Genomic DNA, 60,948 nt, shown 5'->3' with positions numbered 1-60,948 from the left:
GATTTGGAGCAGAGCAGCTGGGACTCAGATGTGGGATGCCAGCTACAGCTTAACTTGCTGTGCCACAACACCGGCCCCATAGGTTCTTTTTGAGGATCATGTAAAATGGAGAAAGATGGTACATTAATCACATTTAAATATCACATTTGCATTGTACTGACCTACAGCAAGATTTTTTTATTTTATATTCTGTGACTCTACAGATGCAATACTCTTCTTCAGCTATTCGAAAGTGAACAACTTATCTGTAATGCATCCTGATCACAATGAGCAGGAACTCAATGATATTGTATTATTTTTAAATATACACTAAATATTGAGACTGATTATAACTTTATTTTATTCATTTATTGGAGAAGCAGAGAGAATAGGAGAGATAGAGATGGAGACAGAGACAGACAGAGATAGAGATAGAGATAGAGATAGAGAATGCTCTCATCCACTGGTTCATTTCCCAAATGCCTACAACAGCACAAGGTAGGCCAGGACAAAACCAGGAGCCTGGAACTGAATCCCGGTTTACCACATGCGTGGCTGGGATCCAGCCACTAGAGTCATCACCTGCTGCCTTCCAGAGTGTGCCTTAACAGGAAGCTGTAATCAGGAGGGAACTGGGAGCTGAATCCAAGCATTCCAATATGGGATGTGGGCATCTTAATTGCTAGACCAAATGTCTAACCCTGAAACTCATTGTATTTTATTTTCTTATTTTTAGAAGTTTCATTTACTTATTTTCACTTTCTCTGAGAGTCATACAGAGAGAGACAAAGAGACAGAGAGAGACAGAGAGAACTTCTATCCACTGGTTCATTCCCAAAATTCCTGCAACAGCCAGGGCTGGGTCAGGTCAAAGTCAGGAGCCAGGAACTCCAACTGGGTCTCTCATGTGGGCATCAGGAACTTAAGTAGTTTAGTGAGCACCTGCTGCCTCCAGGGGTATGCATTAGCAAGAAACTGGGTCAGAAGCAGAGTAGGTGGTACTCTGATATGGGATGTAGGGTCAAATGCCTGCCCTCATTGCAAGTTTGAAATGATATAATTGAATTCACAATTAAGAAGCTATGACAAAATAAAATATTAAATAGGATATTTTGAACATTTTCATTAAATAAAACAAAATCTAAATAAATGTCCAGTTATTCGGGTAAAGTTGAGGTTTGAAAATTGATTTAAGTAATTCTTTCATTAAACATTAGGCTCCTTAGAAGCTTATACTGAACTTTTTTTTTTTTTTTTTTGGACAGGCAGAGTGGACAGTGAGAGAGAGAGACAGAGAGAAAGGTCTTCCTTTACCGTTGGTTCACCCCCCAATGGCCGCTGTGGCCGGCACGCTGTGGCGGGTGCACCACGCTGATCCAAAGCCAGGAGCCAGGCACTTCTGGTCTCCCATGCAGGTGCAGGGCCCAAGCACTTGGGCCATCCTCCACTACCTTCCCTGGGCCACAGCAGAGAGCTGGACTGGAAGAGGGGCGACCGGGACAGAATCCAGCGCCCCGACCAGGACTAGAACCCGGTGTGCCAGAGCCACAGGCGGATAGCCTATTGAGCCGCGGTGCCAGCCTATACTGAACATTTTTGTAGAAGAGTTACATTGTGTTTGAGATGCTTAACTCAGTTAAGGTAATTTTTTTTGTCTATGGTCCTTAAATTCCTCTGGATAATCAGTAAAATATACTCCTGTGGATACTGCAGGAGAAATTTAGTCTGCTCGTCTGGTATCTAACAGTTTAACATGTTTTATGGAATGAATTATTAAACAACTAAAATAGGGGCTGGCATTGTGACAGTGGGTAAAGCTGCTGCCTGTGATGCTGACGTCCAGTATGGGAGCTGGTCATGTCCTCACTGCTCTACTTCCAATACAGCTCTCTGATAATGTGCCTGCAAAAGAAGCCCAAGTGCTTGCGCCCCTGTCACCCATGTGGGAGACCCGGATGAAGCTTCTGGCTCTTGGCTTTGCTTGGCCCAGCTCTGGCCATTGCAGACATTTTGGGAGTGAACTAGCAGATGAAAAATCTCTCTCTCTCTCTGTCTCTCCCTCTCTCTGTAACTCTGGCTTTCAAATAAATAAATCTTTTAAAAAAATTAAAATAAATTCTTGACTCGCCCTTCCACATAAATAGGAGAAGCTAAGAAAACATAACTGTGAATATATTTGTTGTAACCTACAAATCGGCACAAACTTCTATCACATCTGCTCTGATCTGTCAGAAAGTGGTCAGAGACAAAAGCTTCTATGCTACTGGCACCCCAGACAAATGAGAATAAAGGAAAAGCAGTCATGCTCATGCTGAGAACTGGGTCTGATCATTAGCCAAGCTTAGTCCTTTGTACTTAGCTCCAACTCACCCTACTACCAGGAAACCAGGGAAGTCTGGGTGCCTGGGACCGCACTGAGAGAGAGAATTCATTAAAATGAGTCCTGTCTCCTACTAACTCATGCTAAATTTTTCTACATCTCATGATAGCTTCTCTAAAAAGCTTTCCATGATACCTGAAGCTAGAAGCGACTATTCCTCCTTTTTACTGTGTTAGGACTTTACTTCTCCTGTATTATTATTAATAAGAATGAATATTCATCAAGAATTCATTATGAGTCTGGCAGTGTACACATTATTCTCTATGAATTACTTCTTTTAATCTCATAATAAATATATAAAACTCACTCTGTTATCATTGCTTTTATATATTGGAAAACTAAAACTCAAAAAATATAAGTGACTGGTCCATCTTCATAGAACTAAGTGAGGGGAGCCAGAATCTTATTTCAGAGCCTACAGCATTTTTTTTAAATGATTTATTTATTTATTTGAAGGACAGAGTTACAGAGAGGCAGAGAGAGAGAGAGAGAGAGAGAGAGGTCTTCTACCTAATGGTTCACTCCCCAAATGGCTACAATGGCCAGATCTATGCCAATCCAAAGCCAGGAGCCAGAAGCTTCTTCCTGGTCTCCCAAGGGGCACAGGGGCCCAAGGACTTGGGCCATCCTCCACTGCTTTCTCAGGTCACAGCAGAGAGCCAGATCAGAAGTGAAGCAGCCAGGACTCAAACCAGAGTCCATATGGGATGCCAGCACTGCAGGCCTCAGAGCCTACACTATTACCCATAGATTATATTGGTCTGCCTTGTGCTCTTCTAGGGAACAGAACCCATATCCTATTAATCTGATTAGACCCTAATAATTCTTTTCTCCTTTCACAGCAAATAGGTAGTACCACACTAAAAATTCAGTAAGTATGTTTGTAATCAAAGCCCAGAAGTAGATGGGTCTTGAATTTTCCTCCTGAGCCAGCACATACCAGCAGTATGACACTGCTCCAGTCTGTCATACTTTCTAATTATGTAGGTACAAGTGCCACAGAGCTGTGTGAAAATGAAAGAAGGCATCTCTGTGGATGGTTTCCAGAGTAATTAGAAGGTTCCTCTTTCCTCACTCTCTTTAATATGCATAATCTGTTTTAATTTGACCATCCCATAGCACACGCTCAGTAGCCTACCCTCTTCCATAAGATAGAGAATGATTCTCAACACAAGCGAGCCTTTGAAAGCAGTAAGTATGGGGAGACGGGCCTCCTTTGGACAGAAGATTTAATCCCAAGCGGATCCTGGCACTCGGCCGACTCCCAGAGCTGACATGTGCATGCAATGTTTTCTCTGTTCTGACCAAAGGCCCACAAGCAAGTTGTGCTTCTGTCTCCTCAATTTGCTGAAAGAAGAAGTAGGGTGAACAAAGGCAGAGAGAAACAGGAAGTAATGAATAAAAATGAGCAAAAGTGGTCACTGGTGATCAAAAACCACGTTTTTCTTTTATGATTAGAAACATTATCTACTGCCTGAAACACCGAAAAACAGAGAAAAAACAAAGTACAATTCCAGTGGAAGGTCCTTTAGGTACTATTAAGTTGGTTCTAATGGTTTATGCTATTGTGTGTGATGCTTTGCCATCCTTAGCTCACAGGAAGCAAGGCCTTGTGATTTATCACAGATTAAATTCTTGCTGAGTTCAAAAAGAGATGCTCACAAGAAGCCAGCATTCAGGAAGGTTGATAGTCTGCCCAAATAATTGTAGGAATCCTTAGAACATAAGCTACTTTGGGTGGTCATTTGGTGCCACAGTTAAGACGCTGTTTGGGATGTCCACATCCCAAACGCCTGGGTTTAAGTCCTGGCTTTACTTTCACTCCCAGAATCCTACTAATATGCACCCTGGGAAGTAGCAAATGATGGCTCCAGTACTTGGGTGCTACCACCCACATGGGAAACCCAGATTGAGTTCGGACTCCTGGCTTCAACCTGATCCAGCTGTCTATAGTGGGCATCTGGGGAAACCAGCAGATGGATGACCTTTCTCTGTCTCTCTTTCAAATAAAAACAAAGATTTAAATAAATATTTAAAAAATCAAATGTAGACTACTTATCTTGGGATGACTTCAAACTCTGGTAATTGTAGAAATTGTAATAAGCATGGGGAAAAAGAATAGAAAAGTTTCCAACTAAGATTTCCTCCCTGTTTCTTTTAATTTTTATTGATGATGATGTTGCTATTTTTCTTTACATGTTTGTAAATCCTGAGACATAGAGAAAGCATAGCTTAGATGTAATATTTTGGCCTTTTAATAAAAAATTAGGACAGCATCTAAACCCAGTTCGATGTCTACCTCACTAAAGTTGCCATTGGATTGGGCATGGTGCTGCCACAGGTTTAGCACCAAACTGGGATGCTTGTTTCCCATATTGGAGGGGCTGTGATGGAGTCTTTTCTCTGCTTCCAATCCAGCTTCCTGCTGATGCATTTCAGAATTTAACCCTGGGAGGCAGCAGATGGTGGCTTAAATGTTTGGGTACTGCCACCCACATGGGAGAACCAGATACAGTTTCTAGCTTCCTGCTTCGACCTGGTCCAGTCCGGCATGAAAGCTACTCCACTGCCCCTCCTCCTCTGCCCTTTGCTGTGCCTTTCAAATAAAATAAATAAATAAGCTTTTTTTAAGGCACCACAAAGAGCTACAGTGAGGGTGGGGAAGTAGGGTATGATGTTCTAGGAAGAGAGAACTCTTGGGAGAGTTGGAAAAGGTAAGATGGAGAAAAGGGTAGAAAATACATTAGACAAAATATTTTTTATCCCTAATACTGTGTGTTTCACTCTGGGCTGGGATATGTTACAAGGGTTTCAGATCGACTTTCTATAAAAAACAGCACGTGGCAAACTGTCTCATTCATTAAAAAAATTCAGGAGGTATCACAGTATTGTGCAGCAAACATAGCCTTTAGAATCAGACATGCTTTGATACCTTACTTGCCATATGAACTTCATTGAGCTTATGTAAATCAGAAAAGCTCTTCTTTCCTGTTGGTGTGGGTCTGAGAATTAAATGAGATAATACAGGTAAAGGGCCTGACACCGAGCAAATGCTCAATTTACTAGTTCAAGGACACGTGCAGGAAATGACTGACCTGGCTCAAATCCCAGCACTGCAATGTACTCACTGTGAGGTTAAGGCAAGACCTTTAACGATTGTGGCCTTGGTTACTTCACCTCTGTGGTGAGCACAATGGGAAGGCATACTTCATTAGACTTATTTATAAAGCCCTGAGAATCATACCTAACTTGTGTTAGGTGCTCTACATGTGTTATGTATGATTATTAGGAGATAATCAAAGGCTGCAAGCCCTTTAAATTTTAACACCAAACACAATGGGGTTTTAGATGAGAAACTCCATCAAGCCTAACTGTTTTCTTGAGAAGAGGAATGTAGGACATAAAAGGCAGAGTATGTGGCACAGAACTGTAGGATACATGTCCCTGCGACAGTGGTAAAAGAGGCAGAGATTCACTGAGGGGGGAATTCATGGACATTTATGGTCACATTTTTCTGATTGGCTGAGGGAATCAGCAGGCTTCTAGCCAGTTTTCTTTCTGTTCACAGAAATAAAGGCTCACTGTGTTTGAAAATGAACTAAGTTGTGTTTTTTTTTTTCCTTGATAGGAAAAAAATGTACTTATGTAGTCAGGGCAGACTTATTTCTACTCAATGAAAATTTAGCTAACCGGAAACTGGGTAAAAATATGTTTGTTATGAGATTATTGAGTTTGTTGTTGACTTCCTTACATTTTCCATCTAATGCCATCAAAGAGGCACTCAAACCATTCTATAGCCAACCCAGACCTGACAAGCTGAATCAACTTGTTTTCGTCTGAATGAGATACAACTGAACTGATGGATCCTTTCCCTGAGCTGGTTAAATTCTTGCCTCCTGGTGTTTCCTGCCCAGGGTGTGGCATCAGTAGCACATGGGAGCTTTTGAGAAAAACAGACTTCTCAGACTTCCTGAGTCAGCCTCTGAACTCTAATACCAGAGCCAGGTTTATATCCATCTTGAGGTTTGAAAACCACTGAGTCAGAGACTGGAGTTAAAGCCACACCATTTCAATACTACTGTTTAGATTTCAATCCAGTTGCATGACTGTATCAGCTGAGATTCTTACAAAGGGAAATGAGCATAAGTAGCAAGATTTTACTTGACAGAATTTCTGGGGCAGTAAAGAGTTCCCTTAGCTCACTGCATTATTACTTTAGTCAATAAGGCCTTAAGCTTAAAAAAATAATATGACAAGAGCATGCTATTAATCAACAGGAAACCATATGTTTGACAGATCAACAAAACAATTGGGCTTTGTACTGTTAGGTAGGAAGTCAGTTATGAGCTTATGTGTGTGTGACAGGCCTAAACAGAAGACATCTATATGCATCTGCATCTCAAAGTCATCCTAACAATGTTTCAGGGGAAGCCCAGATTTCGCATCCTGCCTGCCCTACCCCCTTCTACCTGATAACCTGCCAGGTGGAGGCCCTCACCCCTCCTGCTTCCTGCCTGATAAATTTGCCACAATCTCCCAGGTGCAGCCTAGTATCTGCATCTCAAACACCCTGCTCCCTTCCTCTGGTCTGATAACATTTGCATCCATAAAGTCCTTTGTTTCAGACCTTCAAGAGAAGTTTTTCTATTTACATCCAAAAAGCCCTTTGTTCCAAGAGGAGCAGAGGTGGGGAAGCAAGACCCATCTCCTTAAAAACCCCCAGCCTCAACTGGACTGCGCGCTGAGCTCTCTGCATCTTTGCTGAGTTGCCCGCCTGGCCTGGCCTGGCCTGGCCTGGCCAGGTGTACTCTCCACTCACCCATGCAGCCCCCCCCCCCCCCCCCCCCAGTCTGAGGGACTGGGCACTCTCTCTCAGGTCCTGTCTGGAGAGGTGCCCATCCGTTTTTACAGATGTCCCTACCCTAATAAACTTTGCTACTTTTACCTTCCACTACTCTCTGTCTCACGCCTAAATTCTTTCTTGCGCGAAGACAAGAACCCTGCAATTTCTCCGGTAACAGTACTTCCTTGAGGAATTTATATCTTGATCTTAAGGCCGAGGATGTAATGCTTTTGGAGATGAAATGGATTCAGCCTGGACTTCAGAATTTAACCTGTCTGCTACTTATTATGCAGCTTTGAGCCTGTAATTCCAGATTTCTCATCTGTAAAATAGGATGGTAACTGGACTTACTTCACTGAGTTATGAGGTGTGAGATAACAAGTGTGCAAAGAATCTACTGTGTCCTAAGCACTACATAAGCATTAGATATTATTGATGATAGTTTTGTTTGAGCTCACAATTCCTATCTCCTTAAACTATTGCTCTGAACATATTTTTTGTGGCTTAAGTAAAAATGAATGTGAATCAATTTTAAAAATAATTTTAATAAACTCTTTGGGTGACTTGGAAATGCTAAGGGAATTTCATAGCCAGGTGGAGGAATGCCTTCTTAGCATTTTCCCTTTGTAGGGAGGCTACTATAAAAGTCTCAACTTCCCCCTCTGTCTGCTATGATGAGGGGCTCAGGCAGCCTGGTCACCCTTATAACCTGGATGAAGAACTCTTCTGATAAAGGTGTGTGTAGTATTTGTGGGGGAGATTTCTGACAGTAAGATGCCTTGCTGCTTTGGGTGAGTGAGAGTTACTATCACCCATTTTTCATTAAGATATTCCAGTTCTGTTTATAAGTAGTGTTCCTTACACAGTGGATGTTGAGCAAACATTTGTCAAGCTACAGGAAACTACAGCATTGGGGGGAATTTATAACCACTGCAGAGTATTCCAAAATGAAGTAAATTGTCTTGGGAAATAGTAGGAGCCGGTGCTGGAAGGATTTAAACTCATGCTGATGCTTGGTCGAAGCCTGTGGGAGAGGAGATTAAATTGGAAGGTGTTCATCTCCTAGTCCCAGAGGCCTCTCTACCCTAACTTTCTGCCTCTGTGGGTCAGAGGCTATCAGGAGAGAGGAGGAATGGTTCAGGCCTAATATCTATGAGGGTCTCATGTGACAACAGTATACTAGTGTCATGTGTCAAATGACAACACCATGACACAGTGACACTAGCACCAAGTGTGATTCTGCACAGGTATTTTGAGTGTTAAAAACATCAGCTTGTTACACAGAAACACTTAAGATATCCCGTGGTTTTGTCAGTTTCAATGTTTGTATTGATTTTTATTTTGCTTTAATATGTGAACAGAACTTCAAAAGGTGAATGTAGGCCAATGTTCTCTGAGCCAGGCCTGTCTTTACCTCTGATAGTTTCTCAACCATTGTGTCTGTCTAAATGGTCAAGTCATATGTATGTATATATATATATATACATATATATATATGAGAGAGACAGACACAATACAGAAGACAGAGAGTCATATATATGGAAAGAGAGAAAGAGGGATCCTTCTCACCTTCAGATCAGAGGTAACAATGAAGGATCATGGAAACAAAAATCCTGATCCAATGATTCCTCATTGGTTCTTGCTATGATGTGAATGCATCCCGGAGAATTCATGCATTTGAAACTGAATCCCCAGTTTCATATGCTGGCTGATGGTACTGGAGGTGGGGCCTTTGGAAGGTAATCAGGGTTACATGAAGTCATGAGGGTGGGATCCGCACGTTCAGGGTTAGTGGCTTCATTTGAAGGGAAACACAGACCTGAGCTGGTGCATTCCTGCCCCTTCACGGTGTGGTGCCTTCTGCTATGTTATGATGCAGCAAAAAGTCTCTTACCAGAGGCTGTTCCTTGATCTTGGACATCTCAGCCTGCAGAACTGTAACAAAACAATTTTTTTTCTTTATAAATTACCTAGCCTGTGGTATCCTGCTATAGTAACACAAAATAGACTAAGCCCATTCTTTTCTGGAAAGTTTTAAAAATTGTTTTTTCATGGAGAAGCCAAAATAATAGGCTCCACACCTTGGTGGCCCAGCCTTTCAGCCCTGATCAGCTGGGCTGCAAGGCTCCTCTCCTTGGGCTGTGCCACTCCTGGCCTCCAGGCTCATGAACACGCTCTCACAGGAGGTGGGCAGGAAAGGAGGTGGTAAGCTACTTAACTTGTCTTTCCTTCCATCTGATCTGTGAACCCAAATTAGCAACTTGTCTTGTGAGGGCACCTCATGTGGGGAAGAACCATGTGAAAGTAGTAACTAGTAATTCTTGGGAGTGCTGGGGGCTTTGTATGCATCGTTTTTTTTTTTTTTTTTTTTAACCCTATAAGAAACACTCTGGGAGATGAGAAAGTCTACAGGATCAGGATCATAGGTTTTCTATTAAGTCAAAACTATTTTTCCTCTTTTCATTCCTTTCCCAAAGATACAAACATATTTCTGTTAATTAATAGAAATAACATTCAATTTTCATGGTTAGTTGACTGATATGGGATCTGACGCCCTCTAGTGACAAAAAAATTTCTTTGTTAGAAATAGTGTACCCAGTTATTCAGCAGTCTCTCTACAGGATTGCTATGGCAATTATCTTGAGTTTGAAACCATGATAGCCATTATAACAACTAACTTTGATAACAATGGATTTCTGGGCTGATCTTAAGATCTGATGATACAGAAGTTAGGATACTTTTAATTGTAACTATTTGGCTTAAACACAAGCAGAGAATGTGTTGGATTGGGTACCTCGGGTGGTTCAGGGTACGATTTTGGGACTGAGTCTCTCTGGGACTCAGGTGACACCATCAGGCTTCACCACTCAGTGGGAGCTCACTCTGCTTTCAGTCCTAGCAGATGCACAAGTTCCCCTCACAACCAAACACATCAATCCCACGTCTCACACATCCCACATCAAGCCCAAAGAAGTTTCTATCCCAGTGTTTGCAGTGAAAGTTCAAAAGTTTACTCCAATTGGATGTATGTGCTGATTGGTTTAGGCAAAGTTGAGTTCCCTACCCCTTTCCTCCCCCTACCAATGTGTAATCCCAGGCCCTCGATTGTTGCCAATGCTGTTGTGATGGATAATTTCATGGACCAACTTGGGTAGGCCACAGTACCCATGTGTTTGATCAAATACCATGCTAGATGTTTCTATGAACCTGTTTTTCCTTTTTTTTTTTTTTTATGGGAACTGACATTTATATATGTAGACTTGGAGTAAAACTCTTGTTCTCTGTATGTGGGTGTGCCTCATCCAATTAGTTGAAGGCCTTTAACCTTCCCTGAGAGAGAGGGAGCGCTGCCAGCCAGCGTCTTTGGGCTCTATCAGCAGCTCTTCCCTGGGACCCCAGACTGCTGACCTGTGCTGCAGAGTTTTGACTCGCCAGGCTCGACAAACATGTAAGCCAGTTCCTTAAAATCTGCCTGTCTACCATGTATCCCCATGTACATAGTATTGATTCTGCTTCGCTGGAGGGCCCTGAATAAAAAGAGGAGCAGTTTCTCTTTGCTTTTTGTAAGATTTATGTATGAGAGAGAGAGAGAGAGGGAGAGAGAGACTCTCCATCTGCTGGCTCATTCCCAAAATGGCCCCAATGGCCATGCCCAGGCTAGTCTGAAGTCAGGAATCTGGAACTCCACCTGGACTTGGGCCTCCGTCTGCTTTCCCAAGCACATTAGCAGGGAGCTGGATTGGAAGAGGAGCAATCAAGACTCGAACTGGCAGAGACAGATGCTTAACTCCGTGTTCACAATGCCAGCCTTAGCCTGGTCTTTCTGATGGCACTGAACACATACTGGAAAGTGAGGCAGAGACAAGCGAATCAGTGCCCACAGGGCTGGATGACCAGTGCAGGGACAGATGCAAAACAGGTTGAGTTGAAAGCACTTAGGAGGGTGGGCTAGCCAAAAGTCGGAGCCCTGAACAGGCTTCCAGAACAACATGTCTTCAATTAAGAGCCAGCCCCAAGGATCAAGAGTGGGCCAGGCCAAACGCAGGGGAGGAGAGTGGAAATGAAGGGCTGGATCCCGCTGGGAAGGAAGAGAGCAGCAGAGTGAAGTGCCCAGGGCCAAGGATGCCAAGGAAAAGAACATGAGGTGCGCCCAGTCTAGGGACTGCATCCAGCCCCAAGATGTCTTATCTCCTGTAGAAAAGCCTTTCAAAAGCTGTCCAGAATTGTCTACTTTCCAAAACAACTGTGACTTTGACCACGTGCTAACCACAACACTAAAGAATTATGACGACAACAACACAAGAATTTTTAAAGAAAAATTGGCCAGGAAATGGTGAGTAACAAAGGAGAGGAAGTAATCATGAATGTTTAATACAGCCGGGGCTGTGTGCACTGTCAGTAGTTTGTTCTCCTTTACAGAGGACAAGGTTAGGGAGCCTGGGTTTCATTGCATGGGCTCTGGACCGTTCACCCCGGCCACTTCATACACTGTTCAGGGTCCCTGGGAACCTCCCTTGTGGAGCCACAGTACTGGGAGCTGTGAAGGTGAGGGCTTCTGTCCCCAGCCATCAGCCGAGCTCCTGCACCCCAGTCTCCAGTCGCTGTTCCCGCCCTCTCCGACTCTCCTGGCTTCACACACAGCAGGGAGGCCTGCAGCCGGCACTCCAGGCCCTCACCTGACCGGCGCACCCCAGGCGACGGCGGAAACCGCCCAGGATGGGGAATGCCCATTTGTGCAACAAACCCTGACTCCTTCCCCCACCCCGGCTTCCCCCATCCCCCACCCCCGCGCAGGCCAAGTTGCTGAATCAATGAAGCCCTCCCCAACGCGGCGTTCCCCGGCAAAGCTCCCTCCCCTCGGGCCCGATCGTGGGGGAGGCGGGACACACACACACACACAGACACACACACACGCAGGTGTCAAAGACCGCTTCCGGGAGAAAGCGAGAAGCGGCTTGCGAGTAACTTTTGGGGAGCGCAGGGGCCCGGCCCTGGCAGAGGACACATCCGGAGACCAGCTGAGCTCAAGGAGGGGCCACGCGGAGCTGTCGCTGCTCCCGGGGCTGGCCGGCCCGCTGAGCTCAGAGCCGCAGAGGTCCCTTCCCGCGGCGGATTGTTCCACAGCTATGACCGGGATCTGGGTACTGCTGCCTCCGGTGAGCCTTCTGCCCACAGGCAGTTTTTTCGCCTGCTTAGCCCCGGGGCGCGCGCTTGGCTGCAGCGGGGGCGCGGATGGAGCGCGCGTGTGTGTCTGTGTGTGTGTGTCTGGGTCTGTGTCTGTGTGCGTGTGGTGGTGGTGGTGGGGCGGGGGGGGGGGGGATCGCGCGCCGCGGGCGGGCTGCGGCCGGCACTTGGAAGCCTGGCCCCCGGGCACTGCTAGGTCCAGGTGCTCAGAGAACTGGGGGCACTCGCCTCCCTGGGGGCGCGATGAGAAGCGCCGGCCCCGCGGGCAGGCGGAGTGGCTCCCACGCTTCTGGGGGTCGGCTGCGCGCCACACAGAGAAGAGGTGGGCATGGGGGGTGTCAGGGACGGGGTCGGAACCCCGCAGGCTCTGAGGTCTGGAGAGGACCCTGGGCGGAGAGAAGAGGACTCTCTTGTCCTTTCGGGCCGCTGGGGTGCGGGCGGGTGGGTGCGCGCCGCGAGCCGCGCCGAGCCTGGGGTCTTCGGAATAGACGTAGCTGCTTTCTGGACAGTTCTCTGACTTACAGGGTAAGTGAGCCCCAGGCAGTCGTTACACCCGCGGCTTCGGGCGACACCCAGTCTCTCTTGACAGTTTACCGTGGGGCGGAATGCTCCTCGGGAGGCGACACAGAAAAAGAAACCGTTTTATTTCCCTTCCGGGAATCCCTCTCCTGAAGACTGTTAAGTCACTCGCTCCGTGCGGGTGGTGCTGTTTCTCTGCCCTTCTTTTTCTTCTTCGACTCCCGTGTCGCTTCTGCACGCCGGGGCGCCCACGAGCCCTGGCCTCCCCCGCTGGCCAGGGCCACGCTCCCGCCGCGCGCAGGTGGCAGGCTGCGCGGAAACGCCGGCTTCACCGTGGCCAATCGAAGGGGCTTGGCCCCAAGAGCCTGGGTTCTAAAGCTTCTCAGAGTCGCTGGTTTCCGACTGTGTGGGTCCCCAAGGCAGAGCCAGCCAGGCCGAGGGATCCCAGCCCCTTCTCTCAGCGGCCGGCGGTGTAGAGGGAGACGCCCTTATCTCCATTTTACAGAGGCCCAGTGGAGTTCAGAGAGCCCAAGTAAACCAGCTGAGGTCACACAGCAAGTGGCGCAGCTGGGGTGGAAATGAAGTCGAATACCAGGAATAGAAAGGAAAAGGCTCGGTGTCCAGGTGTCTGTTTGGTGATTGGAAAAAACATCCCCGTCCTGTGCAATCGGGATGCTCCTTTAGAAATTTCCTTAAAGAAAATTGTAGTAGTCAAAACTGAGGACCATTTATACAGCCTCGGACCATATCTTATCATTAACCACTGCGCAACTGGCGTTGGTGTCTTTGAAAAAAAAAATCTTAGTTCTTGGGCAACAGTACTAGCAGAGTATAATAAAGCTGTCAAAGCCTAGAGCTTGGCTTGTTTACCTTCTGTACAATGGCGTCTTTACCAGAGAACGGTGCATGTTTGAAGCACCATGCAAACTTTGCTTTTCTAAAAGTGTGCACACACACACTTGCATATACATACAATTATGTATGTCTATGATACCATTACTATTAAAAGTCTAGTATATTTTCTATGCTATATGGCCCAGGAAACTAGGGTTTATTAAATAAAATTGCAATTGCAGATGAGTAAGATTTAATCAGTTATAACTTTCTCACTTACATAATCATTGTTCACACATATCTTCCATTTCCCCCCCTCATAAGACTTTCTAAAATTTAGTTACACAGAACCTCACCTTGCACCCCACTTGCCCAGCTTCATGTATCAGTTCTTGAAGAAGTTTCCACACTGTGGTGTCACTCACCGTGTATTTCTCCAGAAAATACTTGTTTTTTGTGCCTTCCCACTTAGAGGTGTTTTCTCAGTAGAGGCAATAAAATAAAATGGAGGCTGAATTCTAATGACTTGGAACACAAAGCAGATTTTACTTAATTATGATGATGTAAACCTAGGTCCCACCCTTCCCCTTTTCCTCTTGCTCCCCTTCCCACTCTTTGGTGCTAGCCATTGGGATAGCAAATACCCATCCTTTCCCTTCTCGCTACCCTCTTAGAGTTAGATTTCATCCTCCTAGTTTCTGAGTATCTTTTTCCAATGAAACCTGCGATAAATAACTTAGAAACCCCAAAACATCCACACATTGATAGAGATAGGAAAAGAGTCAAAAATTACTTTACAAATTTGGGAAAAAGCATTGTGTGCTGCTTCTGTTCCTTTAAAAATAGCACATGGCCTTTCAGGTTTTGTCTTGTCCGGTTTGTTAGGACTGAAGCCAGTCAGTCACTACACTGCCAGTTTCTTCTATATTTCTTAGAGCAGTTGTTTCAAAATTATTGTCAAAAGTAAAGAAGAGGGCACTCTGAAAACAACAACCACCACAGCAGTGAATGTACACGTAATCATACAGAATAACTTCATGGGGGCAGTAAAGGCCTCTTTTATTTGATAGATTTCATCATTTCCCTTAAAATGACCCAAGAAACATGAAATGGATTCCAATGTGCTTTCATCTGTGTTTAGGTTTAAATGCATTTTACTTATATCTCAAAGGACATAAGCAGTTTTGTGAATACAAAAAGTTATGAAATGTAATTCAAAACAATTACAACCAGGATGGAAAAATGCAAATCTAAGATGACAGCATGATGGGGAGGCAAAAATTAAACTGAGGAGACCACTGGGGCCCCTACTACTAGCTGCAGTTAGATAAGCAATGAGTTAGTTTAAATTGGAAAAATAAATAAATTGTATTTCTTGCACCAGAGGTGTGTGTGTGGGGGGGGGGGGGATAAAGGTGAAATACTTAGAATCAAAGGGAACTGCGATTTAGATGTTATCTGTAAGTCTCTTTGGGACAGCAGACAAGTGATTTACTTCTAAATAATCTTACAGTGGAAGTGACAGCATTTCAAAGGAATCTCTCTGAAAGTTATTAGATTGCTATAGGGTAAGAGGAGTTACTTTAGCACAACTCAGAGCTGGAGGGCATAATGGTTTTCTAAGAGAGATTAATTAAGTAACAAACCTGAGTCAGGAAATCCCCCCCTTGAAAACCCCTAGTAAGCTAAGTGCTTTTTGTGGATTATCTTGGGTTCCAAAAGTCCCTAAATGAGCACATGTTTTGTAATTGATATTAACACCTCTTTGTTATGAGGAAAAAAATAAAAAATAAATAAAAATAATAATAAAAAAATAAAAATAATAATAATAAAAAAAATTTGTTTAAACTTGATCCATAAGATAAAAAGCAAGTTGAAACCAAATTTTGGACAGTGATTCTGTTTTAAATATGTAAATATGGAAAAGTGGACATATGTTGTGAAACAAAAATTAAATATTTAAAAAAATAAAGCCCTTCATTATTTCACCACTCTGATAGGCGGTGTTGATTTTACTTTATAGCCTCTTAATCATATCTACACATATTCATAATTGCATGTTTAATCACTGCCATTTATAGTCTTCTTGTCACTTTGCATGTATGTAAACCTTTTTTATTTTTCTACATAATTTCCATCTAATAATTCTTATTGGATTCATTATACAGAAGGCATTCATTAAATAATTTGGGGTTACTGTAATTTTTACTATTATTTTTATAATTTATTATTATATAGAAAGCATTTCTTAAATATATTATTATACATAAATGTATATATGTATCCATATTCAATCACATATAATTCTAATAATTTATATATATACACACACATATATATACCACTCATATATAAGACTTTTTCTTATTACCAAAGAATTATTTATAGATCCTTTGTAAGTGCCTTTGTGTACAGTTTCGTATTCTTTTTGCTGTATATGTATTCACAAAAGTGAAAAACCATTTACTTAATCATGGAAGAAGTCTTTTGCATTTTCTGGAAAACTCTTACTTTAGAAAGACTAAAATGTGGCCGGCGCCATGGCTCAATAGGCTAATCCTCCGCCTAGCGGTGCTGGCACACCAGGTTCTAGTCCCGGTCGGGGCGCCGGATTCTGTCCCGGTTGCCCCTCTTCCAGGCCAGCTCTCTGCTGTGGCCAGGGAGTGCAGTGGAGGATGGCTCAATGCTTGGGCCCTGCACCCCATGGGAGACCAGGAGAAGTACCTGTCTCCTGGCTTCGGATCAGCACGATGTGCCGGCTGCAGCGCGCCGGCCGCGGCAGCCATTGGAGGGTGAACCAATGGCAAAGGGAAGACCTTTCTCTCTGTCTCTCTCTCTCTCTCTGTCCACTCTGCATGTCAAAAAAAAAAAAAAAAAAGACTAAAATGCCTGTGGTTTTTACATACTTGGACTCTTCCTGACACCAATTAAGTCTCTCCAGTTCAGTCTTCAGCAAGAACAATAGTTCAGTCTACTTGCCTGACTTTCTGTTTTTTGAAGAGGCAATGTGAGTCGTACAGCCCAGATTAGAAAAAAGTCAACCGTGGCAAGATTAATCACCTTTACCTTCTAGATTTTCAATGAACTGCTGCATAGCCTAGTCATCCCCATCTATGAGTGTTTAGAAACAGCAGCCATAAGTGCTATGAGATGATTGGCTCGAGTTCCACTAAGTGGAGATGAGAGTAACTCTAATGTGAGATTGCATATTTTGGGCAAGGTCAGCTTTGTAAATTAGCAACTCTGACCACAAAATAAACAGCTGATTTACTCAACTCAGCAACATGAATAAGAATTAGAGTAAAATTGGATTAAAACTGAAAAATTAGAATAAAATCGGCACTGGATGCATTAATGCAGGTTATCCTGCAGTGTGTATTTACTCACCTCTGTATTCTGTGATAGCATAAAAATGTTAAGATGTGACAAACATTAACACTTGATATCCAAGGGCAGAGATCAGAGATCTTCAACAGAGACAGAGAGAGGGAATAACCTTGGTTTTGGTGGTTAAGGCTCTTTTCCCTTTGCTGAGGATTCAGCTTTGGTTTTGAGCCATCCTCACAAAATCACCTCTGGTCCTAGGGAACTGTTTTTACACAGAGTGTCTGTAACGATTCAGGGCTTATTTCCAAAATTGGGCCTAGGGAGCTGGCTCGAGTCCTGGAAAATGGAAGAGCTAGAATGACATAGCACATGGCTCCTGTTCCCCTGGCCTCAGTAAGGGCTTCCCCGTGGTGCAGATGGAATGTTCCAGCATGGCAAGCCCCTCCACTTTTTATTGTCTATCATACCTGGCTACTTTACTCTTGTGCTATCTCTGTGTTCTTTCCATGCATTTTAGGAAGGCCTCTGGGACTCTGTAGCCCTCTCATTATTCATTTCTTCTACCAAAGATGACTTCTCTCCTTTTTAAGCTGACTTCTGAAAAGATCATGATATCTCCATGGGAAGCAAAATTCTGGTTTGCATGTGCAGAACACAGATGCTCTTGGTCTATAATGCCTTCTCACGTGTAAACGTGGTAGCCAGCTAACCTCCATTTTGCTGCCTCTAGATCAGTTCCCCACCTGGTGAGCATCCATCCAAATCACCCAGGGTCCTTCTTAAAGGTAATAGTGACTCCTTAGATCTGTGGTGGTGCTTACGCATTTTTTTAAAAAAAATACATTATTATGCGATTGTGATACCTGTCAGAATTTTTTTTACAGAGTTATTTATTTGAAAGTTGTAGGAGGGAATAGAGGTAGAGATGAGAGATATAAGAGAGAGAGAGAGAGAGAGAGAGAGAGGAGAGAGAGAGAGAGAGAGAGAGATCTCCCATCCGTGGGGTTCATTTCTCAAATGGCCTCTACGGCCAGGGTTAAGCCACACAGAAGCCAGGAGCCTGAAACTTCACTGAAGTCTCCCACATGGTGGAAGGGGCCATTTTCTGCTGCTTCCCCAGGCACATTAGCAGGAAACTGGATTAGAAGCACAGCAGCCAAGACTCTAACCAGTACTCATATAGGATGCCAGTGTCACCAGCAGTGGCTTAACCTGTTGTGGCATGATGCCCACTCTTGTCAGGATTTTGAGAGGTTTTTCTAACCCTAGCACTGAACTAAAAATCTAATCCCTGATGGTATTCCTTTGGCCCCTTCATTTTATTTTATGTGTTGCTTGGTTGATAATGAATCTAAAACCAGTCATTTGTTCCTGCTCTGTCAAGTGCCTTTCTCCTGTATTTTCCAGAAAGTGGACTTAAGAAGGAAAGGGAAGGGGCAGGTGTTCGGCACAGCAGATAAGACAGCACTTGGGATGCCCAATCCTGTATCAGTGCCACACAAGAAAGTCAGCACATGTCTTCTCTAGAGGTACGTAGACAGTACCTGAGAAACATATCTACTCATTCATAGTCAGTTACAATGCAAAGAGATGTTAATTATGAGATATTTTTTCTTTGTCTTACTATCTACCTGGCAGCTCAGTGAGTGACATAGGATTTGCATTTGTGGACAAGGGAATCTATCCAGGTGTGGTTGATAAGGAATGAGGATATTCTAAGTTTGCACAGAAAATGCATATTACAAAAAATTTGTGCATCGACTTCAAAAATTTCTTATACAAAAATAAACTTATTATTTGTAATTCAATTTCCATGGACTTTTCAAGTGTCCTTATACTTCTTTGGTAAACATTCTTTAAAAAAAAAAAATCGAGATTTTATTAGAAACAGAATTTACTACAAACTATAGTTACCAGTGGTGATTTGTATAACAGCTTTCGATTTCATAAATTAGAGAATTCTCTTTAGTGTGGCACATTTTTGCCCAACTCTTTTACTTCAATAAATAAAATAAAATAAAATAAAACAGAATTTTCTTCCTCAAATCACATGCTGATGACATAGTTAATCTCAGTAGGCCAAAGGGAAATAAAACAGCCCTGATCACAACAGTTTAAGGAAATATATCCAATTAAGCAAAGGCTACTATTTATTATGTTTGATTTAGTAAAATTGTCAAAGAAACTTCGAGGAGCAAAAAAAATTTATATAAAGGAGCAAATGGTAATAATTCAAATATTTAGACATTTTTCTTCTTCCAAATACTAGTTAAGCTGCTATTATAGAGTCACTACCACTATTATCCAACTTTTCTTTCTAAATTTATTGAAAGAGACTAACCCAAATGATAAATCATTATAGATCTTTTGGCTTAATACAATCCTGCTACCTCTAATCTCATCTCTTTTAAATTTTGTTATTATATATAGAGGAACACTTTAGTTTGTGGAAAATGCATATTATGAAAAACCTGTGCATGGATTTCAAAAATTTATACACCAAAATGATCTTATCTTTTAATTCCGTTTCACCATGAACTTTCTGAAGTGCCCTCTTACAATGATCGCAGGTCTACTGCAGAAAAACATGAGTTGAACAAAATGAAAGGAAAAAGTCATGGGCTCGATCATTAGAAATATGCACTGTTACATTTTGATGTGTTAAAAGACAATTTCCTGCTGTAACATTCTTTTCTTGAAATGTCCTTTTCTTATTCATACCCTTTCTTCCACTTTCTCAATCCCTCACCTTCTGGGATTGAATGGTCAGGACCACTATACGCACCCTCATCAACAGCAGTTTACTGCAGTAGCTAACTGAGCATGGTGGGCTTAGTGAAAGAAGCCCCCCGTGGGCCTCCATTAGAAGTCAAACAGTCTTCATCATGGCTACCCTAGAGCTTACCGCTGTCTTACCGAGTCCCAAACCGTTAGCAGTCAGTCTGAGGCCTGTGCTCAGAGCCGAAGACTCTCACTGACTGTTCCAGGCATCTGTCTACTCATTCTTGCCATTCAGACAGCTGCCATTTTCCACGGCCCAACACTTTTTCTGCTGATGCTTTTAAAGAGTCTTTTCCTGTTTTCTTTGTACTCAATTAGGTTTTCTTTTTTTTTTTTAAACCTTCCTTTGCAAATCCTAGTTAATCTCTTAAAGCCAGTTGCCACCCTGACTCTTTGGATTAATCCTTAATGGGAATGTTGATTTCTTCCAGTAGCTAGTTTAAGTCGGACAACGAGGTGTTCCTCCGTTGGTAACTGCTGTGTTAGGTGTCTGGTGCTGTCCCTAGGACGGTGGGGAGAGCCTGACAGGCAGGGATTTGTGTGGGGGCAGGAGGTCATCATCTCCTGGGTCTGCCCATTTCTCCATCATTTCTATTCATCAATCTAGTCAGCTCTGAAAGGTGATTCTTCACTGATGCTGCCGACGACTGCACTGTTCTCTGTTTCTCCTCATACGATACGACATCAAACTCTCATGTTGGTGGGAGGCTCAGTCAGCAAAGGTAACGATTCTGGTATTGGATGATCTCCAGGTCCTACTTGTGTCTACCAGAGCCTGACCCCTGCAAGTCTACGCTCACAGCCACAGCTGTTCTCAGCAGCTCAGCTTTTCCCAAAGCTGCAGGCTGGAACAAGTTTTATCTTCTCTCCCAACCATAGCCCTAACTCCGGGGAGGGAGGCTCCTGCTACAGTTTTCCCAGGCTACATGGCATGGGGAAGACTTCTGGCTCTCAGAGAAATCCTTCTTAACCTGTCCCCTTCCCCCTACATTCTTTTGTTTCAAAGATTCATTATATAATTAACATGTAGGCTTTTTGCCAGCAATCATCTAAAAACAAATTGTGCTGTTTTTTTGTGCCTAGATGAAGTTAAAGCAATGAGGAAACTATCTTATAAACATGAAACAGAGTCCAGATTTGGGCTAGAAGTGATTCATCTGAGTCTTCCTTTAGCCACTCCTAACTGTGGGCTCTTGGGCGAGTTATTTCTAAAACACTTCCTCAACTATAAAATAAGACAGTAGTAACTCTTCATGCTTAGGTTTATTGTAATGACCAAGAGGTGACACATGTGAGTGACCTTTGTAAAGGCCAGGCAAGTGTCATGGAGGAATATGGAAATACCCCTCTAGGGATGGGTGCTCTTATTTAACATTTTCATGAATGATTCAGAAGAGGGGAGAAAGAAGCAAATGTTCTGGTTTTCAGAAAATCTTGAAAGATGCCTGGTGAGCCATTTTGAAAATCCATTGCTTTCTGCTTTTCAGTTTTTAAATTTTTATTTACTTGAAAGGCAGAAAGAGGCAGAGAGAAATAAAGAGATATCTTCCATTCTTGGGCTCACTCCTAAGGGCCTGCAATGGTCAAGGCTGTGCCAGGCCAAAGCCGAGAGCCAGAAACTCAATCCAGGTCTCCCATATGGGTGGCAGGAATCTAATCACTGGAGCCATCACCTGCTGCCTCCTATGATATGCATTATCAGGAAGCTAGATTTGGAAGCAGAAGTGCTGGGGCTCAAACCAGACCCTCTGATGTGGGTTGGGGGCATCCCCAAGTGGTGACTCACCCACTGTGCCAAATACCTGTCTCTCTCCCTCCGCTTTTTGACATTCCAGGATTCTTTGAGAATGCAGCATTTATGACTGTATGATCCTATTTACAGCCTCAAGTGTCAAAATGTTAATTCCCCATGTGGCTTGGGAGACCCAGATCTTTAGTTTAATAGTTGCTTGTAATGCTTTTGCTGAGAACCATGGGTACTCTTCTGCCTGGGTCAGGTCAAGTCTGTGGGTGTGAAGTGCCTGGAGAGCCTGTCCCTGGATGTCTACTCAAATGGCTCTCTGTCCCTTTCATCAAATTGCATCAAATGTCCTCTTACTCACTGGCCTTTATAGATCATTCCTGCTAAAATAGCGCTGACTCTCCCACCCGTTGAATTCTCCGTGTACTGGCTGCACCCCTCAGCTTGCGTTATTCATTTACTTTACTTTTTTTTGACAGGCAGAGTGGACAGTGAGAGAGAGAGACAGAGAGAAAGGTCTTCCTTTTCTGTTGGTTCACCCCCCACAATGGCTGCTGTGGCTGGTGTGTTGCGGCCGGCGCACCGCGCTGATCCGAAGCCAGGAGCCAGGTACTTCTCCTGGTCTCCCATGCGGGTGCAGGGCCCAAGGACCTGGACCATCCTCCACTGCACTCCCGGGCCACAGCAGAGAGCTGGACTGGAAGAGGAGCAACCGGGACAGAATCCAGCGCCCCGACAGGGACTAGAACCTGGGGTGCTGACGCTGCAGGTGGAGGATTAGCCTATTGAGCCGTGGCTCAATAAAAAAATACATTGCATGTATTTTTTCTTTATTCACCATCTTCCCCTACATGATATTTAATTTTATGTGCCAACTTGACTGGGCTGTGGTGTCCAGATATTTGCTCAGATGTTATTCCAGATAGTTATAGGATGTTTATAGGCTTTTGGATGAAATCAGCAGTTTAATCGGTAGACTTTGACTATAGCACATAACCCCCCATAATTTGGCAGATCTCACCCAGTTAGTGAAGGCCTTAGTAGAAAAAATACTGACCTTTCCTCCCTGAGCAAGAAAGAATTCTGTGTTGAATTTAAACTATAATTCTTCCCTGGGTTTACCCTATCAGATTTTGGACTCACAAAGCCAACACAATTGCATGAGCCAATTCCTTAAAATAAATTTCTGTGCATACACACACACACACACACACTATTGGTCTTATCTCTCTGAAGAGCCCTGATGAGTACATCCACTTGCATGTAAACTCCACGGGTGGCTTTATGTGTTCATTACTCTGTTCCCAGGCATCTGTCAGAGTTCCCATGCCTAACACATAGTGAGTACTTAGTAAAGTATTTGTTTAATTAGTTGAGGTGATTAACTAACATTATTCCTAGTACACAGTATAATCTTAATAAGATGGAAATTTAAAATAATTTTTTTCTTCAATTTTTTCCTTTTGATTAACATTTGCCCGAATTTATCCACATTTCAGACCTTAGATTTAACCCATTTCAGGCCTGCCACTTTTTCTGGGAAAAAAAGGTTTGGGGGACATTATGAGCATTTAATTTTTTGCAGATTTCCTGCCCTACTACAGTTAAAATTCCCCAGTTTATGCTTAGCAAGTTTGGGTTAAGTCCTTGCATTCTTAAAATTTGAGTAAATGCAAAAATGTATGTATATAGAGTTCTGCTTCCATCACATTGTGAAACAGCCACAACTTGCTGTTCAGACCCATCTTTCCTTTTTATTCCTGACATAATTCTCTGATGCTGAACTAAGTAAGAAATGTTTCCAGAAATCCAACTCTATGAAGCAGGTGGGATTAAATATGAGATGAGATTGATGTTGGTATATCTAGTGATATTTGTTGTCTCCACTCCCCTCTCTACTCCAGGTTTCACATTTCTCAAATTCTGAATGTATTCTACACAGGGAATTTTGACTCTCAATCGAAAACTTCGAAGTGAAAATAAAATGAAGTAGACTGTACTTTTCTTTCAGACAGCCCCAAAAGGCTGAGGATATGCACATTTTTCCAGAGTCAGCACTGACAATACAAGCCACACGTAGAAAAAGTGCTGTTTCCCTGAGTGCCTGACCAAGCATCAAACCATGGACCTGTTCATGATGATACTGTCTCCTGAATACTGAGTGAAATTAGCATACCAAGGAGAATAGGGCATGAAACCTAAAAGGGGGACACACTCACATGCACACACAGACATACATATTTGGATATCAATCTTCAGTCTATTTGACTTGTTAATTTGTGCTTACCCAATCCCCACAAATCCTGTCCCTTTGAATTTAGATCTATGTTACTTTCTTGAGTTTCTAGTGAAAAACCAAAATTGAAAGAGAAGGAAAGCAAAAAAAGCTCACCATTAACTATTTTTCGGAGCAGAAGGTGACTAGCAACTGAAAGGAATTGCCCCTATTCCATTTGGTTGTTAGTTTCAGTTCTGATTACCTATTGTCTCTGAATGTAGGACAAAGCATACTGTAATAGGAGTTAGGAGGCTTAGCCAAGTCTTAGCTCTTGATATTTTTCGTGTGATTTCCTTCTTGGAAGTCTGCAGGTTAGAAATGTAACTTAAATAGCAAATATCCCAGGAGGAAGAGTGGGCAACCATGTCTCTTTTATCCTTCTTTCTTCAGTCAAAGCTTCATGGTCTACAGTGACGTTAAAGGAATACAGGCTTGGATAATGAATGTGGAAAGGTAGGCAGGAAATGGGGACTTCTGGTAGGAATTTATATGTGTAGAACATTGAGTTCTCTTAACTGAGAAGATGTCAGTATTACTGCTGCACCATTCAGTAGGAAAAATACAAGATGTGTCATGAAGATGATGAACAGTGACCTTGAGAAGTAAAACCCAGAATTAATAGTGTAAATACATTTGGTGATTGGCAGTAGAATTTACATATTCTACATAAAATGAGAGATCCTTTTGAATTCATACTTAGACAAAAAAACTTTCAGTAAATCCGAGAAAGGACTCAATCTGGAATTTCTTCCAAATGCTTTCATAAATTATTTTTGTTGTTGTTGCTCATTTTTCTAAGCAACTCCATGCTATAGCTGGCTAAGATAAATCTGGCACAATGTCCCTGATAGTTAAGGTTTTTGTCTCCAGAAGAAAGGAATCGAAGATAGATTAAAGATTGGTTCTTTGTTCAGTTTCCATGAATGAGGGTGAACAAAACCCTATTGTATTTAGTGGGATATTTATTGGCTGTTGCATAGCTAGTAAGGGTTTATGCGTACAAATAAAGGGAAGAAAGAGGCATGATATAAAGTCAGTGTAAATTGTTATATAAATTATATTTTATTCTCATAGTGATACTTTAAGACAGAAAATAATATTCTCACAGATGAGGACACTGAGGTTCTGAGAGGTGACATGACTTATCTAAAGTCTCAGTGTTGGTAGCAGATAGGATTCAAACCACAGTTGTTTTGATATTTCTTTTTTCCTATTTCACTATGCTGTCCCTTAATAATCCTAATACCACTCATAAGAATCCATTTATTAGGTGCCAGATCCTGTACTAAGAACTTTAAGTACATCATTCCATTTAATTATCAGAACAAGCCTATTAGAAGGGGTTATTTCCAATTTAAAGATAAAGAAACATAGATTAGGGCTGGCACTGTGGTACAGTGGGTTACGCTGCCACCTGTGACCCTGGCATCCCATGTAGTGCTGGATCAAGTTCCAGCTGCTCTACTTCTGATCCAGTCTCCAACTAATGCACCTGGGAAAGCGGCAGAGAATGTCTCAATTACTTGAACCCCTGAACCCACATGGGAGATCCAGATGGAGTTCCTGACTCCTGGTTTTTGTCTGGCCCAGCCCCAGTTGTTGTAGTCATTTGGGGGACTGAACCAGTGGATGAAAGATCTCTTTGTTCTGTCTTTCCCTCTTTGTAACTTTCCCTTTCAAATCAATCAATCAATCAATCAATCTTTTTTTTTTTTTTTTAAGAAAGAGATTACAGAATTTAAGTGACTTAACCCACATACAGGACAGCAAGTGGGAGCCAGTGTTCACTTTTGAGCAGAACCCTGGCTCCTGCCATCCATGATGCTGTTTCCAATGTAGCTTAGGGAACCTGTGGTTTGAACTGGCATGCAAATGGTCTGCTCTTTTCCTGGAGATAAGTCGGCAGGGGCGTGGAGTTCCCACTCTGACTCTGTGTACAGCAGGTACATTTTGGGTAGACTATACCTGTCTACTAAGTTGCTTAGTTCAGAAATCACTAAAATTCTTTTTATGCTTTTATTTTGCAGATCCTTATCTGTCTTGCTGGCTCACCGTCCACAAGTGTTAATGTTTGTAAAATCAAGAATGAGACTCACTACTCCACTGGATATCTTGCAGGCGAATTTTGCTGTCATCTATGTCCTCCCGGTATGTTACACAAACATCTAAAGATGAAGATGAAAATCAGAGTGAGAAAGAGCACATAATCATAATGAATATGATATTTTGTCATACTTTAAATTTTTTAAAGACTGATTGATTGCTCTGAAAGGCAGGGTTACAAAAAGAGAGGGAGAGACAGAGAGATCTTCCATCCACTGGTTCACTACTCAAATAGCAGCAATCTGGCTGGGCCAGGCCGAAGCCAAGAACCAAGAGCATCATCCAGGCACTCACGTCGGTGGCAGGAACCCAAGTCATTGGGTTATTTTGTGCTGCTTTTCCAAGCACATTAACACGGAGCTAGGTCAGACGTGGAGTAGATGGCATTTGAACTGGTGCTCATATGGGATGCCAGTGTCCAGGCAGCAGCTTAACCTGCTGCACCACGATGCTGGCCCCTATTTTGTCACTTTTGATTCTCCTGCATTATACAGCATTAATACGAGAAAATCATCTATGCCATTATTTTCACAAAACTGGTTTTATTCATTTTTATTACATTTGCTTGATGCGACTACAAATAAATGTAATTTATAATTGAAATGCACCTCTGAAATCAGAAGATTCATCTATTTACCTCCATTTTTCATTAGCAAAAGAAAACTCTCTGAGGGTATTAAAGCTTATCATCTCAAAACTGGTTAGGGTATATCATAGTGATGGTGGAGTTTTGAAAGCATGGGACTTCTACCCGTGAAGGATATATTTCAGCACTTCCCTTCAATCAGAAGGTTTCTAAAAAAGCTGTTTGTCCTGGCACTGAAGCCTGCAAAATACATTTGCATTTTTGCAGCTGAATAACTGGATGAACTAGAAAAGCAATGGACAGAAACCAAAAACTTTTAAAAAATGAATATTTTGAAATGCAAACTGATTTCATATCGGAAATCCTTGAAACAACTAGCAAATTAGAAGCTAAGCAAAAATGCGATTGTGCTAATTTCTTTCAGTTTGAAGTAGAGTTGTCTACATTGCATACAGATATGAATCTCTCTCTCTGCTGCATGGTGAAGCCAAGAAGTTAAAGGAAAACAACACAAGGGTTTATGAAACAGATCAATAGAACCAAAAAGGCTTATTGTAGGTTTCATGGTTGGCCTTCCAGGTTTCCAGCATTCAAACTGCAAAACAGGTGTGGATCATGCTTGTAAATAGATTTCACGTGTTTCTTTGACCTTCTGAATGGATTTTAATAACCCTCATGGAAATATCTCTCTGATAATCAAATCCATTTATACTTAAGAGCCCATTTCACCTACTTCTTTCCAACCAGGAATAGGAATGGCTTCTTGTCTTTTTTTTATATATATATATAACTTACTAAGCACAATCAATTTATCTCATGAATTGACATTTTTAACAGGATTTTAAAAACTGAAATGCAAGTTAAAACAAAGACAATATGCTTTGCATATGAAACACTAAAGGATTTTTTGTTTGCTTGCTTCTTTGGTTTTTCCTTTGCTTCCATTTAAGAAGTTTTCAAACTTCTTTGCTTATGAGATGTGATCTCTCATATGCCATTATTGGAATGTAAGACAAATTTAAATACATGGGTCAAAAATTGGAAAATGTTTACACCTACTAACACAATAATTGATTTGTAAGAAATTGCCTTAAGAAAATAATCAAAAACAAAGCTATTGTATGCATGATATTTTATTGCAATACTCAATTACTTAAGATTTTCTAAGTACGTTTTTGGAGTATTCAAAGGCTAGAATATTATGTATCAATAGAAGTCATGTTTTCTGATATATTTCTAATATAATCTTCAATTATCTAAATGTCTTTTAGTGATTTCTAAGTGATTTGCTGGCTGGCTGAACTGATCTTCTCTGCTGAATGAATGAGGGGCAACAATGCAGGCTAACTCCTCTTCTCGCTTTCATTCCTCCTTGTTGATCTTCACACTGATTAATGTTCAACTACTGCCAAGTCTGTTTCTACTCATTGGTGTGATATTAATACTGAAGTATTAAAACAGAAAAAGCAGATTTGACTTCTAGGGAAACTAGACTGAATGCTGTGGAGGAATTACAGTAAAGGAGAGCTGCTCAACAAATTGAGGATGAACTAGGTGAGGGCAAAATAAAAATAAAATATTAAGGAAGAAAATCACAAAAAGCCATAAAGCTTGTAATAGACTACTGGTGTGTTTACCTTTCATTTTTCATCAAAAAGGAAGGGAGGAAGAAAGGGAGGGAGGAGGGCGAGAGAGAGGGAGTGTGAGAGAGAAAAAGAGAAAAACAGCCAAACAGGAACCATAAGTACTGTGTTACAGGTATAACTTCAGTGAATAAGAGCCTGGAATTCTAATAATTTGGTTTTACATCACAAGACTGGCTAATGATTGAACAGTTATACTTTATGATGTAAAATAAGATATTTACAGCATTCCTTCAATAATTCCCTCTGTGAAAGGATAATTTTTGGCTGTCGCCACGGCTCACTAGGCTAATCCTCTGCCTGCAGTGCCCGCACACCGGGTTCTTGTCCCGGTTGCCCCTCTTCCAGGCCAGCTCTCTGCTGTGGCCCAGGAGTGCAGTGGAGGATGGCCCAAGTGCTTGGGCCCTGCACCCCATGGGAGACCAGGAGAAGCACCTGGCTCCTGCCATCGGATCAGCGTGGTGCGCAGGCCGCAGTGTGCCAGCCGCGGCGGCCATTGGAGGGTGAACCAACGGAAAAGGAAGACTTTTCTGTCTGTCTCTCTCTCTCTCACTGTCCACTCTGCCTGTCAAAAAATAAAAAATTTTAAAAAAGAAAGGATAATTTTTATTAACTGATCAAAATGTCCTTATCATATCTCCATACTTAATAAATTTTCTACAGTACACAGCATACATACAAACACACATATCTTTTACATATACATATACTCACACATAAATAAAGTAATGCCATAAAATAACAGGCACTATCTCAAAAATAATTGATATGTAGGTATTTTTTATCTTTCCTTTTCTAAGTTTTCTATAATAAGCATAGGTACAACTGTACTCAAAATATGTATTTTAAAGCCTCAATTTTAAAGAAAACAGCCTTTTTTGCATTTTTATAAATTTAGGTTGTATATGCTGGAGAACAGAGAGAATCTGTAATCAGTGGTATCCCTATCATACTGTAGGTGTTCTGCTAGGCATATTAAGCAAAGGTAGTTCATTAAGGAGGTTAATTCATTTAGAAACTGGTATAATATCACTAGCAAGAAATGAATCTGTACTTTGGCTCTATTTTCTTTAAAATAGTATCACAATGTTATGTAACCCTCAAGCATTATATTTGAATTTTGTTCTGGGTTTCCGTGGGTTGCTCATTTTTTTTTTCTATTGACAGACTATTGTCTTTGTTTACTAGAATATCATACATGTTTACCTTTAATAATTTACTTATGTAGAAAACCTTTATCAAAAAGAGAAGTGTGTGCTTATTAAGAAATTTGTGTACCTATGAAACAGTGTAAGTCACTTTTGCTGTATATGCAAGTAGAGTGGATTAGACTTTGCCTATTTTTAAAATTAATTATATCATTAGTAATGAGCCATAATTAATGCTTTTTTATACTTTCCTTTGCATTTTCAGTCTCTTTCTTCTTCATTCTTTCTCTCCTCACCCTAATTTATTTTGCCATATAGCACAACTGTCACCACTTTGACATCTTATGTTTATCTGGGCATTGTCTGCCTCTATCCTGGTAAGGTAAAGGCCTTAGATACCAAGACTCTGTTTTATTTCCTTCGATATCTCCAGCTCCTAGAAAGCATCTAGCACACAAAAGGCATTTAGTAAAATAAATAAATGAATTTTCCAGAAGAAGGCATTATTGAATAATGCTTAGTAAAACAATATAGTGAATAATTTTATTGAGGTAAATTAAAACAAATGTGAATATTATTTAAAGCTCTTTGTATTAAGGTGACACACCTGATAATATTTTGTTATAGATATGTTCGTGCCTGTCATCAAAAAATATTTTATCCCTTAATGGAGAAGGGATAGAAAAGAAGGGGAAAGAACAGGAAACTGTGAACACGTGTACATGATTGAGAGCAATGCAAGAGAAGTATTATTATCTTCATGATTTGCATAATGAAATTTAGGCTTTTAACAACTAAGTAGTTTGTTAAAGATCTTTATAGCTACTGAAGATTTGACTGAGGTCTTGGAACTTCAGATGTCTTTTTCCTTAAACTGTGCTCTCTGTTACTGTTACTGCTGAGAGGGATCCCTGGGAACTTGTTCCACTCATAAAAAAAGTATCAGGCACACGAGCAAACCGAGAAGGCAGTATTTAGCAAAAGAGTTTTATTTTAAAGAGCAAAGGGGTTAAAAGAGCAGAGGGAAAGCTCCCAGGAAAGCAGCAGGGAGGGGCTTTTTCAGAAGGAAAAAGCTGTTAAAAACAAGTGACCTGGGGTTTTATACCCGCTGGAAAGTTTGTACAAGGTCCTTCAAGGATTTCTTGTGTGGTGAGCTCATGCTGCCTTCTTACCATCCATTCCACCCTTTTGGTGGTGACTTTTACAGGACAGAGAAAAACTTCTATCTTGGGGCCTGTCAGTGGGGAGCTGTGTGTCTTCACCATTCTCTCGAGACTGGCCTCAGACAACTCCAGCCACCTGGCCTTCTGTGTGACCTTGGTGGCCGAGCCTGTTTCCTACCCACTAAGCAACAAGATTCTTCATGTCTCACTTATTATCACACTTGCTTTCTAGCTCAGGCCAGTTTCCCACCTAGATTGATAAGATGTTAACCTTTACTGGAGGGGCCGGTTTGCTCTCTCCACCTTTTTACCATTCCCACTGTGGCTCTTCTCACCCTTGTGTTGTTTAGTACCCAGAGGCCACGCTCCTGACCAGAAAACCCAGTCCCGATCCTGAAACGCCAGCTAGCTCCTTAGCTGTCTGCCTAAGTCTAACCTAACTTGGCTTGCTTTCTCTCATCTATATTACCAGGATTTGTGGATGTTAGAAAGTAGACTAAGAAATGAGGACAAAGTTAATCATTACAAATTAGCTCAGTAATCTCAGTGGCCACAGACAGCCACCTCCACCCTGCTGTCCCCTCAGAGAAGTTAACTGCAAAGACATTTCTTCCAAGGCTGTTGGTCATTCTATTCTTCCCCCTTTTCAGACGTTCTTATTGTTAACTGTCCTATTTCTGTAAACAGATCCCTTTCCTCATTATTCTGGCTTTGACTTTGGGAGACTTTGGTTCTTGACATGATTTTTACAGTAACCTTCTCTGTTGAGATTATATGTCATTAGCCTAATAACTCCCCCACCCATTCTGATTTACAAGGGTTCTATTAGCATCTCTGCAAACTTCCCATGATGTTACATGACCACTTTATGTTCAAACACTTGCCCCATTTTTATTCTTGGGCAGGCACGAAGAAAAACGCTGATTGTACAAGCAATGAGGGCAGACCAGACTGTGAGCCCTGCCAGGAAGGGAAGGAGTACACAGCCGAGAGCCATTATTCTCCTAGGTGCAGAAGATGCAGTCTTTGTGATGGAGAACATGGTGAGTGTCCTAAAAAACCAATGGAAAGAGACCAATCCTGGTAGTTTATGTGGAACCTTTTATAACACAATTTTAAATTGGGACCTACTGTGGTGCTCTGTTGGCATAAAAAAAGGGGCAGGACAGGGTTGGCTGGGACAAAGAAGGACTGGATACTGAGCTCATCACTGATCTGGCCATTTACGGGACAAGTCTGGGCAATTCTATCAGATGCACACAAATGACTAAGTATGAGCCCTGTGAACAGGGTTCATCAGTTGCAATGAAAACCACAGAAACTGTTATTTTCCTGTTTGATGTATGCTTGCACCATGGTTCATGGCTATGGCCAGAAGAGCTCAGAAGCCTACAGCTACAAGGAAAGAAACCCATGAGGTGGGTGGGATGCTCCCTCTTTGGGGTTTGCTTTGTTCTAGTAATTCCATTTGTGACCTGACTTTTCATGGAAGTCTCAATCTATTCTGAGGTTCCAGATTAAAATATCACAGAAGTATTCCTAGTTTTGACATTAACAGGCCTCTGGATATAAAGCTTTTTTTATTCCTATTCTTGTTCTAAAGCAATGCTTTTCAACACTGGGGCTGCATTAGAATTGCCTAGGGGGTTGATAAACTGTCAGTTTGGGCTCCACCTCAGAACATATAAATGGAATGTCTAGATAATGGCTTGGCATTGGTCTGATTGAGTCAGTCTAGGGTAGAACCTGGCTACTCTGCATCTCCAACAAGCTCTCAGGCGATGCTGATGTTGCAAGGCCAGATTCTGAGCAGCAAAGCTCTAGACTAGGGGAGCAGAGGAGCCATGTGTAAGCAATGGTGGAGGTGGCCTTGCTTGCTGGATTATCTCTCCACTTAAACTCTGTTAAATGACTGCTGGCCATTTCAACCAGGGGTCATCTGTTTAGAGTTTACATACTGGGTATACAGGCAGGCATTTGACAGAGCAGTTAAGACACCTGTTAGGATGCTTTCATCCCATATTGAAGTGCCTGGGTTTCACTTCTGGCTCCACTCCTGATTCCAGCTTCCTGCTAATGCAGATCCTGGGAGGAAGCAAGTGATGGCTCAAGTAAGCTGGGTTCCTGTCACCCACAAGGGAGAACTGGATTGAGTCCTCAGCTCTTGGCTTCGACCTGGCCAAATCCCAGCTGTTGCTGGCATATGTGACGTGAACTAGTGGATAGGAGACAGGATAGCTCTATCTCTTTTCCTATCAAATAGATAAAATAAACTTTTAGACACTAGTTGTATTACTAAAGGGTTATTAAATGACTGTTGAAATGAGCAATGGATCTCAGAAATTCATACAGCTGTTGGCATTATTCTCATAGTCTTTATAATTAGCTAATGATGATGATGATAAACTATAAGTAATATTTTGAAAACTGTTTTTCTAGGCTTAGAAGTGGAAACAAGCTGTACTAGGATCCAGAATACCAAGTGCAGATGCAAATCAAACTTTTTCTGTAATGCTCTTGGATGTGAACACTGTGATCCTTGTACCATGTAAGTTTTTGTCTTTTGTGACTAAAATACTAGATATACCTTGAGAGACGCTGTCTTCCTAGAGGGGAATCAACACTGACAGTCAAGAATCAGGACCGATTTCCCCTCCAAGCAACTAGGTGACCATTTGCTCATTCATACATTATCGGATGGTAAACATTTTTATTGAACACTTCTTGTTCATTGAACATGTTCTATGTACTTGACACTGTGCTGGCTGCTTAAGCTAAGGATGTGAACAAGACATGTTCCTGGCATTAAGGTCCCACTATAGAGGCAAAGACAGTCAAGAAAAGCAATGGATACTGTGTGTCAATACCATGTGGCAAATGTCACAAGATACTTCTGCCCAGAACATTATAAGTTATACAGGAAAGCCTTCTAAGTCTCCTTGAGAAAATGAGCACATGGTTTGAGTCTTGAAGGAAGGAAAGTGAAATAACAGGTGCACGAGGAGGGAAAGCTCATGATAGAGTAACAGCAGCTACACAAAGACAGAGAAAGCTCTGGTGACCAGGATACTGGGCTAGAGGGTTGGAAAAGTTGAGAGCAAGCCAGGGCCAAATGAGGCAGGAATTCGTCCTTCACACTACAGAGGTTGGTTTTGACCCCAAATTAGAACGCCTGACTGTGCACCTCACTTTTCCACTGATTACCTGCTTTAGTTTGAACAGATCACTTAAACTCCCTGAGCTTCAGTTTTCTTCCTCATAGGATACAAAAAAAAAAAAAAATCTGACTTGTTTTATTTGCCTCATTTCTGTGAGGATTAGATTGGGTTACATGTATTGCAAAAAGTAGCCTTTTGCTTTGTAAGGAGTTTTTGTACAAATGTAAACATTTTGAATTACTGTTCGTTTGCCTCTCCTAAAAATTGTAATTTATCTTGGAAAATTTTGAGAAATTCATATAAGAAGCTTAAGAAGTAGAAAAATGAAACTTTACATCATGTTGGCTAGAGAAATTATTTATATATACTGGTCTTATCACTTCCTTTCTAACCCGAGATGATGACAGAGTCCTGGGTAGGGACTGCAGGGTAAGGGATAAGTCAAATAATAATGAGTTATTCTAAATAATTCATAATAATGTTTAATATTCTTCTCAACAAAGCCCTCTGAGGTAGATGGTACTGTTATCTCCATGTTACTGATGAGCTAATAGACTCATGGCAGTTAACTGACCTCCCAAGCTCACGTTGTTAGGTACTGGACAGGGGCAAGCCATGAACTCAGGTAACTCAACTATTGACTGTCAGTGTTTGGATGTCTAAGTAACATCCCACATAAGCCTCTTGAGCCTCTTAATTACCACCTGAATCTACAAGCAACAATCTCTAAGGGCTGGCTGCGTAGCCTTTCTAGGTACCATCAAGGGCAGTGGCTATTATCTGGCTGTCTTACTGTTGTATGGGACCTTTTTGAAATTGCTGTAGTATGTTTAAAACTCAGGTTATTATCAGAATAAGTTTATTTTTGTGTCCTTTCATCCTCTGTCTTGTCACTATTTTATTACCTCCCTTTAACTCTTGATACCTTAAAACATAGTCTACTCCTGAAGATAGTTTTTATCTAATCATCCAAATTATGTTCTTAACTTGCACCAGCTTTAGATGCTAATCTATGAATATTTGATGGAATATGTTTGTCAGAGATGCAATGTTGAACAAAATGGTCTTTAATTTATAATGCGCCACTGAAAATAACTGAGGTATTAGTCCACTAGGCTCTTTGAATTTCCTCTATATTTTTTCCTAGGTGTGAACATGGAATCATTGAGGAATGCACACAAACCAGCAACACCAAATGCAAAGAAGAAGGTAATTATTACTTGTTGTGGTTTTTTCTCCTTCCTCCAATCCTGGTAATAAACTGAGATTTAAAAATTCTTGGGATTACAAGAAACTAGCCAAAAGCAATTTGGCAAGTGCCAAAAGCAATTTCAAAACAGTCCCATAGAACAATAAAATGGCCAGACAATAGCTACTGCCCATGGCAAAATATGAAGAAAAAATAATTGTTTTTGATTATTTGAGAGTACTTTGTTCAATGATTTATTAAAGATTTCTTATTTTCATGTACAATGTCCAATGTTCTAATCTACAGGTTCGAAATATCATTTTCTTTGGTTGTTGTGTACCCTGTTACTGATTCCAATAGTTTTGGGTGAGTTCATATTTTATTCAAATCACAGATGAAATGACCTGGAAAGTAGATGCTCACAATTATTTCCCTCTCTCTCCTATCTAAAAGAAAGCTCTCAGGTAGGCAACTTTGTCTGTTATATTGCTAATTTCCTTCTACTGCATGCAACCCTGAGAGTTGATAAGAACAGAAAATATGTCCCAGTACTGTTTCTAAGCAGTGGTTTGGGCGCAGTGAGTGGTATTCTCAACCTCCCTTTACACAAGGGTTGTCTGCAGTAGCAGAGTTGGCCAGAAATCACAAGTAATCATTCCTTGTTCAATGAAATCACCCCACGCATAAAAAGACCCAAGGAGGAAGGGCCTTTCCCAGAAAAGCATTGCAGGGGATACTTGATAAACTTGTCCTTCGCTGTGCCTCCTCTCCCCTGACCTTACTGCATTTAAAAAAATTATTTTGTCTTCTTAACTGAGAATACTGCAATGACACATTTTATGCAAGAGTTACTAAGTCAGCTGATAAACCAAAATTGAATATAACTGTAATTAGTCTAGATAAACCCCCTTATATCATTCATAAAATTCAAAGTTGCACCAATTTTCAATAACTTATAAGTATCCAACTTTCCTCTTGTTTCTTCAGTTTAGTTGACAGTAAGAGGTTACTAAGCTTTTAGAGATTGTTTAGCTGAAAATATATACTTGATGTTTAAGCACATCTCCCATTGATTCCAGGGCTACACTCATTGACGCTGCATATCTGAGTTATTTTGGAATGTGTATACTTGAATTTCTGAATATTAGATGCTGCCATATGGCAAGCTGTTTTCTACTTTCCATGCCCTCAGTTATTATGCCCAACTGTGGCCATGCCTCTGTGCAGGACAGTGAACGGTAGTGGCCATACCAGGCTAGTGTGTGGTAATTGAACAATGTGGCCTGTCTCTAGAATGCTGGACTCAGTGGGGTGTAACATTTGTAAAATTAACACAGTGCTGCCTCCTGTGGTATTTAACTGCATCAACATTCAATGACTTTCTTCTTTCTTCTTACACTTCTCAAATGTGAAAGTGTTTCCCACAAACCTGAGACTTGCCTCTGATAGAGATTTTGTTGATCTTTCAGGGCTGAGAAGATACAAAAAGCACAGAGATGGAAAGCATGGTTATGACAAATCTACAACCTTAATTCCTGTAGGTGTTGACAGATGCATCAGCTTTAAAACAAATAGAGAAAATAGTAGGAATCGTTTTACCTGTTTCCTTTTAAAATTTCTTTATTTTTTGAAAGGCAAAGAGAGAGTGAGAGAGAGAGAGAGAGCGAGTGAGTGAGCGCTCATATCCACTGGATTTGTAACCCAAATGCCAGCAACAGCCAGGGCTGGGCCAGGCCAAAACTAGGAGCCAGAAACTCAATCCAGGTTTTCTACATGCATGGCAGGAAGCAGCTGAACCATCACCAGCTTCCTCCTAGGGTGTGCATTAGCAGCAAGATGCAATCATGAGTAGAGCTAGAACTCAAAGCCGGGCACTCCAATACGGGATGCTGGTGTCCAAGAGTGGCATCTTAACTATTAGGTCAAATGCCCACCCCTGTTACTTTGTTTAAAGCAAATACTTGTGTTTGTGAGTTCCTGAGTTAGAGGAGCATTAAAAATGGATCAGAGGGTGGGGGTGGGGGAGCATTGTGGTATAGTGGGTAAAGCTGCTGACATGCAATGTCAGCATCCCAAATGGGTGCCAGTTGTGTCCTGGCTGTTCCACTTCCAATCTGACTCCCTGCTACTGGCCTGGGAAAAGCAGCAGCAGATGGCCCAGGTACTGGGGCCCCTGCCATCCACAGGAAAGACATGGAAGAAGCTCCTGGCTTTGGCCTGGTCCAGTCCTGGTGGTTGTAGGATTCTGGAGTGAACCAGCAGATGGAAGATTCTCTCTCTCTCTCTGTAAGTTTTTCAAATAACTAAATAGATCTTTAAAATTCACGAATCAACATATGCTGCCTAATTTATATGTAAGCTGCTACACAAATATAAGAATTAACGAAGGGGGAGGTGAGTGCATGGAATGCGTGTGGAGTAAAGGATGTGACCAAGCTCCATGTTCCACTTTGGTGTTATTCTTGCAGAGAGATGTCCTTTCCCTGATCACAGACTGAGTATTCAATTCCAGGGAAAAGAGATAGCTGTTCAAATCCAGTAAAATGGCACAACTCAATTCTCTCCACCTGCCTGTTGATTTTATCTCTCATTGTATCTTTTTCCAGCACAGAATCATGACATTTCAAATAACAAAAAGATACACTGGAAAGAGAAACCAGTTCCATTTAATTGCCTAATGATTTTCTCATTTGGGACTAGGACTCAGTGGGAATCAGAATTCTTTAAAACCATATAATGCCATTTTTTATTTGTGCCATTTTCTAGTGACAAAAGAACAGTTACTCTGATGAAAATTTTGGAATGATACTTTTATTGTTTATTTTAATGAGTCTATATGAAAAAGGATCTTAGCTCATTCTTTAAGTACAATAGCTTCTGTAGTAGTCAGCTTTTTGTTCCTACAATGGAATACCTGAGGCAATTAACTTTACAAAGAACAGAAATTAACTTTTGCTCTTGATTGTGGAAGTTCGCAGTCCAAGACTGGATAGGCTCCATGAATCAGCCTGGCAAGGACATTTTTTGTTGGCCGTGCTGAGGTGGCACAGAGCACACATGGCAAGAGTTCCCTGTGTGTGTTTATGTCCACGTCTATATCTGTGCGGTCTCTTACAAATCTACCAGGATTTATTAATAAGGGGCTACACCCTGAGGACCTAATCCAACCCAATCATTTCCCAAAAGCCACACCTCCAAATGTCATAACTACATTAAGTTTCTGCCAACTTAGTACCATCAACTGATGAAATTTGGGTTTAAATATCTGCATGAATTCAGGAGTCACATCTTGTTCAAAGCATAGTGGGTTCCTTGCCTGGCTAAAAAAGTAAGCCAATATTACTTAGAACCTTCCAGAATCCAAATTTGAATGGGGGAAAGAAGCCTTCTCAATGACTTAGTCTAGTTTACTAATTGTGTGCATCAAAGCAGCTAATTATATTTCCTTCAGAATTATGGAAGAATTAGAAGCTTACATTTAGCATATTCTAAATTCCTCTCTCCTTGCCTCCATATTTTTTTTCTCTCCAGGAAGGAGTGCCAATGAATTTCTCAGGTAAGCTTTTATTATTTTATTTCTTAGAAGTGGTTTCCTTTGTAGTAATAGACCAATTCTAGACTGAAATAATATTGTTAATTTCAGTGGCACATTCTGTGATCTTGGTTTTCCTTGAACTTATAATTCTTCCTGGACTTATCAGGCAGTTTGTTTAGATTTATAGCTAGTAGTAATAATTAAAAAATAAATCAGGTAGTAATAGGATGCTGTATTATAAGGCTTAAGAAAGTTTTCCTTCACTATCAGTTAGATGGATTTTAGAACTCCTGCCTTAATTGTCTTAGACTAAATTACTGGTGAACCCAACTCTATAACAACATGTATGATCTGTTCAATTCTGTCTTTGACCTGTGATTGAGTGATAAAATAGTTATAAAGCTTTTGTCTATCCTTTTAGGTTAGTGGGTTGCTGATCATCTTAAGGTTCCATACAGTATTGTTAGAGGGGTCCTTTTCCCACTCTCTTCATTCGTAGATGAGAAGGGAAGATACAGAGGTATTATGTATCCTATCGAGGTTATGTGACAAATTAGTATATGTTTCAGGAATTGAAATTGGAACTCAAGGATATTTTTTGTTTTTGTTTTCCCCTAATCATCTATTTAGATCTTTTTTAAAAAAATTATTGTTTATTTGAAAGAGTTGCACATAGAGAGAAGGAGATGCATAGAGAGAGGTCTTCCATCTGCTGGTTCACTCCCCAGTTGGCTGCAATGGCTGGAGCTATGCTGATCAGAAGCCAGGAGCCAGGAGCTTCCCCCAGGTCTCCCATGCAGGTGTAGGGGCCCAAGGATTTGGTCCATCTTCTACTGCTTTCCCAGGCCATAGTAGAGAGCTGGATCAGAAGTGGAGCAGTGGAAGCTCAAACCAGCACCCATACAGCATGCTGGCTTTATCTGCTACACCACATCACCGGCCCCCATCTGTTTAGATCTTTAGGAGTTGACTGTATTCCTGTACTCTTAAGTGAAGAGAAATAGACATTGTTTTCTATAATGGGAATTTCATTTAGAAAAATTTTCAGAAAATGTTTTCTGTTTTTCAGATGTTGATATTAGTAAGTATATCCCCATTATTGCTGAAGAAATGAAAATAAATGAAGTTAAAGAATTTGTTCGGAAGAATGGTGTTAATGAAGCCAAAATCGATGAGATAAAGAATGACAATATCCAAGACACAGCTGAACAGAAAGTCCAACTGCTTCGTAATTGGCATCAGCTTCATGGGAAGAAAGATGCATACAACACTTTGATCAAAGGTCTTAGAAAAGCTAATCTTTGTGCTCTTGCGGAGAAAATTCAAGATATAGTCCAGAAGGACATTACTAGTGACCATGACCATTTAGATACCAGAGATGAAAAAGAAAGACAAAGCTTGGCCTAGAGTGAAAAACAACTAATTCATTTCTGTGTATGCAGTCAATAGAAAGAAAAAAAAAAGTGTGGAAAAGTTCTAAATACCTGAAGGTTGTAAATATTGCTTAACTTGGCTGGCGCCGTGGCTCAACAGGCTAATCCTCTGCCTTGCAGCGCCGGCACACCGGGTTCTAGTCCCGGTCGGGGTGCCGGATGCTGTCCCGGTTGCCCCTCTTCCAGGCCAGCTCTCTGCTGTGGCCCGGGAGTGCAGTGGAGGATGGCCCAAGTGCTTGGGCCCTGCACCCCATGGGAGACCAGGAGAAGCACCTGGCTCCTGCCTGCGGATCAGCGTGGTGCGCCGGCAGCAGTGCGCCTACCGCGGCGGCCATTGGAGGGTGAACCAACGGCAAAGGAAGACCTTTCTCTCTGTCTCTCTCTCACTGTCCACTCTGCCTGTCAAAAAAAAATTAAAAAAAAATATTGCTTAACTTTTCACTGGATGTATTTTTTTTATCTATTAGATTTCTAGAACTTACATATGTATAGATTTTGAAGATACCATAATTCTTCCTTCAAGGATGTTTGAAATCTGTTGAGAATACAGATAGAGTCAAGAGTAAGTGTAATGGCACATTAAGGATCTAAATAGAAGTGTTTGTAAAGGAAAAAATGATTAGTGCCATGCTTTAGTATGTAACCCAGTATTCTGTAGGTATGAGTGTACGCAGTGAATGTCAGCACAAATGTTTATCCACAGGCTGTTCTCATTGTAGGAGTCAATAGAAGCTATGACCTTTTGTTGCAGTGTCTCAGTTACTGAAAAGACCTTTGCCTCTAAATTACCTCTCCAACTCCATGCTGATTCTAGAGATTTTATCATACTTATAAACTCTGTTTACACTTCTGAAAAGAGTAAATTCAGGCAGTTTGCATATGTATTTGAATGCATTTAATAAGATACTACCTCAAAGATCTTTGCACGGGTTGTTGGTATTTTACTTTACAATATTTCCACTTTGAATTTACATGGAAAATAGATTCAATTGTAATACTTGAATATTGTATATGTGTATGACATTTTACTGGATCAAAATCATCTAGTTTTAGGAACTGCTCTTGTCTTTCCCTGAAGATTCTCAGAACAAGCTCCTCTCCCTACCACTACTTTGTTACTTTTATATTTAAAGATCTCTGAAAACTCATATGAAATGTGAATTTTGATAAATATTATTTATACTTGTATACATATATGATGAACTGAAGATAGTTATAAACTGAAGCAACTATCAGACCAGCCTAAAGAACATCCATGAATGGAGAATTTTTTCCCTTGTGTTTGGAAATCTAAAATATAGGTAAAAATATTTAATTAAAATAATGCTTTTGGAATTTCTGGTTATCTCTTCATTGATGGAGGCTTGCTTTTTGTTTTTCATTTCTTTTTTTTAAATATTTATTTATTTGAAAGAGTTATACACAGAGAGAAGGAGAGGCAGAGAGAGAGAGAAAGAGAGAGAGAGGTCTTCCATCTGCTGGTTCACTCTCCAATTGGCTGCAATGGCTGGAACTGTGCCGATCCAAAGCCAGGAGTCAGGAGCTTCTTCCAGGTCTCCCATGCAGGTGCAGGGGCCCAAGAATTTGGGCCATCTTCTGCTTTCCCAGGCCACAGCAGAGAGCTGGATTGGAAGTGGAGCAGCCTGTACTTGAACTGGCGCCCATATGGGATGCCGGCACTGAAGGTGGCAGCTTTACCCACCACGCCACCGCACCAGCCCCTGTTTTTCATTTCCTTTTCATTAGCCATTGCTAAATATAACCTGCTTTCATCTTTAATGCATTCTTTGATCTCTCAGGAAGTACTTCCTTTTAAAAACCCTTTTAATAGTTTGATAATTCTTTCAATAGGTTGTTACTGCCATGAATAACTCTTACAAAAAGCATATGATTGTTAGATAGGATTATTTCCAATAATTCCAATAATTCCAGGGGATGGAATCTGGATAAGTACAAAGTTTAAGGAGTAGGCTTTATTAGTAAGGAAGCTAAATGGGCTCTGAAATATTCTTTTCTGTATATTTTCCATTTTAGCTACTTGGTGACCATTGGACAACTTCTATTTATTAAAATGTATTTTTAATAGTATGTATTTTAATTTATTATTTCCAAAGTAGTGACATGTCAGCATGTCATCAATATAAAACATAGACAGTTTACATTCTTGTTTTTTTCATACTAAATCTTCAAAATCTAGTTTTCATTTCATTTATACTTAGAAGCACATCTCAGCTTGGCCCAGCAACATTTCACAAATCTAATAGGTACATGTTGCTGCTGGCTACCATATTAGGCAGTTCTGGTCTATATCACTGTTAGGGCAGATCTAGAACAATCGTAACTCCAGGGCTGGCTTTGCATCACTTCTAATGTCTGGCACTTCCTGGGTCTGTTCAATGAGGTCTCTTCACTCTTCATGGCAGAAACTTCTTCTTGCACCCCTACATTAGCTTTGAGAATTGTTCTGCTTATATAGCTCAGTTGTTCTTTCTCCCGCAGTTAGTTGTTTTATGCCTGGCTCTTGGTGTCTTCTGCATAAGTGCACAGTATTCAGCCAAAGACTTGACAGTACCTCTGTATGGAACTATTTTGATGTGTAACTTCCTTCTTCCTTCTAGTATTCTATGCTGTGAAGTCCAGCAACCTCAGCCTCCTGAACTCTGACCCCTGGTCTTCAATTTAGCAAGGTGACTTTGATTTACGTAGGGTCCCCTCTTGTTCGATGGTCTAAAAGTGTCTTTAGGCAGAAAGGCTGGGTCAATACAGGGCTCACCTTCTCTGGAGGATCAGTCTGTGCTTCCTCCTGCCCAGTTTTCTAGTCGGAGGCAGCAGGACAGCGAGTCTGATACAAGTTATTCTTTGCCACCAGAAGTGGAAGTCCTACTTTGCAAGGCAAAATTGAAGTAGAGAACATCCTGTGCTCACTCATGAATTCCAGCCAAGAACACTGGGTTCCTTTGGAGGGGGAAGAAAGTTGAGAACGTCTTTGATCTTGGTGGTGTGGTTCCATTATGGCTGCACCCAGTCCCTCCACGTGCCACTGCTCCCGTGTCAATAATTGCGATTGTCTTCCCAAGGTGAGGCAGCTCTGGTTCAAAATCATGTTCATTCTGGTGAACCTGGCCTTTGCTGTGGTGGTCATCTTGGGTAGGAGTATCACCTGGATGCCACTTGTGAGCTGAAAAAAAAAAAAAAAAAACACAGAAAACCCCAAAAGACAAAAACAAACAAACACTGTTTGCAGAAGGAGGTCATGGATCACGAGGTGGGCACTGCATGCTCCTCACTGCCAGGCCAGTCTTACATCACTTTGTCATATTCCGTCACCAGTCTCTGTGCAACTGTGAGGAGAAGGCATATGATCAATGCACATTTGCTAGCGTCACTCCTGGATGGCTGTTTGGGTTTAGACTTCTGTATCACAGCATTTGTAATTTTCCCTCAGTACTCTGAAAATATCAACCTGCTGCTTTTTTACTTTTGTTGCTGTTCATGAAGCTTCCGCTGTTGGTCTAAGGATTATTCCTTTATAGACCATCGTCATATTACCAGCAAAGATTATTAAAACATAAAGATTATTTTTAAATCTTCTGTTACCACTTTTCCTGGTGTTCTGCAGTTTCATTACAGTGAGCTTTAATATGGATTTATTTTTACTTAACCTAAGGATGAATTTCCCATCACAAAGACATGACTGTCTTTCATTGCTTATGGAAAGTTTCCAGCTATTTTCTCTTTGAATAATTCATCTGAATAATTTTCTCTTTGAATATCTGAATAATCTCTCTGCCCTTTCCTCTATTCTCTTCTTCTGGAACTCTTCGTACTATCTGGTGAAAGTTTGTGAGCTATCTTCCAGGCCTGTATTATCAGGGCTGGTGTTGTTGCACAATGGCTTAATCCACCACCTGCAGTGTCAGCATCCCATATGAGCACTGGTTTGAGTCCTGGCTGCTCCACTTCTTCTTTTTTATTTTTTTGACAGGCAGAGTTAGACAGTGAGAGAGACACACACACAGAGTTATAGACAGTGAGAGACAGAGAGAAGGGTCTTCTTTCCATTGGTTCACCCCCCTAATGGCTGCCACAGCTGGCGCTGCGCTGATCTGAAGCCAGGAGCCAGGTGCTTCCTCCCGGTCTCCCATGTGGGTGCAGGGCCCAAGCACTTGGGCCATCTTCCACTGCCCTCCCAGGCCACAGCAGAGAGCTGGACTGGAAGAGGAGCGACCAGGACAGAATCCGGTGCCCCAACCGGGACTAGAACCTGGTGTGCCGGCGCTGCAGGCAGAGGATTAGCCTAGTAAGCCACGGAGCCAGCCCTGGCTGTTCCAATTCTGATCTAGCTTGCTGCTAATGTGCCTTGGAAAGCAGTGGAAGGAAGATAGTCCAAGTGCTTGGGCTCCTGCACCCATTTGGTTATGCCTTTATTTCCTTTAAAAATATTTTGTGTATCATTGTTAGTTGCTCAGATTGGGAGAGAGGATGGGCCTCAAGAAATGTACTTATAATTCTGTATTAACTCGGAGGCCCAGTTTAGTCATCAGATAATTATAAGCAGTGTTTTGTTTTATCTTAAAATTTTAAGTTAAAACTAATGCTCAAGTTCTGGTTACATAGGGCTCAGAGAACAGAGTCGGGCGGTTTTCCATGTATACCTGTACTTTATTCACAGTGGTGAATTGAAAGTCATATAGATCTGGGATTAAATAGTTATTTTCCCCATAATAGCAGAAATTAGAGTTCAGTCTCTTTGAGCCTAGTTTTTCCCCATCTGTAAAAATGAGAAAATTGGGGCAGATTGTGGGACAGTGGGTTAAGCAGTCACTTAGGACATCCACATTCCCGTATCAGAATGCCCGTGATTGATCCCACATCCCCTTCTGATCCACCTTCCAGATAATGTGCCTGGGAAGCAACAGATGATGACCCAAACACTTGGGTTCCTGCCACCCACATGGGTGACAAGGTTGGAGCTCCTGGCTCCTAGTTTCAGTCTAGCTCAACCCTAACTGTTGGAGGCATTTGGGGGAATGAACCAGAAGATGAAAATCTCTCTCTCTCTCCCTCTCTTTGTCATTCTGCCTTTGAAAAAAATAAATGAACATAAATCTTTTTTTAAAAACTGAGAAAACTGTTTCAACATCTTTGGACTTTTATGAAGATTAAATAAAATGTAGATGAATTATATACCACAGTGGTTGAGCTTGTACATTGATAATATCCAAAAACTTCTATCCAAATGCTTAAGCAAAATGTAAATTTGTTGGTGCATCTTCCTGAAGTTCAGAAACAGGGTGGGTTTGACTAATCCAACCCAAGACCTTCAGTCATGATTCCTGATTCTCTTGGCTCTCCCCTCTTCACCTACTTCTTGTAAATCTCTTCACGTAACTACTATTCCAACTCATAGTGACAAGGTTCCCACAACTGTTCTGGAGCTATTCCTGTCACCTCATTCAGAAGATGTAATGCTTATGTCCTAGCTCTCCAAGTTGGAGTACTGAGAGCCATTGCACAGATTACAGAAAAATTGAATCAACGACCAGGGGAATGGGACTTGCTGATTGACCTAATCCATACTCCCATTCTTAGAGTATTATAAGATGTGTATGTGGTAGGGTGAAGACTTGATAAGAGGGTGAAAGGAGATTCTGGTTAGGAATGCAAGGATAGTTTTTAGGTACCTAACTCAATTTGGCTTAAGGAATATAAAAACATTATTTTGGGGCTGGTACTGTGGCATATTGGGTAAAACTGTTACCTGCTGCGCCAGCATCCCATCTGGACACCAGTTTGAAACCCAGCTACTCTACTTCTGATCCAGCTCCCTGTTAATGCACCTGGAAAAGCAGAGGAAGATGCTTAGGGCCCCTGCACCCATGTGGAGACCCAGAGGAAGCTCCTGGCTTTTGGCTTTGGTCTGGCCCAGCTCTGGCTGTTTCAGTCATTTGGGGCATGAACCAGCAAATGGAAGATTTCTCTCTCTGTCTCTTCCTCTCTCTGTGATGCTGCCTTTCAAATAAAACATAAATTAATTTTAAAATGCATTATCTCCTAATATGCAGTACAAAGGTATGGTTCACTAGTACGCCAAAGCCTGCTTGTACTAACAAGAAACAATTGTTAAATGCGTAGGAATTTTGAAAGCCAGTTTTTAAATAATCAGTAGCTTGATATTGCCATGATGGGAATATTTACACTCCTCTACTCCCAGAAAGCTCGTTCCTGTCATACCACTGAGCAGATGTCAGGAATGGTTGATTCAGTGGGTCAAGGATATCATTTGCAGTAAGAGATCCTTTTGTAGCTTTTTAATCTATCACTACTGCATTGGCTTTACACTAAGATCAGTTTCCTCCATGATCATAGAATTGCTTTTTTAAAAAATATTTTTATTTATTTATTTGAGAGGTAGAGTTGCAGACAATGAGAGGGAGAGACAGTTAGAAAGGTCTTCCTTCCATTGGTTCACTCCTCAAATGACTGCAAGAGCTGGAGCTGTGCTGATCTGAAGCCAGGAGCCAGGTGCTTTCTCCTGGTCTCCTATGTGGGTGCAGGGGCTCAAGAACTTGGGCCATCTTCTACTGCTTTCCCAGGCCACTGCAGAGAACTGGATTGGAAGAGGAACAGCCAGGACTAGAACCGGCATCCATATGGGATGCCTGTGCCGCAGGTGGAGGATTAACCTACTGCGCCACGGCGCTGACTCCCATAGAATTGCTTTGTTAGCAAATCAGAAATGGTGTTCCTTATTCATTTCCAACATCAGAGAAAAATAACTTCGCTCCAATGTGGGTCATCATTTGGCCCTTTAGTATGAATGAGCCAGCTTCAGGCATTTTTACCCATGCAGTCTGCCCTATGCTGACTGGCTTAGGCAACTCAGGCTCCATCTCTGGAACTGAGGAAGGGACCTGTTTCTTCCGCATTTTGTGCATTATGGGAAAAGGTACATCAAAATTAAAAATCTTGGGCCAACATTGTCACACAGCAGGTTAAGCCTCTGCTTGCATGCCACCATCCCACATTGGTGCATAGTTTAAACCCTGGCTGCTCTTGCACCTCTCCAGCTCCCTGCTTGGACCCCTACCACCCACGTGGGAGACCTGGATGGAGTATTAGGCTACTTTTCTGTTTGGTCTATCCCCAGTTGTTGCAGCATTTTGGGGAGTAAACCAGCAGATAAAAGATCTCTGTCACCGCTCCTTCTGTTGCTCTATCTTTTAAATAAATAAAATAAATCTTGAAAAAAATTAAAATTCTGTTAATAAAATCAGAGGTTGAAATAGATGCTAGATAATGTCCAGTATAGAATGAAACCAACACTAAACAGTATACAGATTCTCCACATCCCTCAACAAGTCAAATAATTATTTGAAAGACAGACTCTGAATCCTAGAAACAAGAAAGAAATTAGTTGTCATTGGCTTTTGAATGGTTAAGGACTCATGAAAATACACATTGATCTTTTAAAGAAGTAGTCAGAAACCTCCAGGAATTCTCACACTATTTAAATCACTCTCAGCTTAAGTCTAGGTCCGATCAAGGCAATGGGAGAGTATCATTAGTTGGATTGCTCTAAAAGAAGTTGTGAGAAAAAGTTTGTGTGCAGGTGGTTCATTTGGGAGGTGATCCAAGGAAAATGGTAATAGGGTTGGAAAGTAAGGCAGAAAACAGCAAAAAAGCACAAGGCAGGTCGTAACTACCAGATTACTGCTGTGGACAACTGGTCCCAATTCTACTGAGACCCCTCTGACAGACTGTACAATATACCTCAATAGTGTGCCAACGAGGCACAGGAAAGCTGAGTCTTGACACTGACTCTCATCTCTCACTGGTTGAGGGACCTTGTCAGGACATTAACTCCTTAATATCTCTGGCCTGTCCTGTTGCATCTTGGCTTGGTAGCCCAAGGACAAACACTGTCAGGCAGAGAGGCAGGGGGCCTGTATCACATTTGTTAGCAGGTGAACTCCAGATGATCAAAGGACACCTGACGTTGCTTTTAGAGAGATGACTGCTTTTCAGTACTGAACTCTATGTTGAGATGTCCACATATAGAATGACTAAGCAGTCTCATGGGAGAGCTCACTTGGAGTGAAAAGGGTACTAGACATGTTGAATTTGATTAAATAAGAATGCCTTGGTTGGTGCAAGAAGAAAGTATCTTGAATATGGATTGGACTCTGTTGCTTAAATCTCTTGTCAGCTCAAGCCATGGAAGAATGCCTGGGTTTCAGGCAAAGAGAAGAAAACAAGACATTTGAAAAAGCTGTATTGGTGCATCGACTCTTCTTTTCCTCTCCTCTTCTTTTCTCCTCTCTGTAATACAAGATTATTGCCCCAACCCACCACCTGCTTCAGTGCAAGGAGGGTCTCACTCCGGGCAGTGAGAGGCTGAGATGCCTGGTGAAGCCATGGGAAGACCCTCCCCCAGGGGCTGCACAATTGGTGGAGCAATGGAAGAACATCTGGAGCTCCAGTGAGACTCCCAAAAACTGAAACACAAAGGGAGTCTTTGCAGACACCTGAGGTTCTATGGAGATCTGTGCCATGACCATTATTTCTAGGCTAGAGTAGGTTTTGGGCTACAGGTATAAAAAGCACCTGGTTTGTTCAGATACTGCTGAAGAAGAAATAACTTTATTATGTAGGCAAGAGAATGCAGGATAACTTTTGCAGGTTTTCTTTTGGGGGGAGGGAGAGTAAACTTTAAAGTCATTTAGGGGCCGGGGTTGTGGTGTAACAGGTAAAACCACTGCCTGTGATGCTGGCATCCATATAGTGCCAATGTGAATCCCAGCTGCTCCACTTTCCATCCAAATCCCTGTTAATGAGCCTGGGAAAGCAGTGGAGGATGTCTGGAGATATGTACTATCCATAAATTTAAGACCAATTCTATCTTCTTTGCTTCTGTAATAATGCTTGAAGGAGGGCTGGTTTTTGTTTTGTTTTTAGTGACGGGGACAACTGGTAACACTTAGTTCCCTAGGAAGATGCTTGCAGTTGCCACCTTTCAGCAACTATTTGCACCACCAACCTGGAAACACAGAAGCTGAATATCACGAAAGGCTCGCAGACGACAGAACTGGACAGACTGCCCACTTGTTGATTTTCTTCTTCTCAGCCCCCTCTTCTACAGCAGTGGTGTGACATCACAGCTCTCTTGCCCTCTACTTTTCCTCCTTCTTTGTTCCCTGCTTTTTCTCCAGCCCTTGCCTTTGTCATCTCCTCTCTCACGCATTTTCTTGTAAGTGGAATATTTGGTGATAAGGAAGGGGATTCCCCCTCCCTGACACCATCTGTTCTGTTCCTAAATACCTCTTGAATCCATCCATTTTCTTCTGTGCTTTCACTACCACCACCCTATTTCTGGTCAGCTTTTTTAAAATCTTGGATTATTGCAAGACTGATCTTTGTATATGATCTTCCTGCTTCCACCCTTAGCCTTCTAATCTGTACTCCAAGCAGCAGCCACCATAATCTTTCTACATGGCAAATTTGATAATGTTACTTTGCTGCTTAAAAATTCTCTGTGGCTCCCCATTGCCTTAGAATAGAGAATATAGTTGGATTAAAATCCTATGAGACTTGGCTGTATATCCTTCTCTAGCAACCTTTCTGAACAGTCCCCTCACTCAGTCTAATGCCTTAGCCACGGGAATCACTTGTTGTTCCACGAAGCTGTTGTCCCATTCTTCCTTTGTGAAATGCATACATATTTATTTATTTACTCAGAGGAGAGAGTAAGAGAGAGAGAGAGAGAGAGAGAGAGAGAGGGAGAGGGAGAGAGAGAGAGAGAGAGAGAGAGAGAGAACACACTCTCATCCTCTGGTTCACCTTCTCAAATACCAGCAATGGTTGGGGGAGGGAAGGCAAAGCCAGAACCTGGGAACTGGATCCACATCTTCCAGGTGGGTGGCAGGGACCCAATTAACCAGGCCCAGTACTGGCACATGAGTGATAATGATATTGATTCATGAAATTGGTCGACTGGACAATTACCAAAAAGTGAATGTTAGAATATGCATCATATTTCACACAGAGCTTTGTACTTGATTTCACTAGCCATGGCACTCTTTTGGTTATCTTCTTTAGAAGTTAAAAAAAGAAAAGAAAAGAAAGGAAAAGAAAAGAGAAAGAAAATAAAATAAAGAAGAGGAAATAAAAGAAGAAAGAAAGAAAAAAGCAAGCAAGCAAAAGAAAATGTTGACTCTGCAGCAAAATGCAGGAAATGGCCACCAGAGGGCAGCCAAAGGTTATGACAAATTAACTGGCTGCAAGTAAAAGGCTAATTTACCTCCTTTCACTCTCTCCTTGATGATGCAGGAGCAAACTAGATGGGAAAGTGGGGTCTTCCACGCAAAAAACATGTCCTAGCCACACAAACAAGTGGCACTGAAGAGAGCAGCACAAGATTATAGTAATTCCTTGGCATCTGCAGGAGATGGCCTCCAGGAACAACATGATACCAAACAGATGCCCAAGTCCCTTACATATTAAAAAGAATCATTTTGTGTTTGCATAGAACTTATACACAACCACCTAGATACTAATATCGAGCTTACTTCTAATAACTACTACAATGTAGAGGCTATGTAAATAGTTGTTGTACTGCATTGCTCAGGGAATAGCGACAAACAAAAAAATTCTGAATGTGTTCAGTATAGATGCAGTTTCTTTCCTTAATATTAGTGATGCATGATTGGTTGACTCTGTGGATGTGGAACCCCCCCAATAGTAAGGACCAATTGTTTATCTGATCCTCTGCACATCCTCCCACCATGCATCACAAACACATCTATACAGTACAGTATAGATTCTGAATCGCAGGAACATCAGGTTTGCTTCCTAAATCTGGGACCTAAAGCTTTGACCTCCTCAGTCTCTCTACAACCAGAGCTTATCTCACCGGAAAATCTCCACAATTCTAACTAGAATAGTCAGGCAGTAACTTGACCTGCACGAATGCCTCTCCTCTACAATTTCCTAGACTGATTTTGCCCTAGAATTTCCTTCTCCCTACCATGAAGGTCAAATGCCACCCTCCTTTCAAGATGTAGTTGAAGATCTTCTCTTTTACAAAGCTTGGCATGGTATCCCAATGCTGGAAACATCTTTCTTAGTTTACTGTTCTTGAAGTTGAGATCCCATCTATTTATTAGGGCTAGTCATGCTGTCTTCATGTTTTTGTAAAATAGATTAAAGAAGATTGTGGGAAGTACCTAGCACAGTGTCTAGTTCATTCAAAACAAAAGCAGATCAGGTTGTAATTACCACTCTCATCATAATTAACTATGTGCATTTTTTATCACCCTAAAAGCAGGAGTGCAGGAAATATACCTCTAACGATCTCACATGTCTGGGTATCTCAGCAAAGTTTGCTGCACAAATCACCAAACAAATTAATGAGCCAATCAACTCCTGTTTCACCAAAGAAAAAAATATGATGAGTAAATGATTTCTTGTATGTTTTGTAAATATGAGTTTTCAGTACAACCCAGGAAATACACGATTGGTTCTTTCTCCCTGACTATGATACACAGTCATCTAGGAAATTTGAGCAATATAGAAAAGCTTAAAGGAAAAAAGCGTAAGTTAACTCAAATCTCACTGGCCAGAGGTAATTCTTACATATTTTTAGATATCTGCACACACACAGAGTTAAAGCATAGTGGTCATAGTTATTTACAATCTGTTTTTTACTCAGTAATGGTCACAGATGCTTTTTCAGGTTAATGAACATAGATAATTACTTTTAAACATTTCTTTAAAATATAATATCCTTTTTGGGTGTATAGTGTTCCATTGTTTTAGGATATCATCATTTGTTAAAGTATAAATATTATAATTAATTTTGCTGAAATGTAAATTCTATACAGGAATGTGAGGACATTTGACCACTATTGGCCATTAACAGTTTAGCTCCTACTTCACTTCTTCATGTTGAAATTAAGGACTTGGTGGGAAAGTGCAAGGAGGCAGTGCCTGAGAAATTAGGCATAGACCTGCTGGGTTGATAACTTTAGGTGAACACAGTGTCTTTAGGTAAGCCCTAGACAAAGAATGAAGGAGAACAGGTTGGTGCTGAAAATGAACTTTTGTAAACATACATATTTGGGTCAGGCTGGTCTGGAGCTTTGGGCCTCTCTCTCGGGCCCCAGTAGGAGCCTAAGCCAAGTTCAAAGCTACAGGGTCTGGAGTGTCTCTCAGCAGGAGATTGTTTCCATGTTACTCACTGCTGGCCAGACAGCGAACCAGAAGTTTTAGAGAGGGAAGAAATAAAGATAAAGTAGTTAAAGAGGTAGAAATAACTTTATTGAGTGTTTACTATGTACCATTCTATAGGCATATACCAAAAAAAACCATTTGATAAAATTTAAAACTAGTCATGAAAAAATATTTTCATGAAACTAGGACAAGGGAACTTCCTCTGACTGATGAAGAACATTTGAGAAAAATCTGTAAGCAACACCCCACCTTGTGGGGAAGAGTTCAGTGTGCTTATCTAGTTACTCCCTCCAGCGGTCCTATTATCCCACTTAACGGATGAAGGAAGTGAGGTCTTCAAAAAAAAATCAATTAATTCACCAAATGTCACATGATCAGTTAAAGTCATGAAATTCTTAGAATTCGTAGGCACAATCTTTCAAGGTCTTACTAGGACTCCAAAATTGTGTCTAACCTCTCCTTACCTTAAGGCTTGAAATTCAGTCAGAAGGCTGTACTGGGCTGTTCATCAAAGATTTGTTTAGTGAGATGATATTTAAGGGAGTACTGCGAAGATTTCCAGCATAGAAGACTGGTCATCAGCGGTCACTTTGCACAGATGCCTGGGATGGCTTAAGCAGATTTTTTTCCTTTTGAAGGCTGATTGCTTCATGTCTTCCTGCCCATATAGCATCAGCTGTGTTAGGAGTGTGTGCATAGTTCCGAGGACTGTGTGATGTGCCTGCCCAGTGTAAGCCCCTGTGATGGTTTCTGTGTATTTGCAGAGGTAAGTGCACTGGAGTTGAAGGGAGGGTAACGGTATCCTCATCTCGGTATACTCCTGGGAGCTGAGGGGTCCTGCTCCCTAACTTAAAAATTGACACTTCGCTTCTTCAAGACTTTGTAACCATGGTGAAAAATATGGAAAAAATAAGCATTTTCTAAAAATAAAATATTGATGATCTAGAGACATGTAGAATTCAAACAGCAGGGATCACCAGGGACCCTTTGCTCTATTGGTAATTGCATGACACTAATGACTTTGTCACATCTCTCTCTCTCTCTCTCTCTCTGCTTTCAAACAAACAAATAAAAATTTTAAAAGGCCACAGGAATTTCTGACCAAAACCAGCAAAGTTTTCACAATGTCTGTTTAAGTAGAGACCAACCCCTCTACTGCTCAAAGGGTACTTCCTTTTGGGCCCCATCTCAGGTAAGAAAAGGTCTGATTCAAAGGTGAACACCAGAAAGAGACACACAGTCTGGCACTTTAGGTCTGTGGTCAAGGCACAAGTTTGGATGCACTATTCCCAGCACCTGGCCATGGGTGTTCAACTCTCATCTCGGGTAACCACAGACAGGGCTCTTAAAAAGTTTTCAGAAGCAGCTTCAGAGATTTGGTTCATTTGGGCTGGATTCTAACTTTATACTGACTAAGAAACAGGTGAACTTCGACTTACTGGGTTTTTAGTCTTTCCACAAGTATATATTGAAGAACTATTATTTTTTTGAATCAGGTGCTAAACCAGGTCTATAAAATGGTAATAAAATGTCTAAATGGTCATAATTAATGGTAACAAAATATCTAGGGACTCTGATCCTTTGGAGCTAAGATTCTAGGGGCAGGAGACCAATTGTAAACAATAAACAACGACTGTATGAAATGTGAGTGAGCTATGTTAGAGGGTCAGGGAGTGCGCTGGGAAGTAGAACAGGACACAGAGGAGTGGGGAGAAGGCAGCGAGGGGAAGAAGCAGGTGGTCATGAGAGGCCTCAGTGGGATCTGGGCGAAGATAGGAGGAAGAGCAAGAGCAAAGGCCTACAGCCAGTGCAAGGCCAGGCTCAAGAGAGGAGCAGCCGGAAAGGTGGAAGGCTGAAGTATAAGAAGGCAGAACCTAGGGATGGGTGATGAGATCAGGCAGGTACCAGAGATCCAGAACCCCCAGCTCTGGCTCTACAGGAGGACGAGAGCATGCCGCAGCGTCTCTGTATCCTCAGTGTCTAAGGCACTGCTTTGTAGGGATCAGACACTCACGTGGAGTGTCCTTGTTGTTGGAGAAAACCACAGCAGAGGTTGAGAGACAGGAAAGAGTTGAAGGACTGACCTTCAGGGTGTGGACACCCCTTGGGAAAAGAGGGTGTTTATGAAAAGCGGGGACTTATGTGAAGACAGGACGTGATGGTGGCATGGAGGGCCTGCAAAGACTGTATTTGAATTCACCGGAATGCTGAGTCAGAGAACAGAGGGCGGAACCCACTGCAGCACTTTCTACCCCTCACCCCCCATTCTACTTGTGCAGAGCACACAGCCTGTGACTGTCTCTGCACTCCCAATCACCACCCCCACGCACTTGACCGACCTATGCATCACACCTTACTCATTCTTTCACTGAGAAAGGACTTTCTTAAGAACTTGGAATTTGGAAAGTCCCTTTCTTCTTTTTCCTCCTTTTGTTTTTAATTGAGGTGAGATTCACATAACCTAAAATCTACCGTGTTTTAAAGTATAAAATTCAGTGGCATTTAGTACATTCACAATATTGTGCAATCACGACTTTTATTGGATTCCAAAATATCTTCATCACCTGCAAAGAAAATCTTGTAACCACCAAGTACTCACTCCCTGCAGCTTCTGGAAACCACTGAAGGAAATGAAATGGAAAGTAGTTATTTTCTGACAGCACCAATCAAAGGCTGTGCATCAGCTTCAGGAGTTGACTTGATGAAAATGAATTGCATATGATTGTCAGCCTTCTATTTCCTATGGCCAGTTTGCTTGGAAGAAAGATCCAGAATATGGATGACCTGTGTAACAGCTGTGGCATATCCTCTCACAGCCCTACCTCACTTTCTGCCCTGCTGTCAATAAGAGTGCCTGTTAGAATAGGGACATTCATGGTGCAGCTTTCCTGAGGAGGGGTGGGGCTGAAAGAACCTTACTTTTAGTCCTACTCTTCTTTCTGTTGAAGATTATCATCAGTCCACATATTAGCCATTTTTTATTTATTTCCATTATTCATTTTATTCCCAGACCTCACTTCCACAGCATTCTAATGTATTTAAAGCATACCTTTTACTTTTTATGTCACCTTGCAAAATATTTGTTATTGTTTTGTATATCCAAATTTTTAACTTATTTAACTGATGGTATATCATATATCTTATGGCATTTTCACTCAATAACATTTTGATGATCCATATGTATGTACATAAATAATAAAACAAACACATATATACAGAGAGAGATAGAGAGAACCTATACATGAGTACAGTTCACAAAATTTGTGGATTATTGAATTAAAATTGAAATGTGTATATACAAGGAGAGATGTTTTCAAAATTCCAAGGTACCACATTTAGGGGCAAGAGGTCCTAACTCCCATCAATATCCATAAAAATTATTTCTAAAGATCTTTACCACACAAATAAGATACATAGATGTTTGTTGAAAGTTAAATCTAAACACAATCAAATCAAATATATAGCTGGGTTAAAATACTTTGTATTTTTGGCTCAATAAGGAACTATTTGATATTCACAAAGGGACTTGAGAAATCTCAGCTATTTCATTTTTTTCTGATGAATAGATTGCAAAACATTCATTACAAACTCAAACACAGACAGTGCAGGGTACTAATCACAACCACCCCCATGACGCTAACTTTCTTGCTAAGGCCAGTAGGCAACCTTTTTTTATGAAGCTCCCACTCAGGTCGGAGCACCTATACTATGGGTGGATACAAAGCAGGATACTGAGCAGTGCTTCCACAGTTTGGGAGCTTGCTGTCTAGTGGTAAGGCAGGTCAGACACATGCAGAATGCATCTCAAGTGTAGCCGGCAGCATTCTCCTATTCCTATGGAGTAACCCGGAAGTAAGAGCATCTTAACTGTGATCATTTACCCTTTGGCAGTGAGTGTATGGCAACTGCCTAGTGGGAGAAGTTACCAATGTAGAGGGTTGTACTCAGACCCTGAGGTTCCAAGTCAGAGGTACAGCACAGAGATCTAAATCCCTAGCGTGCTTAGCAAATAATGAATTGCAGTGATGATTCTCTGAGAAATACTGACCTGGAGGACCTGTAGCTGCTCTTCAAGACACCTGGAATCCTCTGAATTATATATTAAATTGGGATATCATGTACATTTTTCTAGGAAATGGTCCATTCTCTTCATCGGCTTCTCTATAATCCATGTTGAAAATGGGTAAGTAATCACCTCCCTGTTGAGTAAACACTGCTGTGTATACCAAGTGCCAAGTCCTCAGCTGGGCATCCACATTGTTTCAGCCCAGAAAAGCCCTGTGAACTTAGTGTCACTGTTTCAGTTTATAAACGATGAAACTGAAGCTCAGAGAACTTAAATATCCCCTCTCTTCCATTACCTCTCCCAACTCCAGCACTCACATAGCTGGTGAATTAGAGGCAGAATTTGAATCCCAGGCTTTTTTCTTCTACTATGTTACTTTGTGTATACGTATGGGTAGCTAAATTTTTTAACAAACATTTTTGTAATAGTACAGTTCATACAGTATATAACTCACCCATTACCCATCTAAATTGTACAGTTCAGTAGTTTTTAGTTTATTCATACAATTGTGCAGCCCTTACTACAATCCAACTATTAGAATATTTTTATCATCTGCTCCAAAAACTTTGACCCATTACCAGGGACTCTCCATTGTTACACACTCAGCCTTAGGCAATCATTACTCCATTATTTTTGTCTCTGAAAACTTCAGATAGACTGGTTCATGCGATATGTGGTATTTTGTGGCTTTTTTTTTCACTTAGTGTATTTTCAAGATTCTCCATATTGTAACATGTGTCAACACTCCTATTTATGAGCAAATTAGTAACTCTGTTGTATGAATAGATCATATTTTATTTATCAGTTGGTAGACATTTGGGCCATCTATACTTTTTGATCATTATGTATAATGTATCTGTAAACATCCATGTGCTTTATTTTTTAAAAAAAATATATAGATTTATTTGAAAAGCAGAGTTAGAGAGAGGAGAGGGAGACAGAGAGAGAAATCTTCCAACTGCTGGTTCACTGACCAAATGGCTGCAATGGCCAGAGCTGGGCCATATGGAAGCCAAAAGCCAGGAGCTTCCCCCGGCTCTCCCACACACTTGGGACACTCTCTGCTGCTTTCCCAGATGCATCATAGGGAGCTGGACCCGAAGTGGAGCAGTCAGTTCTCAAACTGATGGCCACACAGGGTACCAACGTTGCAGGCAGCACCTTTTTTTTCCTTTTCTTTCCTTTTTTTTTTTGACAGGCAGAGTGGACAGTGAGAGAGAGAGACAAAGAGAAAAGTCTTCCTTTTTGCCGTTGGTTCACCCTCCAATGGCCGCCGCGGCCGGCGCACCGCGCTGATCCGCAGGCAGGAGCCAGGTGCTTCTCCTGGTCTCCCATGGGGTGCAGGGCCCAAGCACTTGGGCCATCCTCCACTGCACTCCCGGGCCACAGCAGAGAGCTGGCCTGGAAGTGGGGCAACTGGCCTGGAAGTGGGGCAACTGGGACAGAATCCGGCGCCCCGACCGGGACTAGAACCTGGTGTGCCGGCACCACTAGGCGGAGGATTAGTTTGTTGAGTTATGGCGCCGGCCGGTAGGCAGCACCTTTAACTCACTACACAGCGGTGCTGACCCCTATGTGATAGTTTTTATGTGGATACATGTTTTCACTTCTACCTAGAAGCAGAATTTCTGGACCATGTAGTAACTCTACACTCATATTTGGATGAAATATTGAACTGTTTTCAAATTGGGTGCAGCCTCTCACATTTCCAGTGGCAATAAATGTATGCTCCAATTTCTCCACATTCTCCTTAACATTTTTATGGTATTCCTTTTAATGTAGCCATTTTTGTGTATGGGAAATGGTATTTCATTGCGGTTTTGCTTTGCAGTTCCCTAATAACTAATGATATCTAACATCTTTTTTATGTGCATATTGGCCATTTGTACATCTTCCTTGAAGAGTTATCTATTAAATACTTTTTCCATTTAAAATTGGATTATTTGTTATTTTATTTTTGGATTAGAAGAGTTCCATACATATTCTGAATAAAAGTCACTTGTCAAATATATTTTTTGCAATATTTCTCTTATTCTGTTGGCTGTCTTTTTACTTTCACAAATATCATTAACAACATAAAAGATTTTAGCTTTGATGTAGTCAACTTTTTCTCTTTTTTTTCCCTTTAGTTTTGGTACCATATCTAATAATTTATTTCTTAATTCAAAGTCACAAAGATCTACTTCAGTGTTTCTTTTAAAAATTTTATAGTGTTGTCTCCTGCATTTAGATCTATTTCAGTTAAGTTTTGAATATTGTATGAGATAGGAATTCAACTTCATTTATTTATATATGTATATTCAGTTGTCCTAGCAACATTTGTTATACAGACTATTTTTCCCGTATTAAATTGAGTTGGTATCCTTTTCAAAAATCAGTTGATGGAGGAGTATTTATCCTAGTATTTAAGACATAGGCTAAAGAATGACAGGGCCAATTCAAAACAAAAAAAATAAAGAGGAGAAAAAAAAAAAAAAGAGAAAACAAAAAGAAGAGGGGAAAAAAAAACATAGGTTAAGACATGCACATTCTAGATCACAGTACCTTGGTTCAGTTCCTAGCTCTGGCTCCCAGCTCCAGCTTCCTGCTAATACAGATGCTGGGAAGGAGTAATGATGGCTCAAGTGTCTGGGTTTCTCCTACCCACATTCAAGACCTGGATTGAATTCCCAGCTTTGGGTTCTAGCCTGGCTCAGTCCCAACCAATGTGAGCATTTGGGGAGAGAAACAGCAGGTGAGACCATTCTTTCTCCCTCTCTCTCTGCCTCTCAATTTTTTTTTAATAAGCTGATGATAAATGCAAGCATTTATATATAGACTCCCCATAGACTCTTATTTATATTTCGATTATCTATGTCTATTCTTACATTAGTACCACATTATCTAGGTTATTGTAGCTCTGTAGTAGATTTTTTTATTTTTAAAAATTTATTTTTATTTAGCTGAAAGGCAGAAAGAGACAGAGACAGTGAGACACACAGAGGGAGAGAGAGAGAGAAACAGGTAGATATCTATTTGTTCACTTCCCAAATGCCGTCAACAGATAGGACTGGCCCAAACTGAAGCTAGAATCCTGGAACTCTACTGGGTTTTCCTATGTGGGTGGGAGGGAACCAGGTACTTAAGCCATTGTCTGCTGCCTCCCAGGGTGTGCAAGAGCAGGAAGCTAGAACTGAAAGCACAACCAGGACTTAAACCCAAGAATTCTCATATGAGATGCTAGCATCCAAATGTCCAGCCTTGTAAGTAAATTCTGAAATTAGGAAATCTGAATCCTCTACCTTTGTTCTTATTTAAGATTGTTTTGGAGGTTGATGTTGTGTTATAACGGGTAAAGTTGCTGCCTGCAATGCCAGTATCCTATATGGGTGCTGGTTTGTGTCCTGGCTGCTCCACTTCTGATCCAGCTCCCTGCTAATGGAAAAGCAGAAGAAGATAGTTCAAGTATTTGGGTCCCTGATACCCAAGTAGGAGACCAGAATGAAGCTTCTGGCTCCTGGTTTGTAGTCATCTGGGGGAGTGAACCAGTTGATGGAAGATCTCTCTCTCTCTCTCCATTTCTGAAACTCTGACTTTCAAATAAGTAAATAAATCTTTTAAAAAAAGATTGGAAGGGGAGAGGGAGCGGGAGAGGGGAGAGTTGCGGGTGGGAGGGAAGTTATGGGAGGGGGAAGCCATTGTAATCCATAAGCTGTACATTGGAAATTTATATTCATTAAATAAAAGTTAAAAAAAAGATTGTATGACTATTTGAAATCTTCTGAATTTACATATAAATGTTATCATCAACTTTTCACTTTGTCTTCATGACTGATTAGTATATAAGGGTTAAGATTACATGCCAGGAGTCAACACCTGAAATTGAACAATGAGCTTGTATATTGTTAAAATTTTAATGATTTGTCCCTAAATGGTGAGATGGAAGATTCCAGTCTACTTCTGTTAAGCATTGTCTTATATAAAAAGTATTGTGGGTGAGAAAATTGTTCCTACCAGTGAAAAATCAGGTTGTATATAATTGGCATTTGTAAATTATATTGTTCAATAGCTTGAAGGTACCTTGAGTCCTGAGATTTGAATAATTGTACAATAGGAAACAGGAAAGGGATAGAAGGCGTTGAATACATAGTTATTTCTCCTAGTGATGGAGTGCCTTATTTACTAAATTCATTTAAATCATCCTAATTGAACACACACAGTGTTATGGATAATGTGCCCATGCATCAGTCAGCTTTTAATTACTTTAAAAATATCTGAGAGGAGCAACTTAATAAGGGAGAAGGTTTATTTCAGCTGACAATTTGGAAACTCACAGTCCAAGATCGAGAAGCCCCATTGGTTAGACATTTGGTAAGGCTGGAAGATGGCATAGGGATGATTACATAGCAAGCCAGGAAGCAGAGAGAGACTGAGACAGCACACACTGTCCTATCCTCTATTTGCTGTCCTCTTATAACACAATCATGACTCAATCAAATGTCTCCACCCTACCAACCTATCCAATCCAATCACTTCCCAAAGGCCCCATCCTCAGATACCAAAATTGAATGAAGTCTCTACCCTAACCCATCGATTATTAGCATTAATCCATTAACTTTTAATGAACAAGTGGTGTTTAAACATCTGCATGAGTTTGGGGAGCCAAGTTCTGCTCAGTCTGTAACAGCTCATTTCTGAGAATACAGTGGTAAGCAAAACAGACAGGGACTCCACTCCAAGGCCGAGAGTCAAGTGGAGATTTTCCTTCAAGCCTGCAGGTCAGCTTTGTTCTGTGACCTGCAAGCTCCTTCCAAATCTTTCTGCATTCCTCCAAATCTACGGTAGAGG

The 60,948-nt window shown here is 41.3% G+C and overlaps 1 protein-coding gene across 2 annotated transcripts; it reads left to right on the top strand.

Moving 5' to 3' along the window:
* Positions 1–12,001: 12,001 nt before the first annotated feature.
* On the top strand, positions 12,002–45,848 carry FAS (Fas cell surface death receptor). Of its 2 annotated transcripts, XM_062213911.1 has the most exons (10): positions 12,268–12,358; positions 18,474–18,595; positions 25,894–26,014; positions 31,415–31,552; positions 32,949–33,057; positions 34,815–34,876; positions 35,163–35,222; positions 36,326–36,393; positions 38,388–38,412; positions 39,461–45,848. In XM_062213911.1, exons 2-10 carry the CDS (start codon positions 18,581–18,583, stop codon positions 39,796–39,798), a joined length of 936 nt encoding a protein of 311 aa, XP_062069895.1. In that variant the 5' UTR covers positions 12,268–12,358; positions 18,474–18,580; the 3' UTR covers positions 39,799–45,848. The 2 variants fall into 2 exon arrangements, with proteins under 2 accessions (XP_062069893.1, XP_062069895.1); XM_062213909.1 differs by lacking the exon at positions 18,474–18,595 and having other exon boundaries at positions 12,002–12,358.
* The last annotated feature ends 15,100 nt before the right edge of the window (positions 45,849–60,948 follow it).

The sequence above is a fragment of the Lepus europaeus genome, chromosome 17 (genome assembly GCF_033115175.1).
Source record: "Lepus europaeus isolate LE1 chromosome 17, mLepTim1.pri, whole genome shotgun sequence".
NCBI lineage: Eukaryota > Metazoa > Chordata > Mammalia > Lagomorpha > Leporidae > Lepus > Lepus europaeus.
Note: the sequence above shows the minus strand (reverse complement) of the source record. Positions and strands in the feature narration are given on the sequence as shown.

Bases quoted from the DNA above. Each gene is read 5' to 3' on its own strand.
- FAS (XM_062213909.1), top strand. From the start codon at position 12,014: ATGAAGCCCTCCCCAACGCGGCGTTCCCCGGCAAAGCTCCCTCCCCTC. The intron at 26,015-31,414 runs GTATGTTACACA...ATTCTTGGGCAG, and splicing joins CTGTCATCTATGTCCTCCCG to GCACGAAGAAAAACGCTGAT. The intron at 36,394-38,387 runs GTAGGTGTTGAC...TTTTCTCTCCAG, and splicing joins AATCTACAACCTTAATTCCT to GAAGGAGTGCCAATGAATTT.